This window comes from Acomys minous (assembly GCF_964271855.1).
Source record: "Acomys minous genome assembly, chromosome: 4".
Taxonomy (NCBI): domain Eukaryota; kingdom Metazoa; phylum Chordata; class Mammalia; order Rodentia; family Muridae; genus Acomys; species Acomys minous.
This window is the reverse complement of record NC_140486.1, coordinates 88,014,539-88,086,627: the sequence shown is the minus strand read 5'-3', so window position 1 is coordinate 88,086,627 and position 72,089 is coordinate 88,014,539. Positions and strand designations below refer to the sequence as shown.

The following is a 72,089-nucleotide window of genomic DNA, read 5'->3' as shown; positions in this document are numbered from 1 at the left end:
CACATGAGGCCTGGAAATTCAGGTTGACCTAATATGTCTGGCGGTTAACCACTGTAGTTGCAGATAAGGCAATCAAATACAAAGCCCCAGACCACACTGTAGCATGAGTTAACCCCGACCAATGTAGAAATGTAAGCTAAGATCTAATGAGACAGAGCATGTCATGTTGGTCTTATAGGACCTAGGTTACTTCACTAGGTGTAACATTTTCCATTTCTAGCCATTTGCTGCAATTTTCAAAACCTCATTGTGTATATGTAATCCCATTTTTGTTATCCGTTCATCAGTTCCTGCACATCTAGGCTAGGCTGATCGCTTTCCTGGTTGTTGTGGACAGAGAAGAAATGAACACGGATGAGCCGGTATCTCTGAAGTGGTATTAACTGGGTCACATCACAGTTCTGTTGTAGTTCTGAGAAACCTCCACCCTGATTGCCGCAGTGCTTGCATCAGTTCACACTCTTGCCGGCAGAGAATGGAGAAAGGCTCCTCTTCCCCCCACATCCTCTCCAGCACTTGTTGTTACTTGATTTCTTGACTTCTTGATGATGCTCATTCTGAGAGGGCTGAGCTGGAATCTCAGAGTAGCTTTAATTTGCATCTTCCTTATGGATAACTTTTTAAAGTTACTTTGCTCTTTGGATTTCTTCTCTTGAGCTCTCCCTTCAAATATACAGCCCCCCTCTTTTATTTTTTTTCCTGCATTCGTTTGTTTTCTTGATGCTTACTTCGTAGAGTTCACAAGCGTTCTTTCCTTCTCCTTGCCGTGCATGCCAGCTGGGCAGTGATGGCACATGCCTTCAATATCAATACTCAGGAGGCAGAGGCAGGTGGATCTCTGTGTTCCAGGCTAGCCTGGTCTACAGAGTGAGTTCCAGGGCAGGTGCTAGCTTTAGTTCCTTGGAGACCTGACAGAATTCAACAGTAAATGCCCATCTGGGTCCTCCAAGGCTTTTGTTCATTGAGAGAAGTTTTGCTGTTGCTTCAATCTTATTTCTTGTTATAACTCTATTTAAATTATTTATCTCCTCTTGGTTTACATTGGGTAGATCATGTGCACTGAAAGATAAAAAAATAAAGCTCATCCATTTCTTTTCATACAAGTCTTAATGGTTGCCCTTTGAATTTTCTAAATTGTATTGGTATCTATTGCAATGCCTTTCTCTTCATCTTGAATATTATTAACTTGGGTCTTCTCTCTCTCTTTCTTTTGGTTAATTTGGATTATCTTTTTTGTCTTGCCTTTTTAAATAATAAATTATTTGTTTCATTGATTGTTTTAATTTTTTTCATAATTTCTATGTCATTGGTTTCTGCCCTGGTATTAACCGTCTCTTTCTTTCCTCAGATAGGTTTAGTTTGCCCTTGTTTTTCCAATGCCTTCAGGTGAATTCAACATCCAAAGTCCCTGCCATCATGCAACAGGGACTGTCCTCACCCACCCAACAGGAAGTAGCCAGCCTGCCCCAATGCTGAGTTCCTGACACAGAAAAACTGAAGTTTAGTAATAAAACCCCATACCTATATTTGCTGTTTAAGTGTAATTAAATATTATAGTTCAAGGTAACTATGAAGAAATATTTTTCTCCACAGTCACAGTTCAGTTATTTCCAAAGGATCCTGGTGGCAGAAATTGATCATTTTCACTACAACATCTATTTTTTTGTTGTTGTTTCCCTTTCAGAAACAGCAACAACAACAACAAAATTACCTATATACTTAACTGTGAAACCCCAAACTACATTTCTTAGTTATTCTTACAGATAGGCAAGGCTACATGGTTAGATTCTGACATAGCAGAAGCCAGAAGTCTCCAACCAGACCAATGACTCTTCGCAATGAACATTTGGGAGTAAAGCTCTTTAGGCAAAGGGGTGTACTGTGTGACACGCCATGACATAATGCAGCTTCCATGGAGAGATTTTATTTTGGTTTGGTTTGGTTTATTTTTGTTTTCTTGCAGAGAGGTAGCAAGGGAAAGGGCAGATGTGAGGGATGAGATGATGAGCAGGACTGCGTTGCATGATGGGAAATTCACAAAGAATCAATGAAAAAGATTGTTTAAAAGCTGCCTAGACACCTCCCTCTTTCCATTCCTGTTAGTCACTGTGAGAAGCACAGGGGAAGCTAAAGCCCCCATCTCAGACCACAAGATGGAAGCCAAGAGCTGAGCAAGAAAGCAAGAAAGAAGCCAGGGCCCCACCATCCACTGTCCCTCTGAGCGATTTCACTTGAATAGTTAATACAGAAATAAGTTTTGTGGGTTTTTTTTCTTATTGGCCTACTGATGTTTTTGCCTTTGTCACAGCATGAATTTGTAACTTAAGTTAACACACGTTTCTACAATTTTGGCCGAAGAAGGAATGTTTAGAGAGCCTGTTGACGACTCTCCTTTTCTATAATAGACTGTAACTTCCTATTGTAGCCACAATTTCAGTATTGCAAAACAACAAATGAACAAAACTAAAACCAAAGCAAAAATCCCAGTCGGTACCTTAATTTAGAATGTTGCTTATATCAGACTTAATCTTGCTAGTCAGGTCTCTGTTCTTACTCTTCCTTGAACACACTTTAAGTTCCTTCTCCTCATCCATTCCACCAAAATTAACTTTTTTTTCAGGATCTACAATGGCTTCTGTGTAAGGAAATCCAGAGATTGCACCACCACCCCCTCTGCACACCCCCCTTTTCCCCCCACCCTCCCCACTCCCCACCCCAACCCCACGGCCTCCATTTTGTCTGGTGTCCTTGCGTGTTTTCTCTTGGAAGATCTTCACTTTGTTTGCAGAGCCCCTCCCTCTCCCGCATCTCCCCCGTCCTTGCTGACTGCTCTCTTGCAGTTCTTGTAATATCTTCCCTTGCCACGTGGAGCTCCCACACACATCTTCGACATCTCTTCCATCTAATTTTATATCCTTGGTGCTCCTCGCCAGTCTCGTAGCTTTTGCTGTCATGCGGACGCTGAAATTCCAAAAGTGTATTCCCTGCTGACTAGAAGGTGAACTTTTGAGGATGACTTGTCAGCTGCTTTCTTCCTAAGGCATCTTCCAGCCTGAAAACGTTGGTACCTATTGGCGCAGCGAGTATGCTACTGCCGAGGGAACTTGTAAATAACTAGACGCCACATTGCTTCTTAGCTAGTCCTTTGAAAGTGTCTAATATTTATCTTCTACCTTGAGAGCCCAGTGACAGAGCAAGAAAAACCCAAATCCTTGTTTGGAATGCCAAGCAGCTGCGGGGTAAATTTCACCTCTGAGTTTTGAGGGCCCACTGTTCTGCCAGCAGTGCAGTGGGTGGGCGGGAGTAGGGGGTGTATGTGTATGTGTCTGCCTGTCTGCCTGCCTGCCTGCCTGCCTGTCTGCCTGCCTCTCTCTCTCTCTCTCTCTCTCTCTCTCTCTCTCTCTCTCTCTCTCTCTCTCTCTCTCTGTGTGTGTGTGTGTGTGTGTGTGTGTGTGTGTGTGTGTGTTGGGGTGGAGGAATGGTGTGGTCCTGGCTTGGCTTTGAGAATTTATAGCTCTGCAAAAATATGGAATGATCATGCCAAAATCAATTACAGGCTTTATTATTTTTTAATGGATATTTCTTGTATTCAGCTCTTCCTGCTTGTGAATTCTCATTCCCTAACACAAACCTTTTCAGGCTTATAAACAATCCTCAAAAGACCAGCACAGTCAAAGAGGGGTGGGGAGCTGGTGTTGCCTCTGGGCATACTTAGCTGCCCACTGCACTCACGGGGATGCTTGGCAACTCTTGGACGAGAATGCACGTTAAATTAGAAGTACTGTCAGCTGAAGGCAGCCTCCAACCTTACGCAACCTGTATTTACACAATCTGAATAGGGAGCAGGATTCTCTCGCCTTCGACAGGCTACCCTGAGAGCACAGTCAAGTCAAATCTCTCCCATGTTGATGCTCTCTCAGGGAGCAGCTAGGGTTGACATCTCTGTCTTTTCACACATTGTAGCACGTTCACGTGTGTCTTTGCCTATGCCTGACAATTCGTATCTATATTCTGAAAATGTTCTATTCAGACCTGGCCATAATTTGAAAATTCTGTTGGCAGATAAAATGGAATATTCCCAAGGAAAATGCTTCCCCTCTGGAAACTTGGAGTCTTAGGGATTGGGTTTGAGGAGCTCCTGTTTGTCACACTGGCCCTCACTGTGCTTGGCCTGCTAGTCTCTGGGGTGGTAAATATTCCAAGGTTCACAGGCCTTTGTACTCTCTGTGAGGTCTTACTGTTTACCCTCTATGGTGTTGTAAGGATATAAAAGCATTTTAACTTCTTGGTCACACAAAACTAGATCCATGGTGATGAGTTTGGTGATAGTTTGCCAATCCTTTGTCTAGCAAATCGTGACAGCTATAGTTTCTTTGTCACTAATTGTTTGGAAGAGGGTATGGCATCCAGTTCTAACTAATTATTTGAGGGTCCTCAAGAAATATTTTCCTGCCTCTCCCATCCCCTAGACACTGTGACCCTAAGGATATGAGCCAACACAGGAAGACAACAAAGAGGGAAATGAAGCCAGAAGCATAACAGCCATAAGCCTGCCCAGCAGTCACATGCATACCTCTACACATGTGTATACACAGTTTTGCACATGCACACACATATGTGTATATACACATACACACAAATATATTTTGAGTTGAGGTCTTGTTGTGTGTTGTCCAGGCTGGTGTCAACCCTCCGGACAATTCTGCTACCTCAGCCTTCAGACTGCTGGGATTATAGGCCCACAGAACCACACCCAGATAACTTCTCTCACTGAGTGGATCAGAATTAGGCTGACAAGTCTCCAAACGTGCAGCCAGCACACTGGAGCCCTGCAAGCCTTGCCGCTTAAAGCATTAGATGATGATGTTTCAAAGACTCCATTTCTCCCTTTCTCCTCCTCACCCTGCCCCTTAGATTCCTATTTACATAAGAATGACTTGTGGCTTGGCCAGGCAACACGTGCCTGTAACTCTTACTCAGGAGGCTGAAACAGGATGATCAGGAGTTCACTACCAGCCTAAGCTGTACAGACTGTTACACACACACACACACACACACACACACACACACACACACACACACGAACACTGAATGAGTGTTAGCTATCTTAGTTTTTAAAAAACTATAGGGTTCAAAGTTGTGCATGTGTAAGATAAAAAAGAAACTTCTAAAGTAGAGTAATCTAATATATGACGAGAGTCCAATGTACAGTATGAAAACTTTAGTTATAATATATTGGAAACTAGTTATTTTCTCAGAGGCTAGAGTTTGGGGGTGGATGCATGCGTGTGTAGTACATATGCGTGGTCACATGTATGTGGATTCTAACACCTGTGTGCATGTGCATACACATGTATGTGCTTATGGAGGTGGCCTGAGGTCTACGTTGGGCATCTTGTTTGATCATTCGCCACCTCAGATGTTGAGGCAGGGTTACGCACTGAACTTGGAGCTGCCATTTCAGGTAGAGAGCTAGCTCCAGGGAAGCCCCGCCTCTGCCTCCCCTGTGTGCTGAGATTAAAGGCAGCTGCCACACCCACTTGGCTTTTACAAGGGTCTGGGGGTCTTAACTCCCAGTGCTCCTCAGGTTTGCATGGGAAGCAGTTAACTGAGCCATTTCTCCCACCTAAAAAAAACCTAGCACATTAGAGTTCTCCAGAAAAAAAAGCAGCAGAGAAGATGTGTTTAGGCCGTCTGAAAAAGAGAAAAATTGGTTCGTGCAATTCCAGAGGCTGGAACCTCCCTTAAGGTCTGCAGATAGCAAATGGAGCCCCAAGGGAGTCCAGGTGTAGTTGTAGTTTAGATTGAAAGCCCTGAGAATGAGGAAAGAAAATGGTATCATTATCAAGTATCTGGACATCCTGTGAACCAGTCAAGCTAACACGGAAAGTTAACCACGACCATCTTTCATTAATAGACTTCTGGATCTGGGCCAACACGGGACAACGTTGCATGCCCCACAAACCTCCAGCGCATCTGTCCCTGACAACCGCTCATGGCCCTGGTGCTGGCGAAGATGACAGGACAGTAGGAGAAGTCACGAGGCCTCCTTGCTGAGCCTCTTCTGTGAACTGGGGAAGAAGGTAGGTACATGAGAGCTGGAGATGATAACCTCCTTTACCGTGAAACTCAGACCATAAACCTTGACATTTACAAGTGAAATAGAGAAAAGTTAAAAGGCAACCCAAGGGCTCAGAGACTTTTATGTCAAAGGGGAGGACTCTTGCAAGGGGAGAGGGGTTCATCCGAATGGCACTACGGCTCTGTGGTTTTTCTAGAAAGCAGGGGGCCACAGGGTTTGGCAGTCGTGATGTACTTTTCATCCCCTCGAGTTTTATACACACAAGTAAGTGTAGAAGAGCGAGGTGAGGAAATGGCCACAATAGAAACCCAGTAGGGGAAGAGGCTCTCTCTTACCAACTGGAATTTTACAAACCACAGAATTCTCTGCTGGCAGTCTTAAAGAGCTCGACCATGGAGATTAAAGACCTATGGTCGGGGCTCGTTTGGCACTTACATCAAATACCCCATAAATGCTCAAAAACAAAAATAACAGGAAAAAAAGAAAGAAAAAAAGAAAGAAAAAGAAAGATCTCTCTACACGTTGCATCGGGTAAAAAGATCACCAAAGGAAAATTTGAAGCTAAGTCAGCACTTTGTAGTGGGAAGTGAAAGAGATGAGGAACTGGGTGTTTCAAAAAAACAAAACAAAAAAACAAACAAACAAAAAACAAAAATCAAGAGAAGCTACATAAGGAAGAAGGTACCGTTTGTGGGTCTGTATCTGCAGCCCCGTTGCCCAGGCCACATGACTTTTCAGGCCCTCATGTGGACCCCATAGGGTAGGAAACGTGATGAGAGGCAGGAAGGAGCCACCGTCATTGCTTTGAGGTGTGAGTGTAAAGCTCGTGACAGCATCACGTTAGGGAGAACACCCAGTGATACCACAAAAGCAGCACACTTGAGTAGCAATATCCTGTTTGTTTGTTTTTTTTTTTTAACAAATTAGAGAGACGTCAGTTAATTGCCACTGTTTGGAGATCAAGTCAAGTTACCGCCTTCTAGGCCGAAAACCATCTTTCTACCTAATTAAGATCCTGGAAGTCTTCCAAAGGGGATGTGTGCCCCGCCCCCCCCCAAACCCCCATCTTACCCGAGAATGCAGCTTTTTGCCTTGTACCACACCAGCGAGAGAATGACCAGTGTCCTGTTCTCATGTTTGTAGAAATGACACTTTGTTTCCTGGCCTCTTTTAGAAGTGGCAGAAAAATTGGAAGCAAAAGAGTTGGCACAAATGGGGTGATAAAGTAAATGAAAGAGCCCAAAGGGAAAGTGCTTCTCTGTCATTTCCCTTCCAAACACGAATTACAGAGAAGCTCAAACTGCCGCTTTCTTTTCACTTTTCAAAAAATGTTTATTGTTCCTCCCACTAAAGGAAGCTTTTCAAACCCTATTGGCTTATCTTAACAGGGGAGAGGGCGTCCCATTAGAAAAGACACGTTGGGAAGCCCTCGTTAATACCTCCCGAGCAGGCAGGCACAGGCCATGTCTCTCTGGATAGGCAACACCCAGTACTTTCTGGGTCTTAAGTCAGCACCAGTACTGAAAAGGACAAGATGGGGTAACTGGTGTTTGTCAAGCAAGGCTAAGTGATGGGAGGAGATGATGACCACTGCCAACAGGGTGAACTGCTCTGGGTGACAACGAAAGGGTCTGCTGGGCATTTAGAGGGTTAAGTCAAGATGACCAAGGAAAAAGAAAAGGAGGAGCTAAGACTCCATGTACATGGGGATGCCACATCACACATCACACAGTTTGTGTCTCCAGATCTCATGTTTCATGTTATCAAGTGTTACACATTTTTTTAACTATTGTTCTAAAATTATGTGTATGTATGTCTGTGTATGGAGATATGCATGTGTGAAGGCAGATGCCACTAGAGGGTGGCCGAAGAGGGTGTTAGGCACCTTGTAGCTGGAGCTACGGGTGGTTGTGAGTCATCAGATTTGGATTTCTGGGAACTGAAGCTGGGGGTTCTACAATGGCTCTCAACCACTGAGCCGCCCCTCCAGCACAGTGGAGTGCTTTAGGTAACACATCACCTATATGAGTTAGACTCTGGTGTCCCTTCTTGTCAGACCATCTTCATCTTAAGGAACTTGTTTCTCCTCCAAAGATGAAAACCTTTGACCACATCACTCAAGAACGACACAACAGGAGATCGTTGTATCCTCAGCTAAGCTGGGTGCCCTAGTCATGCCCAAGACCCATTCATGTCCTCGGTGACCCAGAACTTTAGGTTTTACCTGATCCAAAGAACGTACCTGCCTACTCAGATGGTTGCCTGAAGAACCTTCAAGTGGCCAAGATTTCCTGAGTCCTGCTCTTTAGCTCTATCACATTCAGCGTCTGTGGGGTCTTCTAGAGTTTCCCTTGATTTCAGAGTTCACACCACAGATCCCCACATCTGTCTTTCACCAGGTCCCGTCTACAAAGCTCAACAAGCTACAACAGCAGTCCTGTGCCGCACCACCTTAACGGACTCCAAACCTTCTTCGTGTCTTGAGTTCACGGTGCTACAAAGTGAGATCACTGGCCCCCCCTAAAGTTTGCCAAGTTCAAATTCTAAACTGAACTGTTCCGTGGGAAATTCTTGAAGCAGGGGAGAAGAAAGCAAGAGAAGTTCCTTGTCCTGGTTTTACTCTGAAGACCACGGTGGCGCACACAGCCTGCTCCTGTCTAGCACTTTACCTGTGGTCCTCAACCGTGGATGATGTACACGGAGTATGAGGAGCTCTTCGCAAACAGCATGTGTGAGCCCTGGGGGTTCTGATGCAGGTGATCTGTCCCTGGTGTTACTATGTTAATGAGTAGCTGCAAGTTCCCTCCATAGCGCCCTCATGAGACAACCTTTTAGAACCAGAGTTCAACGCTGGTCTCCTAACACACCCATGCTACCTCCTGCCTGTCACGTAACCCCTTCTTCTCCATCGTCTAAGAATGGCTCAGTGACTCATTTCACAAGTCAAAACAGCCCAATTCCATTTTAAGTAGATGTGAGTAACTACAATTTTTATCACCCCATATTTGAAAAGTGTGTTACCTTTATATATCATTTTCCTGGTGCAGTATCTCATATGACCCTCACCGCAAGCCTGAGTCTAAATCTGGTATCGGCCTTCTCATTTTAAAGACAAGGAAAGCAAGGCCTAAAGAGAAGTTGTTCCGATGGGAAACACAGAGTAGATGGAAGAACCATTCCTAGCGGAGTCTGATCTACTCGGCACCACCCTGTGCTGGCCACAGCGAGTTCTCTCGCTAAGCTTGTGGAACCTGTATACGGTGAACTGACATTTTTGCTTTCCAACATGATTTTCAGTCTGAAAATGCGCGAAAAGCACCTTGGGATCTTGTTTTTAAAATGCACTGGGTTTGGGCGAGGGCCTGAGATTCTGCATTTCTGACCTGCTGTCAGTGATGGCACTGCTTCCGGTCCATGACACTGGGAGTAAAGTCATAGCAAACTCACAAAATACCTCCCTTCAAACTATAGTGAAGAAAACAGCTACACTGAGCTTCACTTGTCTTCTGGACAGCTGAGACAATCCATGCAGATCCTTGGCTTCTCCCTCTGACTAGAATATGTGTTAATATTTTGGCAGCCAGACCATCATCATGCTAGTATCTGGATTTATCAACAACTGGGGTTGGTTGCAGCCGCTCCTGGCTATAATTGCCCCGCTCTCCCTCTCTCACTGCACCAGCAGGATAGGACTCAGGGGACCACTGGGACATCTGGCCCTGCAGCTGGCCTGGGCTTCTGAGTCTGGGAACATAAGAATAATTCATTTGATGTAGTCTATGTCCTTAGATGACATCTTTAGTTTCTGGAGATAGAGGACTGTTATATTAACAAAGAGTTTGGTCTTTGAACCCACTGAAGTGCTGTTGGGTTGACACTAATTAGGGTGATCTTTTTCAGTTTGTCATTTTGAAAATAACCAAATTGTTAAATATGTCTACAGTATAGGAATGCTTTGGAATGTCCCAAAGATGGGACACAGGTAACGCCAGTTCTTACAATGGACTACATAATTTGTCTAAAACTTTGAAAGAAAAGAATTACTTCAGAAAAGGTTTTGTCTTTCCTTCCATTTTCACACACACACACACACACACACACACACACACACACACAGAGAGAGAGAGAGAGAGAGAGAGAGAGAGAGAGAGAGAGAGAGACTGTATTTCAAGTCTTCCACCAACCATTTTTTCAGTTCCCACTGATTGCTGGGCCATTCTGCCCTAACCAATATATTTTTAAAAGCCTCTCTTAGAATGCTACCTAATTTTTAAAAGACTACACTGAGAGCTCACAGCTACCTCCAGAAACACGAGGGACTTTCCCAATCCCATAGGAGCTCGGTTCTCCTTTTTCTGCGGACCTTCTTTGCTCCTACTCTTCGCTGGCTGCCATTTTGATGAGCATGCATATTTGCATCCACATGGCTTGGGGGAGGTGATATTTTGATATAACGATTTAGTTTTTATCTTTCTACCATTACCCCTTTCCACTTCTCTCTTGGACTTCGCAGTGGTCTCACAAGGTTCCTGCCCTTCATTGCCTCACAGGAAAATAGTGTCAGAGGAAGAAGTATAACTGCTCCATTAGTCTTTTTGCCTTATATCTACCATAGTCCTCAAGATTAGGGAAGCTCCCTGAAGGGCCAGAAATGAGGGAGACTTCCTCTTCCTCTAGACAGCTTCCCATAGGAGTCAGGAATAGAGAGAGATAAGTCAAGGAAACAAAAAGCCCTACATTTTCTTATAGTCCCTAACAACACTGCCTAGAAGGCCTGCAGGACCTCAGAGCTGGACAGAAGTTGGCCAAAGGTCACACATAGGAAAATGATAGCAGAGACAACCTCGCCTCAAAACCCCTGCCCCAAGTCAAGTCTGGGAGTAAGAGTTCCCATCTTTGAAAGGTGAAGAAGACGGAAAGAAGCAAGTGGACAGGTGTGGGAGGACATGACAGTCCCTGACCCCGGTGTCTTCACATTGCACAAGACCCAGCAGAGTGACACAATCCTGGAGACCTGGGGGAAGCCCCGGCAGGGCTTGAGATTAAGATGTCTTTCCACTAGCCCAGCAGAATAACGCTTACAGTCAGAAATTAAAATCTGAAGTTGGTTGCTAAAATGAAGATTATTGCTAAATATATAATCTGTCTCGGAATCAACCCTACTCTAGTGGTATTGGCGTCATATGCGTAGTAGCCAACAAAACCACCTGCAAAATACAGCTAGGATTCTGAAGCATCGAGGAAGCGTTCCCATCAGACATCAGGACCGAAATGAACTCCAGCATTATGACACTGTCCTTTGTGGCTGGCTGAACAATTCCACTTTAGAATCCACTCTACATAGCGTGAGAATCCAATGATTGGTTATTAAATAGCATCTTGTGCGAGTCGCATGTCCTTGGAGCACCTGGAACACAATGCACAATTCAATAATGCTGGCCTGCTCACTAAATGACCAGCGTACTTAATGAGACACAGGCACGACCCCCCTCCTTCATTTTGCTATGCTAGTTTGAATTCAGAAAGACAGAAAGCCATTAGGATCAGTAGGATGTGAGCTAGAAGTGGACCTTTAAGTAATTGCCTTTTCTAGCTCTTTCCCTCATATGACTCCTAAGATCTAGCTTAAAGGAGTGTGATCCTTTTCGCCAGAGAACTAACCCGGAGAGGCAGACAGCTGCTGTGTGTCTTTTACGGTGACTGTGAAGGTGTTAATGGTTTGGAAGCCCCCGGGATCGCTGTGAAATTTGGGATGCGGTGTTTCAACGTGAGACCTTGGCCCAGGGCAGCTGTGCTATATAACTAGGCATGCTCAGGTGTTAGCCAAAATTGAAAACAGCCTTTCAGCAGCCCTGGGCCCTCATTTTTTTTTCACACTTTGCACTTCATGTTGCTAAAAATATTCTCAAACCTCTCCCTGTTGATAATTTGGGAGAGGAGATATTATAGTGAGAAACAGCTAAATATTAATCACCTCCTGGCGGTCGCTTGGGGGTGAATACAGAGAAGGCTCCCCACCTGCTCTGAGCAAGCGCTTTCTCTCACTCCCTGCTAAAGCACACTTCAAACCATGGCTTCCACATGTACACTGGCCAGAAAGTGATATGATTTCACATTTCTGACCACGGGCAGTCACTGCTTCAGAGTACTAATTCACCACCCACCTACAAATCTTGTTCTTTCGCTTTCTCTTAAATAATAAATACAGTTTGAAATCTGGTGTGTAAAGCAAGAATCCAAGGACAGTGTGAGATTTCATAGGTGGAGTTGGAATGCTGGAGTTTGCCTCAGTACCAGCCCCGAGGCCTGTTGGGAACTCTTCCTTGCTCTTTCAGATCCTAGCTGTTTGGCAGACAGTTTTGTTGGTTACTGTATGTGTTAAACACAAAGAATAAATGATGAAAGCACAATATTTTTTTTCCTGTTTTTTTTCACTGCCTACTCTTAGAAGAATGACAATAAGCTCAAATGACAAAAACTAATAAGAAATTCTTGTTCTTACTTTTCAAAAGAAGCCATTAAGAAAAACAGGATATCAAGACCCAGCTATTCCACTCCTTGGAATATACCCAGATGCTCCAGCACACAACAGGGACATATGCTCAACCATGTTCATAGCAGCCTTATTCATAATAGACAGAACATGGAAACAGCCTAAATGTCCCTCAGAAGAAGAATGGATAAAGAAACTGTGGTACATTTACACTATGGAATACTACTCAGCTATTAAGCGCAAGGAATTCCTGAAATTTGTGGACAAATGGATTAAACTAGAAATGATCATAATGAGTGAGCTAACTCAGAAGCAGAGAGACTCAAATGGTATATACTCACTTATACCTGGGCACTAGGCCAAGGGGTATGTCTCATGAAAGTCTTCACTTACCAGGAAAATGGGATAGTGGTGAGGACACCCTAAGGTGGGAGAAATATAGGAGATAGGGAAATAGATGGATCCAGAGGGTCCTAGAAACCTACAAGAAGAACACTATGATGGGCAGATCTGGGCCCAGGGGTTCTGCTTGATCTATGGCACCAACCAAGGACAATATGTATAGTCATCATCAAACCCCTACCCAGACCTAGCCAAGGGACAGAATATTCTCCACAGTTAAGTGGAGACTGGGGACTGACTTTCAAACGAACTCTGGTGCCCCTTATTTGACCATGTCCCCTTGATGGGGAGGCCTGATGGCACTCAGAGGAAGGATAGCAGACTACCAAGAAGAAACTTGATACCCTAGCATCATATTCAAGGGGAGGAGGTCCCCATCAGTCACAGTCATAGGGAAGGGGAATGGGGTGAAAGGGGAAGGGAGGGAGGAATAGGAGGATGCACGGGATGGGATAGCAATTGAAATGTAATATGAATGATTTTATTTTTCAATAAAAAACATTAAAAAAAAAAAGAGAAAAACAGGATAAAACAAACCCACAGAACCAAGATTTTCTAAGTGAATAAATACACTCCAGGGCAAGGATGAAAATACCTGGCGACACCATTTCATGGGCTCAGCTCACTTAGTGTTGACCTGTCTTGCCTCTGAAGTGCTCTTAGTCTCATGAGCATCCACAGAGCAGCAGAGGTCTCGGCTGTCTGAGGAATGCCTGACCCTATTTCTCAACCCCATTGCAAAGAAGAAAACCTTCCACAGCTTTGTGTCTTGCCCAACCTGCTTACCCCACACCCCCAGAATTCCCTGCAAGGAAAAGCCATCCTCTGTTCTCCTCCTTAGCTGCACTGACAATGGATAAATTATCTGCACTGTGCCTCAAATTTCCCATCTTACAAGTAAATGTAATAATAGTTCTGCCTCACAATGGCCTTATGACGGTAAAATAATCCAATCTTAAGGGTCTAAAATAGTTTTGATGCATAGTGAGAATTAAATGTTTATAATTATTACTCCGATATCCTTGGAAATTCTGAAGGTTTGGTTTTTTCTTTTCTTTTTTTAAGACAGGGTTTCTCTGTGTAGCCTTGGCTGTCCTGGACTCTCTTTGTAGACCAGGCTGGCCTTGAACTCACAACGACCCACCTGCCTCTGCCTCCTGAGTGCTGGGCTTAAAGGTGTGTGCCACCACCGCCTGGCTGGTTTTTTATTTCTTAAAATTAAAATATGGTGACATCATTTCTCCACTTCCCTTTCCTCCTTCTAATTCCTCTTGTGCCCCTCCCTACTTACTCCCTCTCAAATTCAAGGTGTGTGTGTGTGTGTGTGTGTGTGTGTGTGTGTGTGTGTGTGTGTAAATACAACCTGCTGGGACCACTTAGTGTTACTTGTATGTTTAATAGTTTCCAGGATGACCACTTGCCGTCTGATAACCACTTTAGAGGCTCGTCCCTAGGGAAGGGTATTTCTCCTGCTCTCAGCATTCCTCACTCGTCTGTAATTTTTTTTTGTCTAAGGGTGGGGCCCTGTGGGATTAGTTTTTTCCCTTCCATGTTAGCATATCTTTTGCTGGTGAACTTGTTCAGGTCTTGTTTAGGCAGCCATCTTGTTGGGGTATCATGGGTAAAGCTTATCTGTCCTTTCTAGGAGACAAGACCTCAGAGCTCAGTTCCTGGCTCTCTAGCTTTTATGGTCTTTCTTCCTTTTCCTTCTTTGATGTTTCCTGAGTCTCTGGTGCCAGGGTTAGGCTTTAAATATATCCACCGGGGCTGGGCATCCCACAATTATTTCTTCTCTGTGTCTTGACTAGTTGTGGTTTTCCATAAATGTACCTGCCTGTTACAAAGACAAGTTTCTTGGATGTGGAGTGAGACCTGCACTTGTAAGGCCCTCTCTCTCAGCCAGCCTGGGAACGTGACCCAGACAGGCTTGGGAAAATAACCCAAAAAGAATTGAAGGCCAGCTCAGCTTCAGTTTCTGAGATCAAGGTGGCCAACTGAGATAAACAATTTCAACTAAGGTAAACAATTACCTATTTTCCACACAGAAGACTGGGGTGGGTATGCATTCTAGCCTGTGAGTTTTGAGCAGCTTGTGTGTCCAAAGACTTTCTGGCACCAGACCCTCCTCCAGACTCTTGTCACAAACTTGTTTTCCCTCACTCAACCTATAGAACCTATCTTTATGGAAGGCGTCAGATGTATTTTATAAAGAGTCTCAATGTAGTCACAGCTGATCTGTATTTAGCTTGCTTTGTTCAAGGAGATTTAGGAATGGTTTGAGTTAATTATCACAAGAGTAGTTTTCATCAGGTTGTGCTGAATTTTAAAATGCCTGAATAAATAACTCAGGGTCATACCCCAGAAGTTTGAACCAACTCTGGCTACTGAGCCCTGTTGCACCAAACTGCCTTCTTGCCTGCCCCCCCCCCCCCCACGGCTCATCTCTCCGGTGCCTGTAAAGTTTGCAGTCCCCTCACCACACTTGTAACTAGCCCAGTCTTAGTTATTTTCCTCCTTGTAAGATTTCATGTCTTGTTTCTTCTCCATCCTTTCCATTTTCCAAACCTCTCACTGCTTAAGAACTTTATGTAGACAAATGATGAGATTCTGTGCAAGCTTCAGGGAGAGATGCCATCAAGAATATTTGTGCAATGCATTCTCGTAAAGCCCAACAAAGGACGCCCAACAAAGGACTCTCTGCAATAGTGCATGCGGTGCCAGAGGTGCAAAGTATGCAATTGACCTTGTGGATCTTGAAATGAGTACTAGGCCTCTCTAATGCTCCCTACCATAGTCTAAGAACACGAATAGTAAATCTCAGATGAAAAAAGATGGCAGCAATAAGTAAACATGACTAAATTCCCATTTACTCAACCACAGTCCAAAAAAACCCAGCATTAAGCATCTTTGATAATAATTAGATGTTTAAATAAGAAAATCATCAACTCATATGGTGGGGCTACCAAACACATGTATATGCACAGTTGAATAAGTGGCATTTCTCTTCATTTTCAGTCTCAAGTCCCTCTGCATATTTGTGATGAGTGAGACAAACTAAGGCCACGTGTGTGCTGGGGAAGGCCAGAGCAGCCTACAGAGAAGATCGCAGAGAGGGCAGGGAGAGAGCCAGGTGCGACAGTGGTCAGGGAATCTTACAGCTTTGAGGGACTAGCAGTCAGATTGCTTCTTTATTTACACAGGTTTCACAGAACAGAGACAGACAAATAGTTATGCAAGAGGCACAGATTATGTGTTTGATTATCACATGTCCAGGGTTACAAGTTCAGTCACAATAAGAAAATACAAACAGAACAGATTTTATTTTTATTATCAGCCCCGTAACTCCAACCTAAGGAATCTAAAGAGGGTCTCCTACAAAGCAAACACAATTATTGTATGACAGTGTGCCTTTTGGCTTGCAGTGTTTGCAGTTTTAAAAGCACCCCAGACAAACAGAAAATATCTGAACTGCTCTTTTTATGAATAAAACAAAATACTAATACCTAACTTCTTTTGCTATATGTTTCATCATCTACACTACAAAATAGGAAAAGTTTATTTTAGCCAATCTATCTTACTTACTGAGTTCTATTCCTCCAGCAGTGTACCCTGTATAACAACCTATTTTTCAACTAAATGTACACAGAGCTCTAAGCCTATAATAAAAAGAGGCCTTGAATCTGTAACCTATTCTCCTGGCTAGCCAGAGTCTGTCAATCGTCTCTGTGTATGTACCCTGCACCAAACTCTGTTCAAGTTTGCTGAGGGCCAGATTACCCAAGAAGATTCCTGGAGCAATAGCCTCGTTTAATTAAATAATAAGATTAAATTTAGGATTTTCCTAAAAAGGAACTATGTCAAACAGCTGTCATGGCTTTGTGGCTCTCACCATTTCCAGTGGCTGTGGTTGTGCCACACATGTCTTTTTTTTTTTTTAAGTACCTCTTCATCTATAATTCATTAAATAACAAGATGCCATTGTTCTGGGTCTGTGTACCTACTGTTTAAGTTGGTTGTATATCTAATAGGCTGAATGGCTTCCTCTCAAGTACACAACCTGTTTTTTCATACAATGAAAGCCATTGTCCAAAGTTTGTTTTTCAGATAGACATAATGTCTAGAAGGAAAGAAAACACCCAAAATAAAGTATTTTTTCCTCATTTTTTACCTCTACACAAATACTGAACATACCATACTCCTCAGAATACACAAGAATTCAAGATGCAGGAGTGTTCAAAGGTTCATCTACCCATATTGTTCAATCATTAATGGCCTCTGAGGATGTCTTTCCTGGTAGGGAAGGTAGAATAAGGCTTTGTTTATTTACAGTGCTAAAAGTCCTCCCACTTATGGAAAATGAAGTTTTTGTTATCATTTTGGTATAAAGCCTTCTGACATAAGTGTTCTTTTTGGCAAACTAAGATTTTTAAGATGTAATATAAGATAACAACTGGGAAGAATTAGCCGTGGTAGAGTTCTTGGATGACTTTGTGATATGAGATCCAACACAAGGAAGCTACTCTGGATTAGGCTACTCTGGGGCAAAAGGACTTCAGCTAAATTATTTTTTGTCCCTTTAAACGCTCATGTTGAACGATCTCATTCTGATCGTGTGTGTGTGTGTGTGTGTATGTGTGCACGCGCGCGTGTGTGTTTTAGATCATGCTGACCAAATTTACTAAGCAAATAACATAAAGGAAATCTGAGCAATGCGTGAAGCTGCTTGTCAACCACACTGTCATTTACTAGGTGAAACAGAAAGAGGACTCTTGAGAAATGGTTGGTCATGGGACGCAGCACCCCCTGACAGCTCTTGCTGGTGAAACCCTCTCGTGTTGCTGAGAAGATCCCATTTGCTGAGCTTGCACAGATGTAGAAAGACGGACTCAGCAGAGTGCAGAGCCAGTTGGTAGTTTCAGTCATGTCACTTACAAGAAGAATTTGATAACCAATTCAGAAATGAATTGTGCTCCCTTCCTCTCTCGATTAGCAAACCTCACCAGGCCTGTTCTGACTGTTCCAAGTGTGTGGTCTCTAGTCTTTTTTGTTGTGGGGCTTACATAGTCAGTTCTTTCCAGAAAGCAAATATCTGAGGTTTGGGGGTAACAAGGAGAAAAGGACGAGTGTCTATAAAATCAAATGACTTGCCTTTTATTTAACAGGAAAGATCAATTTTCTAGCAAGAAGGAACCTAAATACAGCCCATGTTAAATAAACTTTCATTGCAAAACTTGCAAACGATAACCTTATAAACATTTGTGCTCCTTATAAAATGTACCACAGAGAGATAGCACCACAGCTGAATGAAGCTGAAAACAGGTTGAGCAAGTAAAAATATTATATAAGTTAAATGGTCAAATAAAACCGTTCACTAAGTTAATTAGCATCCTCAAGCCTTGACATTCTCATCTGTGAGTCATGCCCATAACTTCCTTGGGCGTTTTTATATTTAAAGGATTTATTTCACCACTGCGCTCCAGCAATGTTCATGTAAATACTTGGAAAGCCCAAATATGTCCCACTAATAAGAGGTAGTAAGAAATTCTATCTCAAGGATGTCAAATGGCCTGTACAAAGGGCACCCAGCTAAACATGGGCTAGAATTCAGACTCTAGATTTTAGAACTCCCTGTTGCCAATCTAATTTCTCCTGTGAACCAACTACGACACCAAAACAGACATTTTAGAAGCTTTGCTCTGCTCCAGAAATAAGCTCGGCGCTCAGGCCTTAGCTTCTAGTAGCAACTGAAAGCAGCTTAACATGTAGATGTAAAATGCATCAGATGCTGATCTTCTAATTAAACCACCGAATATTCTGTTCTGGACCCAACTTTGGGGAACTTGTAGGTAGATACAGCCATAGGTTGCCCTACAAGTGACACTTATTCTTCCCCCCAAAACTGTTGACCAAATAGACATGTTGGAGTGCAGATTGCAGGTCGCACCTCTGATGCAAGTGCCCTGCCCTGCCTTCCAGGATTGCTTCTCTTACTTATTGTAAATCCATTCGATGCTGATAGGGGCCCCATTTCATATTCAATCAGGTGTTGTGTTTTTTTTTTCCTCCTAGAGACATCCACTGAAAACATACTCTGTACTAGTTACTCTTGTCAGTGTCCAAGTTATCTCTGTGGGAAGAAGTAATGCACATCCAACAGAGGCTCACAGCAGGTCAAAGGGAGGGTAGCAAATAACTATGGAGTGCTCTGCTCCAAATAAGACATGTAGATCAGCACCACCCCAAAGCCTCAAGGACCATCCTGAAGAAAACAGATGTAAGAGCCCAAGATTGGGAAGGAGAGCTACGAGGCAGTGTTCTCCTGACCCGACAGCGAATAGGTTCATGACCTCGCTGCAGCTGTGGTTGCCTGCACACTACCTGTACAAGACACACCTCTCCATTTCGTTACTCATGGGGCAGGAGAGAGGAACTTCATGAGGCCTATGAGGGGGACTGTCAGCAATTAATGGGTACTAAGAGGCCATCATTCCTTTATTGGAATAGTCACTGAGAAGTCACCCGTGTTACCAGAAATAATCCATAACTCAAGTTCATGCAAGTAAACAAATGGGTGAGTTTAAAAAAAAAAAAGAAAGAAAATGAGGAAGAAGGAGGAAGAGAAGAAGGGAGCTTACTATGAATAAGAGAGAGAGAAGTGGATAAAAAGAAAGGCTAATAGGGTAAAGTGTGAAATTACCAAAGCTGATACATTAATGCACGCATCTGTTAAAGAAAACATTAAAATAAAAAATGAGCATATTGAAAAGCTGTTTTCAAGATACTTCAATAGTACCAATTACAAACCCATTAACAACATATACATTAACTGAATATTATAATGTGTCTAGGCTCACATGCTTGATTAACCATGGTGAATTTCTCCCAAAGCCTTATGTGCAGGAGTCTTGTGTCCTATAGCCAACATGTATTGAAAGGTGACGGAGAAGAAAGTGAGCCAGTCACTGGAGGCATCACGCTCCAGAAGGAACCAATGCCCATCTTTCAGGACTGGTTCATTACCACAAAAGCAAATTCAGATCATGCCTGCTGTTTGGTCTCTCCCATAGTGAGGGCGTCGGCACACTCTCTTTGCATGGAATGCCATCTGCTGTGCTACAAAACAGCACGAGGCCCTTACCACGGCTGCCTGAGCATGGACACTTGAGATTCCACATTTGTGACTGAGCAAATCACTTACAGAACTGAGACATTCAACATAGCTATTATTTCCAAGACATGGGGACTTCGTGTGCATGGTGAATACCCCTTAATGCCACCTTCAGTCTCAACACAAAGAGGAGGGGAAGGAGAAATGGGCTTCTTGGTAAGCCTCCTTCAACTTCGACTCTCGCTCACAAATAGCTCAACAATTATCACTTAGAATCTTGGTAATTTGTTTCCCCTCCCAATGCACACGTCTCTGCACTTGTTTTTTAATAGAAATTGGTTGTGTTTATAACTGAAAATCTCTGTGGTTTCACAAGGTCTCAACAAATGCTAATAATAACCAACTTACAGGGCACCTGAGAGACAGGGGAGTCTAACCAACTCCTTAAAGATATAGAGAGCTCAGAGGCATAAAAGGACCTGTCCAGACAAAGTGACTATCACCAAATGGAATGCATTTCTGGTGACTCACCCAAAGAAACCAGAATAAAAGAACTTTATTCTTTTATTAAGGAAAACAGTGGATTCTTAGACCCTCGGTGACTAGCAATAACAGGAACTCCTTCCTTTTTCTGTTTTGTTTTTTGAGACAGGGTTTCTCTGTGTAGCCTTGGCTGTCCTGGACTTGCTTTACAGACCAGGCTGGCCTCGAACTCACGGCAATAGGCCTGCCTCTGCCTACCTGAGTGCTGGGATTACAGGCGTGCACCACTGTGCCCATCTAGGAAGTCCTTCCTTTTATTGAGGTTGGAGAAGGAAAAAATAATGATCAGATCCAAATGACAATTTTTTTAAAAAGGAAAAATAGCCTGGACCATACTTGCTACCCAAGATGATGGGTCACAGCAGGCAGAAATAGAGAAAGGACCCAATTGCTCTGTCTTCTCACTCTTCCATCTCCTGCTGGGGTTTCCAGGGTCAATTGACAGAGGACAAGCAGGTGCCGCAGCCTGTTTAGATCAGCTTTCCAGGCACAGAATGGAGCCTGGGATGATTAGAAAAGCAAGGGAAGAATAACCAGAAGATACAGGCAACTCTGTTGACCAAGTTTAACAAGCATCTTCATTTTAACCAGCATGGCTCTTGGTTGCCTAGCAACTGTCTACTGAAGGAAATGAGTTGAAGGTTAAAGAAAGGGAGGCCAGCAGGAAAACAGTAGAACGGTCTCACTCTGACGCCATATGCAATGTACTATGAGACGGACATGAAAAAATTAAAGACTGATGTAGCCTTTAACTTACTATATGGGATGGTACTTAATCCATGCCACACTCGCTCCAAGCTCTATATGTAGTATACTGTTTAATCTACAGGCCTGTTTTATACATGGGGAAACTGAGGCATAGGATGCTGAGCGAGACAATCCCTGTGGAGAACGAGCTCTAACTGAACTCCTCAGGGCCCCGGCAGAGTGGAAGGAGCTCACTATGTTTTAGGGAGATAAATATAATGCACAAAACCTTAACTGTGAGGGGGAAACAACAGCAAATTACATCACTATAAGACAACCACCGAAGGCTGTATCCGAGGGTGGGGGGTTCACCTTGGGCAAGAGACCAGCGTGGCTATTAAACATACCTAATCCAGGAATGGCTCAGCTTCCTGCCAGGCCACTAATACAGAGCTAAAAGAGGAAGCCAGGCCCCCCAGCCCTCCAAAGGCTAACTAGTTCCCTTACCCTTCATGACTCTCTTCCGAGCTCCACAGAGATGACCCCGGGAACTTCACCCCACTGGGTATTGGACGATTGCCGTGGCCAGCCTCCCTTGGCCAGCTTCCTTTCTTAAGCTCTGGGTATATTATCAACTCTTGTCCAATGAAGCAACAGTTCTCTGCTTATTTTCTAAATTCCACGGGAAGATTGTGGCCAGTATTTCTCAAAGAACTAAGCAAGCACAGACTTGGAAATTCATAGCCAGGAAACATCCAAATGATCGACTACATGTATAGAAAGCTAACTTTATCCACTATACCTTTATGCTTATTATATTCACTCCTGACTATAATTTAGAATCCAAGGTAGATCTATCTTATGAATGTGCTACATTTGAAAGCAGGTCTAACAATTTCTTTTCATTGTAAGGCAAGTAATGATCTTTATATCACATATATATTATATAAATGTGCATATATGCATATATGTGTATCATACACATATGTTATATATGAACATATCATATATTATCTAAAAGAAACTAAAAAATGTATTTGGTTTTATGATTTGCAGTTAGGTTTCTGTCCTTTTCTTCAAACAGAAAAACTAGCCTTGGTCTAATTTAATATAAAAAATTTTTCCACAAGTAAAATACTATGTAGACTAGTGGATAAAGAGTTTGCTACATATTTTCCAATTCATGAATTAAAATTCTGTTACTACCACATATGTTTTTATTAAAAATTTCCAATGACTATTTTGTTTCCAGAGAGCATGATTATAAAATAATTCTTTCAGTTTCACTGGGCAAAACAGACACCTGACTTAAAATAGTCTGCAAGCAAGGCAGCCAAGTTAGACAGAAATAGTTCGGTTGCTACTGAATAAAAGTAATAGTGTCCAGACAGTTGTCAAGCATCAGCCTGCTCAAGCCTAGTTGGAGTTGAGTGCACATAATGTGCTGCAGACGATGGAAATTTCTGAGGGGAAAGCCGGGGGATTGTGCTTCAGAGCAGCCAGGCAAGCCCTGCTATGCCCGTGTCTGCCTCTGTTAAGTGTTCCTTGAGCATCCTTGGTCTCCTCCTACCTAAGCTTACGTCAATGTGCTGCAAGATGCACTATCAAGTGCAGAATTTAAGAAGAAGAAGAAAAAAAAACCCAGACTAACTTGAATCCAAATCCACCTCTGAAACGTTGGATGAATTATTTGGCAAAAATTAGAAATACTCTCTTACTGTCTTATAGGTTTGTGTAGACATAAATAAAGACTTTCTCACCACCCACAATGAAATTAAAGATGAGACGAAGAAGAAGAAGAAGAAGAAGAAGAAGAAGAAGAAGAAGAAGAAGAAGAAGAAGAGGAGGAGGAGGAGGAGGAGGAGGAGGAGGAGGAGGAGTGGGAGGAGGAGGAGGAGGAGGAGTGGGAGGAGGAGGAGGAGGAGGGGGAGGAGGAGGAGAAGGAGAAGGAGAAGGAGAAGAAGAAGAAGAAGAAGAAGAAGAAGAAGAAGAAGAAGAAGAAGAAGAAGAAGAAGAAGAAGAAGAAGAAGAAGCACTGACTGCAGTGGCGTCGCCAAGGGTTAAGATTCAAAGGGACTTACAAGGGGAGGGACAGGCACTCGGCTTGGGTCATAATAAGGAAAGGAAGGGTGAAGGTATCGTTGCCATCTTAAGTGTCAATGCTGATTGCTTTCCATGGCTCCCCCCATAGATGTGTATTGAGACATTTTAGGGGTGTAGCTAAGATGGGTGTCCCAGTGATCTGTTCTAGACTCAGTCTCAGGCAAGCACTTCCATGCTGAGTCCCCAGAAGACTATAGCACACCCCAGTTTATGGAGCTCAGCTCAGATGCTGCTCTCTGAATTTCTAAATGTTGCCACGAAGCCAAAGGGAACTGGCTGGCCCACTAGGAGGTCAACAGCTATCCGATCTGGGGTACTTTCAACCAATCATTTCCTGCCATGACATCTATCTGCCAAACTCAACCTGTATTGACAGAGATACGGGCCTGAAAGGAGGCTAAATCCATCGCAAGGCTCGGTTGTGGTCCAGATGACTGTTGTCTGTCCTTGAGAGCAAGAAATTCACCCGGATCCACTTCCACATCGCTCTCCCTGCCCCTACCCTGCTTCCTTCTCATATCAAGCAGTTAGTTAATTAGAATCCAGAAGGTCTGCCCCGGGCTAGTCTTTAACATGACAGAATCCATTGCTTTCTGTCTGTCTCTGCCTTCCAAGCGGAGGAAGAAATATGAAGAAATGAGTTGCCAAGCTTCCCTTCCTTCACGTGCTGCTGTGGAGCCATCAGATACTGCAGGGAGTCCGTAAAGCAGATCTAACTCAGCTTTCACATGACATCCCTTCAGTACAGCCATCACGCCATCTGTATAGCATGTCTCCTTAAGCACACACTGCAAACACTGTGAGCACTCAAGTTGGCACACATGTGGCAGCTGTGGCTCAGCTCGGTACAGCCAAAGGCACTGAACCACTCCTTTAGGATGTTCCCTGATCCTGCTCCCCATGGTCAGCTTTCACCCCCTACCCAGTGCCCACTCATACCACACACACACACACACACACACACACACACACACACACACACACATACGTCTCCATCTTCTCAAATCCAGAGTGTAACCTATGGCACCACCAATCCAGAGTGGAGCCATTGTCACTCAAGTCCACTCCACAGAGGGAAGGCTTCCTACTTTGTCTATAGTTACTCTTATGGCTCTTATGGGTACTAGTAGAAATTATATCTGCCTCTGTCCCAACCTCAGCTCCGTAGACCTGGCTTCTGATGAGGGCATCTCTCTACTGTCTTTGAGGCCTACAGGGCTGAGCTCTGCTATGTAATTTTATTCACAGAATAATAGTCCATCTTGTTTACCATTTGGGGCCATCCTCAAATCTTAGTTTTCTACTTTTTTTTTTTTTTTTTTTTTTTTTTTTTTGGTCTCAGCAAGCTTTGTGGTTGTTTTCCAGTATGTCACGATATCACGGCCATCTGCTCAGAGACTCTCTTCCTCTTCACGGCCCACACCCTCCCCTTCTCCCCCTGGATGATGATTATTCTTTTACGCTCTAGCCCCATCCCAAGGTTCTCATTGATGCATGCAGGGCCACGCCCCCTGGCTTTCATTGGCTGTGATTGCTGTTATCTCAAGACTGTCTGGGTTAGGTTAACATCTCATGCTCAGGAAACAGGCTACGAGTCACATAAGAGTAAGAATTCCTCACCTACTGAACTTCTGAGAGCTTCTAGTAGCTGCAACCAGACACACATCTCTGGATGCTTCCCACCTCCTGTTTTCCTCTGTCACCGGTTTACACACAGTCTGGGGCTGGTCTTACCATAAGCATCTTCAGAAATGTTTTAAAGGGTTTGCACTCAAGAACTATTTGCTTGCTCCAGTATTGCTTGCAATACCTTTGGCACATGCTCAGCTTCTCCAGTGCATCAGGCCCCGTCTCTTTTCCACATTCTCTTTCCTGTTTGCAGGGCCACCAGAATTCAGCCATGGTCACTTGAAAACAAACAAACAAGACCAATGCTGCCTTTGGAGTTGCTGAACACCGGTGCTCACCCTGACATAGGCACTGACTGATTGCTCGGCTTTAGGCAAGAACTAAAACCTCCTCCACCTGTTTCCTCATCTGAAAATAAAGATGGTAGCAGGACCTCATCTGTTGGGTACTGTGGGATTTAGTCAAACTAGTGGGTGATTCTTTACACTGCAGGAACAGCTTCCATCCCCTCTGGCATGGTTAATAGTGACTATTTGACAGGTTCTATAATCTTCTGGTAAACAGACCTATAGCTTCTGTGGCAGAGTTTCTGTATTAGGTTACCTGAAGTGGATAGACTCACCCAACTGTGGGCAGCACCATTTCGTGGGGTAGGGCCACAGACTTAATAAAAAGGAGACCGAGAAACCCAAGGACCAACAATGCACTCTCTCTTTTCTCCCTTCTCCCTTCTCCCTTCTCTCTCTCTCTCTCTCTCTCTCTCTCTCTCTCTCTCTCTCTCTCTCTCTCCCTCCCTCCCTCCCTCCCTCCCTCCCTCCCTCCCTCCCAGCTGCATCATGTTCCTGAAGGCCTGGCTTTTCCATGGTGATGAAGTGTATCTTCAAACTGTAATAAACATTTCCTTACTCCAGTTGCTTTTGTCAGGGAGGAAAACAGTACCTTCTCCATTCCGAATAAGGAGCTCCAGAACCAGACTGAGCACAACTGCAATCCTCACTTCAAAGGGAATGTGTGGAAAACCTACTCTTACTTCATTGCAATTATTTATTTAAGATAGAAGCCAGTGTGAGCCTGACCCAGTGTGTGTGTGTGTGTGTGTGTGTGTGTGTGTGTGTGTGTGTGTTGTGTGTGTGTGTAGGACAGACAATGACTAGTGAGAACTGAGAGTCTCCTCCCACATTGTAGCTCACAGGGAAAGAGTTCAGGCCATCAGATTTAGCAGCTAGCATCTTTATCTGGTGAGCTATCTTACTGGCCCACGAGTCTTAACTCACAAAACCTTCACATTGCCAGTGTCCACCTACGGTTAAATTACAGGGCCAAAAAGATGCTCCCAGGACACAGATGCTATATTTCAGTTGCCGGGTTACCGCAAAGAAGGAAGGCCAAATTTATTTTTGACACGTTGAAGAAACTAAGCTACTGGTGGAATAAATGTAGCGTGGATTCAAAGTTTCAAGGTGAAACAAGAAGAAAAGAGGAAAGGGTTTGTGAGGCTCTCTAGAACTTGACATTGCTTTCTAAAACACATTTCACACAATTCTTCCCAGAGAAGGCCTCCTCTTTTTGTTCAAATACATAATTTCACTTTGTGTGGATCACATTAATGTTTTTGAAACAGTGTTGGTTGCTGTGGTAACTTGATTGTGTGTGATAAGTCACCCTGACTTCTAGCACAATGTAAAGGCTCTCTCACGCTTCCACGGGCTTTGCTGACAGGGTGTGTTGCAGTGGTGTGTTTTGCGTTTTCCCAGAAGCATTCTATAAAATTACTAAGGATGGGCTGATCTCTTTTGCCAACGTCAGGGAAGGTTAAGGAAGAGGTAGCAAAGATGGAAACAAGCCAGAGTTGGTGATGACCAGTAATTCAGATGTTTCTCCCTAGCACTTTGGGATGGGAAGCAGATTTCTGAGAGCAGCCTATGTACCAGAATTGACTCTCTAGAAGCTACTGAAATTGGCAACCCTTGGACAGAAAGGCTCAGGACAGTACTCAGTGCAACCTTGATGTGTGAAAACCCGGAGATCTGCCTTCCCAGACTGGTTCACACCCAACCTCACACTGTGAATGTGGATAGGTTTCCCAGTGTCTCTGCTTCTTAATTTTCCTCTGCAGTGTGAAGGCGACTTTCCAATGCCTCCTCTAGCTCTAGGCGTCTGTGATGGGAGGATGCTGCTGAGTGAGACAGTTTCAGGTAGTGTGACTCAGAGGCCCAGGAGAGCGTTTGAACGCCCTGGACCTGAAGCACATCGTCTGCAACTCCCCAAGTGCCCCAGATGACAATTGTGCGCAGTTGACGCAAGCGCATGGGTGACAGAATGAACCCCCAGGGATCACAGGTTTCCAAGAAGTGGCGAAATGCCAGACTTCGTGCAAGGTACACCAGAATGAGTTGACTTCTAAGAAAATGTTTGAATCTGTTGTCTCTACTTCAGAACTGGTTACCCAACAGTGACAGAGTGTATGTGCCCTGGAGAGGGAACAAGACAGTGACCACAGATTCAGTTTGTGCTTGCCAAAGAAAGTTCAGATGAGGGGACTCCAGCATCCCTTTCATTCTTGCTCCCATTAAAAGTATAAACTGTCCTTAGGGTGGAGCCCTCAGAGTGAGACATGGCGCGCACGAGGGCATTGTTGCCACTGTGGTGAGGGTGGTGGTTTACTTTTGTTTGTTTGTGGAGTGTCAAGGCAGTTTCAAACCTACCTACTAATGTCTATCATAATCCATAACCAAGTAAACATAAAAGAAAAAGGAAACTCTCCCCTCTTTCATCAATGCACTGTCATATCTCTGTATGGAATAGAGGAAATTGTTGCCAGGTGAGAAAGGAAAACGTATATACAGTAAAGCATGGCTCTTAGGAGCCACGATCCTCACTAGAAGCAAAAGAGAAGCGTGGCCATGGCAACTACTCCTCAAGAGTCATATTTTTTCTTTTATTTGTGACCTCCCAACATGATACCTTGGACTTTTAAGTTAACAGCATAATGACTTCAGCATTTTGCAAATGCAATCCCAGTTAAGCGGCAATTACTAAGCATGTGTCTAATATGGATATGGAAGACATGTCTGCCTGAGTACGGAAATTGAGTCGACTTTAGCAATAGCCCACAGATGGAGGAAAAGATAATGAAACTGAGAGTACCCTCCTCATCAAATGATTGGCAGTGTGACAAAAATGTAGAATGCAGTGGGCACGGAACTCATAATCCAGAATCTTAAAGGTTTAAGACAAGATGCACTGAACCTACACAGAGTTTTGCTTATCAGAGGGAAAGAGATTCGACTTGAGGCTACTTAGGAAAATACAGATGGCTTCTAAGTAGGAGGCAGTTGTCCCTCCCATGGTCCCAGAGACGCTAGCTCTCCAGGACGTTAAGCCACTTGCTCAAGCATCTCCAGTGCGCCTAAGGCTGTGATGATCCCTATCTTAGAGCTCTTCCAAATCAAGCTAAGCATAAATTCGGGCATGCTTGAAACTGTTAGAGATGAAACCAAAGAAAACTGTGAAACAGACGGGGGGGGGGGTTGGAGTTGGGGGGCTGATCTTAAAGTGTCTGTAATCTGATGGTGGAGGTTGGTCTCAAAGGGTGGGGGATTCAGATATTTGGAGAGGACTAGGAAGGTGACTCAGTGGATAGACAGAGCCTTGCTGTGCAAATACAAGGACCTGAGTCTGGAGCACTGGAAACTGAGGCCAAATGTTGTAGCCCATGTCTGGATTCCCAGTGCTCCTATGAGCTAGGGGTCTCACCGGCCAGTGAAACTTGACACACAGTGTCAAACAACAAAGACCCTGCCTCAAACAAAATAAAAGGCAAAGGACAGTATCTGAGGCTGTCCTCTGACCTCTATAGAAACTATGGTACACACTACACATGCACACCTAACTCACACACTGTGTACACACACACACACACACACACACAAAAGAATGTGTTTTAAAATATATCCGGAGATGAAAAATAAGAAAATAGATGTATCAGAAATGAAGTTATTATAATGGAAAACCGTGAGCAGAGGTGTGTGGTTGGATAGGACAGAGGTGAAGGCAATTCTGCAGCCTGGGAGTTCGTCCTGCTCCCCTGTCATGAGCATTCAGGATGTATGTGTGTCTGAGTGTCTGGGCTTCCTATGTACAATGGGCTGTTTCATTTAGACTCATGGAATACTTAGGTTTCCTCAGGCCCTGTTACCAGAGCTACGTGGCCTCGAACGCAATAATAGCGTAGGTCCTCTAATCTTGGGAAATGTTCCTCTCTGATTACTAAAGGCAAGGGTTTATCCTCAAAAATGAAGCAGGTACTAAAACAGTCTTCATTTGTTCATGGCTCTTTGGTTATTTAGACATATTATTAACTGTTGAAAAAGAATTTTGTCTAGAGATATTTGGAGCAGAAAGATATTCACATATCTCATCATGGATACCAACCAAAGACCAAGTGAGCAGGAAGCAGAGCTTCCCGTGTTATAGTAACATGTTCTTAGTAATAACCACAACCCTGTATTGAAACATCTGTTTGTTTTTACTTAGCAGTCCTTTGTGGAATGCTTACAGTGATGTTGTCTTATTTGTTAGGACTTTTGGGGGCCATGTGTATGAAAGAGCAAGAGTGAGCAAAGGAGAGAGAGAGAGAGAGAGAGAGAGAGAGAGAGAGAGAGAGAGAGAGAGAGAGAGAGAGAGAATGTGTGTCTGTGTGTGTTAAAATGAGGTAAAGAATGCCACCTAAGTGGCAACGAGAACAGGAAACACCAGGGAACTTCCGGGAAATATCCAGCCTCACCATCCAAAGACCCTGAGTCAGAGCCCCGAAGGCTGAGCCCCCTGAGTCAGTGTTTTTAGCAAGTGATCCAATGTGTTCAGTTACAGGTGGTCTATGACCACACAGTGATCACCACACATGACAATAACAGGATGTAGAGGTCAAGAATGGGAAACTTTAAATGACACCAGCCAGGTTTTGCCTTGATGATACACCTTGGTTCACCAAGACTCAGAGAGACTTCAGTGGGCCCAAGCCTTGAGTGCTAATAGCACAGAACAGTAGGTATGTTTCCTCTACACTGGCAAAAATAAAAAATAATCCATTTGTAAGACACATGGGAATTCTCCACTTACAAGGAAGACCGGTCAGAAGGGTTGCAGGAAGAAAGGCACCGACAGCACTGGCAGTTGCTATGGCAACAGCAAGCAGAGTTCATGGAGCTAACAAACTGTGGGTAAGAAAGGAGTGAAGAACGTCCATAAAGAGGGCTATGTGTAAAGTCTGAAGGATGGTTGTGCCTGTATTGTATCCAAATAGGAGACATTAAAAGGAAATGATAATCCTTCCAAGAATGGGTACACAGCTGACACAGGAAATGTTACTTAGCCTCTCTTCCTTATCCAGGATTTGCTTCCACAGTTTTTAGCATCAGAGACCCTACTGGGTGTTGAATGAGGCCATCAAAATCAAACTCTGGGGCTGGGGAGCTGGCTCAGCAGTTAGGAGAGCACACAATTCATGCAGAGAATCAAAGTTGGGTATCAGGCAGCTGACGACCACTTGTAACTCTAGCTCTGAATGGATCCCACATCTCTCTCCTCCGGGGTACCTGCACAACGTGCACACACCCACACACAGACACACATAATTAAAACAAACTCACGTATGGCATTTGAATACAGAACTAATAGTTTAGACAGTTCATAAAACAACCACAAGAAAAACTTTTATTTAATTAAAAATATTATACATGTTGTTGCATTTTCATGGAAAATATTGAGGTTTTTTTTTAAAAAAACACTAACAGTGTTAGTTTTCGGGAACTTTCACGCACCCTATTCTACCATCTGCTGCTCTCTTCCCTCTGTGGTATTAATATTGTGTTTTGGAGGAGCCATAGTACTGTAGGGGCCATAGCACTGATGCTTCCTAGAAAAATCAGACAGTTCCTTGACACCAGGGTTCTGTGAGGTTCACACAGACACCACCAGCTTTGGTTTCCTGGTAAAATGTTGAATAAAACAAAAACAGAAACAAAAACAAACAACAACAAAATGAGTGTAAAAACCCAGTGCTGAAGTCAACACCAGTTTAGTACAACTAAGTCCTGAGTTACAGCCTCATCCAGTTTCCTAGCCAGTTAACACAGGACCTTGTGTCCTACCTGATGTACTAGTGTCCTGGGCTCCCCAACAAAACTTCCCCAGAACCCACCACGGGAAGACACTGACGTATAGTGTTTATATTCAAACCACCAGCAAATACACAACAGCACAGGAAACACCCATGTACAATTTCACTTAAAAAAAATATGTGTTGGAACAATACAACTTTTGGGATCACTGGCTATCACATAGCTATGTGAATAAATTTTTAAATCTTCATGTAATTATACATTTGTTTAAAAATAATAACAATAATAACAGCATGAAAAATTTAAAAATTATTTAAGTCATAAACATCAGGTAAGTACAAGGTGTGTACAATATAATCCCCTCCTTTGCCCCTTTCTTTCTTTGGACTGTGCCATCCCCTAGGCTTTCCTTAACCTTACATCATAATGCTATATCCTTATGCCATCTCCAAGCAATGTTTTTACTAAAACTGTTCTAATATGACAAATATCCCAGCTCTCTGTTCACGGTCCTTGGCTTTAAATTGTAGTAGGCTTAATTAGAATTTTGCATCCAGCTTTATATGAAAGAGAGGCACACTCTCCCTAAAATATACAAACAAGTAAAAATAGCTGGAGAGCAAAGAAAGTTGAAATTGTCTCAGCTTTTAGAGACTGAAGGATGCTTTTTTTTCCTTCGTGAATGGTCTTTCAGTTGATGGGAATAAAATAAGGCTGAAATTGCTTTTCACATTCCGGCTCTGTTGGGGGCATTTTCACATAGACCCCTGTTGTAAGAGGACTCCTTTTCTTTAGCTGCCAAAACACAAGAAGAAACAGCAATTATTCCCAAAGAATACAGAAGCCAATTTTAACTGTAATAGCACTCAGTAAATATTGGGTCCCTCTTCAGCAAAAATAAACATCTGTATGACAACATACAGAATTATAACCTCTGGGAGATCTTTCTTGATTGAGCTATTCAAATACAACTAAGATAAATAATTGTGCGGTTCAAATGTAAAATGGCAGCCATTTTCACTGAATGAAAATGATGAAAAAAAGGCTTTGAGACAACTTCACCAAGAGCACCCAAGATAATTGACTATATCATGTCTGTGGTGATCAGTACACTGCAAACATCTAAAGGTGACTTTGATGTCATGTTCTGAAGCTATATTTCTCATATCCACTTCTTTTATGCTTTTTATTGCTTTTTCTTTGTCTGTGTTAGCTCCCAGTTTCTATCACCTCAAAGACTTCAACAACTGCTATTTAGTTAGCCAGCCTGGGTGGTAACCTAAAAGCAAGACATAACAGAATAGAGACTCGGTGAAAGTGTGTGTGTGTGTGTGTGTGTGTGTGTGTGTGTGTGTGTGTGTGTGTGTGCGCGCGCGCACGCGCGTGTGTGTGTGTGTGAGAAAGAGAGAGAGGGAGAGAGAGAGGGGGGGAAGAAGAAAGAGAGCAAAACAGAGACATAGAAAAAGAGACAGAAAGTAACAAAGGTAGAAAGATAAGAAAAAATGGAGAAGTAGGAAGAAGAGGAAGAGAAGGAGGGAGGAAAACAAAGGACATTGCTTGTGATAAGGAAAGCCACCCTTACACACATATGGCTGAGGATGTAGACTTTATCTCATTCTTCTCTCTTTTCACTACCAATATAGCACATAAAAACAAAAACAAAAACAAAAACAAAAACAAAAACAAAAAAAAGCAGGACTTACATTCACTGCGCTGGGGAGGAGGTCAAGGCACGTTAGTAAATAGATAATGGGGACAGGTATTACACAAGTAGCTACAGCTTGCACAAAGAAGGCAACAAAGGTGGTACCAAGAGATGGGTGCCAGTGAAGAAACATTCAGAAGACAAAAATCCATCCAGGTGCTTCTAACTAGCAGCACTCACCTAGCATAACCCTGTGTTCCAGGGTTACCAAGACAGGGGCCATTGCCGTGAAGGTGAAGACCAAAACAGCTGCCCCATGTTGTTCAAACCATTACTCAAACTGAAACCCTGCTCAGAAGCATGCAAACATTCACTGTCACACATGCTCACGTACAGCATTAGTCATCCTGAAACCTCGAAGGCCGGTGCACGGGGTTCTAGTGTGTTCTTTATCCTACCCTTCCTGCTCTCTGTTTATTGCTTCAACTCTATCATTTGGTCAGTAGGTTATAGCTAGAGGTGTCCACACTAACTGAGGAGCAACGTCAGCACAACACTCACCATTTTGCTCAGAGAAACAGCAGTGATCAGGAAACTGTAGAAAAACAACCCCGAACTAACCACAGCAAGGATCCAGAGGAGGAAGTCAGAATCTGGGCACAATTCTGGATCTGTAACAGAAGACAAAGCAGAAACCTCCTGAGACAGTCTTCAGTTACACGATTCTGTTTCCTTATGGACAAAGAAAACAAGTTACAGCTTCCAGGCTTTGCTAGCCAACCCTAACTCCTATTGGTAACACACAGGCAAATCTAACTATCTGATATATGCCTTCCCCAGAGTGTCCTCAGAGGGACAAAGCTAAACTTGATGATGGCTATAAAAAAGAGCAAGTGCCCTAGTCTATCAGCAGTATAAAACATCTCCCCAGAGACGTTTTATTACAGCCAGAGTGATGGTTCTGTAACTGCTCATCGTAAGCAAGGCTGCCATCTACTGAAGACCTCCTAGCTATGAATCATAGTCCTAGCTATGAAGAACCTCAAACCAAGGAGCAATACTATTGGGGGGTAAAGGCAACAGTAAGATGGCACGCATGTTCACAGTGGAATGGCTTTTCTCACCAATGACATAAATCTGGGTCCCGTTGCCCATGCCCACAAAGTAAGGCGGTGGGTACATGAGTTCCACCTTGCAGAAGTACAGTCCAGTGTCAGCAGCTCGCAGTCCTCGGATGGTGAGGTTCACTCTGCTTTCGTTGAAGGTACCGCTGCAGAAGGGATCATCCAGGAAGCCCAACTTATTCTTCATGGTGAATGTCGTGGCACAGACCTCAGTCATCTGGACATTTGTCTGCCGCAGCACTGTCACCCGGACCTCATCCGTGTCGTGTGAAGATGAATATTCGCACGGAAAGCTGGCGACACCATGGCCGTTGGCCAACACCACTGAGGGTTGGGTCACCTGTATGGCTGGCATGGAAAAGCCAAAGTGAACTCAGTGGCGTCGTGGTCATCCACAGTTGGGTCTCCTAGGCCACACTTTAGGGCAACGGGGGTGTTTATCTTGGATGCGGTCACCCCTCAACCAACTTATCAACCCCCCCTCACCCTTTGCCTTTCCATTCATCCATCCAGCACCCCACCTCGCATCTTTCAGCTGTCTTCAGTTACTCTCCAAGATTTCCTTACTGATAAATAGTCCATTGAAGACAGTTGGAATACTGGAGTGACAAACAGAGTGTCTGGCTCTCGTGAAATGTGTCATTTTGGCAAATCGATCTTCCTTTTATTTATTCTCTCATGCAATAAGAAAGAGGAGTAGACTACAGGACAGGGCAGTGCATCCTATGGTGGTAATAGGACCATAGCATGCAGGAAAGATAGTGAGTGGCAGCAGAGGAAGCTCTGGAGCTCTCAAAGTAGACCTTAAAACCTCAGCTCAATGCACCGGTCACCTTTACCCTGGCATCACACTGGTGGAGTGGTATATGATGCTAGACTAGGAAGCCACAGAGCTGAGGGCACCGGGTCATTTCCTCTCAGAGTTGAGGCAACCCTGCTGCTAACTTTTGTGGGCTTCCCCTGCCTGCCCACCACCTCTTCTGCCTCCATTCTTTCCTTCGCTTAACGCTTCCCTGGTCCTGCTCTCTACACAAACGTGCTTCCGTCATTTGAAATTAGGGGGTTTGCAGCCGCGTGTTGGCGGGACATATCAGCAATCCCAGCACACGGGAGACGTTCAAGGCCAACCTCAGATAAACGACAGGACTTTGTTTTTTTTTTTTAAAAACCAACTAACAACAATGAGCAGAATTGCCGGGGATGTAGCTTGGTGGCAGAGCACTTGCCTGAAGTACACAGGGCCTTGGGTTCTTCCCTCAGCACCAAGTTAAAGGTGGCTTTATGTCATGTTACCTTTTTTTAATAACTATCCTGGCTGATTTCTGGTCAATATTGTATATTACACTCAAAACTTAAACTGAACAATGTCATTGACAGTTTACTAGTATCAATTGCAAAAACAAGACAATAATCGCCATTCAGTGTCCTCCATATTACAATCTTGACTACTTCTCTAGGCTTAGTTTCCCGGACCACCCCTACTCATAAATCAGTCAGCAGTAGATCTGCTGGTCTCTCCTGCAAGCACCTGTACTGAAGAGCTTCTGTCCTCAAAGAAAGAACAATGTGGCAGCAGCCACTGCCACAATTATTCCAACAGCCTTTGTCTCTGCTATCAGAGACACTCTCCCAGCAGCCTTTGCTCCATGGAAACCCCACTTGAGAGTTTACAAAAGTTCTCTCCCACATTAAAGTCTTTGTGACCTATTCAGACAAGAAACCGTTTTTTGCTTCTTTGGTAAAATTAAATCATCAAATATCACTTGCGCATTGGTTTCACACAAACTACAGGACTTCTTAAAATTTAAAAGGTCTAGAAAGAGAAAGTTTGAGGGTCTAGAAGATGTGTCCATTTCAAAGTACATAACAGGCCTGGAATTAGCCTTCCAAGAGCTTTTATTTCATCTGAAGACCAGGGGTTTGCACTTAAAATCCATATGTAGTTAATGCAACTACATATGTAGTTAAGGATTTTATGAAGAAAAAAATAAAAAGAATCTTAGGCCAAATACACTAATATTTGTTTTCCTCCCTTTTCCCTTCCTCCATTTTCCCTTCCTCCCTTTTCTCTCTTCCCCTTCTCTCTCTCTTCCTCCCTTCTCTCTCTTTTCTCCATCCTCCCTTTATTACTTCTTTCAGTTTCAAACTACGGTATTTCATCTTTAAAATGATTAACTAATTTTATGGTTCCTTCATTTATTTTTTATTACTTTTTATTTTTAAAAATATAATGGAATTACATTACTTCTCCTTTCTTTCCCCCAAACCCTCCCTTGCTTTTCCCCCCATATTCATAGCCTTTCTTTTCATTATGTGTTGTTATATGCATACACACACACACACACACACACACACACACACACACATTCTTAAATGCAACCTTCTCAGTCTGTATATATTATTTGTATTATGTTTTCAGTGCTGACTATTTGGTGTACTTTTCCGTGGTGAAGCCTCCTGCTCTCCATAGTCCTTAGTTGCCTATAGTTACTTGTATAGGGTTGCGGCCTCTTAGTCTTTCCCCATCCCATTTGGCATGTCTATTGTTATTCATGTCCTTGTTCAGCTCATGTTTAGGCAGTCGTGTTGGTTAGAGTTTATAGGTGTAGCACCTGGCGTTCCTAGGAGACACAGTTTCGCAGTAAATCCCATGTACCTCTGACTCTGACAGTCTTTCCGCCCCCTCTTCAGCAATGTTCCCTGAGCCTCAGGTATGGTAACTAAGAGGGTCTCAAAAACTTAAAGTGAATAATTTGAATCTAGGTGTTTTGGGTCTTTGTTGTCATTGTTGTGTTTGTCTGGTTGGTTGGTGTGTTTGTTTTAAGAAAAAAAAGTTAAGGCCACTCTGATATCAAGATCAAATGTATTCAGGATTTTGTATGCCTTTCCCCACTTAAATTTTTTAATTTTACAGTATTTTCTCCCAGTAGTATAGAAGTACCTGAGCTTGTTCTTCCCCCAAACCAACTCTCACAGCTTCATTAAGCCCCATCTGGAATCCCAGCAATCTGCTATAAGCAGTCTCTGCTCCTTTGCTGATGCTCTTTCTCCTCCACTTGTCTAGGGACACAGAGCTGTTAAAAGGTAGAGGTTTGCCCTTCGTTTCTAGTTTTCTATAAATCACTGTCCTCAGCTGCTGAAAGAAGTGAAACCCAGGCAGGAAACCCACCTCCTCCACCTCCACGCTCCACAAGTGTCCACTCACCTTTGGAGAAGATCGGGATGAAGAAAAGAGCAAGCAGGGCTACCAAGGGCCAGGTCCTAGGAGCCTGCTGAAGTTGAGCCTCGTGCCTCTGGACTCCAAGACAGGCCATGGCTTTATGGGAACCGTGCTCAAGTCTTGAGGAAGCAGAGTGAAACCTTTCAGGGTCCTGAAGCTTTGAAATGTGTTTGAACCCACACAGATTCAAGGACTTTATATAGACAGCTTTGATCCCAGGTACGTGCTACATATGTGTAACACACACACACTCACACAGCACCTGAATAGAGAGCCTTTTTGTTTTGGTTTTACGAGAAAGGAAGCCGTGGGTTTAGCTGTTACGTCGTAAAGACAACCTCAAATATTCAAAGTTAAACTGAACAAAACAAGCAAATCCATGGATGGAAAATGTACTCAACTTGAAAACCGAAGCTTCGAGTCACCTCTGAAGATCTGGAGAAGTAGCGTCTTGGAGAGTATAATTTTCTGTAGTACAGAATAGCCCTGAATCCCAATCCCAATCCAGCCATCTTGTCATCTTTAACCACCCAGTTCTCTGCCTTGACATCCCTTTCAATCCTGGAGCTCATGGCAGAATTTGTCTATGGAAAGCACCAATTAAAAAATATGTTCTAACTATGCAGGACTCATTCTATGAGTCCCTGAGTATGTAAAATAGTACACTTTGCCTAATCCAATTAGCATTTTATTGAGAGAAAATGCCAAAATCACAAGAAATGAAACACACACACACACACACACACACACACACAAACACACACATATACACACACACCAGGGAAAATGGCCTCTGATTTTGCCAATTGGGAAAGAAATCAGATATTCTTAAAGCCTTAACAAAGACAAAATAAAGTTGTAGATGGTCCAGGAAAAGTCAACCTAAATGAAAAGGCATTTGAAAACTCCATAGGAGGATGGAGTTCTTTTTTAATAGTAAGACTTTTTAAAGAGTAAAAACTCAAAACTAGGATGGAGACACTGCTCAGTGATGGAGATGCAGCTCAGTGATGGAGACACAGCTCAGTGATGGAAACACTGATCAGTGATGGAGACAGTTCAGTGATGGAGACACAGCTCAGTGATGGAGACACAGCTCAGTGATGGAGACACAGCTCAGTGGTGGAGACACAGCTCAGTGGTGGAGACACAGCTCAGTGGTGGAGACACAGCTCAGTGATGGAGATGTAGCTCAATGATGGAGACACAGCTCAGTGATGGAGACACTGATCAGTGATGGAGACACTGATCAGTGATGGAGACAGTTCAATGATGGAGACACTGCTCGGTGACAGAGACACAGCTCAGTGATGGAGACACAGCTCAGTGGTGGAGACACAGCTCAGTGATGATGGAGACACTGCTCAGTGACAGAGACAATGCTCAACGATGGAGACACAGCTCAGTGATGGAGACACAGCTCAGTGATGGCGGTACAGCTGATACAACTCAGTGATGGATATATAACTCAGTGGTAGAATACTTGCCTAGTATGCAGCAGGCCTTAGACTTAATTCCCAGTGCTATCAAAACAAAAATTCAAAACTAAGGATAAATACTACCAGAATTCTTAAACTCACAAAATCAGTAAAGAAGGCAAATGTTCATCTATAAATACTATGGTATTTTATAATATTAAATTATTTAGAATGTATCTAAGTATTCTCTTTATTAGTGCATATTAAATAGAATAATTCATACACACATATTTGTAACACATTTTTTAGAATACTAAACATTGAAACTCCCCTTAAATGTGAGAAGTTCTCATGTAGTTCAAGGAGGAAAGGGGTGTTTATTGAGAATCTATAACATGCTAGAAATTGTGTGCACTTAGGATTGGATGATGAGAAAATAATAATAATAATAATAATAATATAATTAATAATAATAATAATAATAATAATAATAATAATAATAATAAAAATAATGTTCTGCCGAGGCAGAACATACTTTTAATAACAGCACTCGGTAGGCAGAGGCAAGTGCATGCTCCAGTGTTTCTGTGGTTTCCTGCTGTCTCTGCAGCCCATCGGAAGAGGCTTTGAGGAGTAGGGACTGCATGCTTCCTTTAGAGCCTGTCTGCTAGCATGCTCTCACACATGCCTTTGCTCTGCGTGTCATTTCCCAACATGCTTCTTTCATGTTTTATCACATTTATACAAGCTTCCTATGCCTTATTTGCTTGTATTATTTCATTTTCTACGCTCCACACCCTCTAGTGTTTAGCTGAGTTCACACCCTGGGAAGCCTCCTGTGATGTGTGCCTTTTCTATATTCCCCTAACACTTTAGAGAAGCCTCCAGGCCCCAATTCATATGCCAAGAAGCAATGGCAACCTAATGACTCTTATTATGGGCCAAGACCCAGACTGGCCACTAAAGACTTTAAAGGTGAAAAAATATAGGTTCCTTCCTGTAAGGGAGCTCAAGGCAGCGGCAGTGGCAGAATGCTATACCTACGTCATAGTCATGGCAGAGTGAGAATGAGACACATGACAAGCTCCAGAGGGGCAGAAGCCACTGTTCAGCTGTGGACATCAGGAAAGTCTTACTGGAGGAAGAAAAGCCTAGGACCATCATTGAGGACAAAAGTAAGGGGTGAGTATTCAGACAAGAAGAGTAGGACCCGGTAGGAGTGGATGCCTTTGCAAGAGCCAGTGAAACACAAAAAGCCATCAGCACAACCGAGATCTAACTCCATAGAACTTTCTTCTTGCCCAGAAAGAGAGGGAGGATGGTTCAAGAGCAACAAGACATAATCAGGAGGATGTCTACTGCAATACCCCCCGAGCAACAAGAATTCACAAAATTTTTTCATGTAAAGAGCATGTGGTAAGTATATTCTGATTTGTAGAGCATACGGTCTATGTTGCCACTGCTTGGTTCTTCAAGTTTAGGGTGGAAGCATCCATAGACCACACTTAAACAAATGTGTGTGGCTGCTTTCTAATAAAGCTTTATTCATAGAAACAAATGGAGGTTGGACTAGGGGACTAATCAATCTACAATCATTGAATAAAGGTTTCAGGGGCACAAGATTTATGGCTTGGGGGGAATGCCAGTCCTTACTTTCTTTTCCGGTTGCTGTGATAAAACACCCTGACAAAAGTAACTGAGGGGGAAAGGCCTTCATTTGGCCTCACTATTCAAGACTCATAGTCTGTTATATTAATAGCATGGTAGACAAGGACCTTGAAGTGGAAGATGTTCACAATTAACCTAGTCAGTCAGCATAATCCCTCACAGGCATGCCCCGACTCTAATCTCTCACAGGTGTGCCTGGATGTGGGCCTTCCAGGTGCTTCTAGATCCTAGCTGGTGGGCAGTTAACACTAGCCGTCATGAGTGCAACAATCAGAAATCGTCCGGATAGCTGTCATTTTGTCTCACTCAAGTCTCAGAATAACCATCCAAAATAAGGACTGTTCCTTTTCCCGACTAACAAAGGAAGAAAGCAAGGCCTTGAGAGTTAGCTGGCTTACCCCATCCCCCATAAGAAGGGAGTGGCTTTGACCAACTGGTCCTGGCTTCCTGGAGAGTAATGCTGTCATCTGGAGAAGGGGGTTCTGATAACAGCTGGTGACTCAGGAAGCAGGAATCATCTTTTGCTTAGGGTCACTGAGAAGACAGAGGTGAAATTATTAGAATAAAGAAGACGGGCAGAGCGAGTCGTGGCTTCCATTTGAGCACATTCATCCTAGGGAATCTGTGGAGAGATCAAACACAGTTCCTTCCAGGAATCCTGAGGGAAGAGGTGTGAACAAAAGGAGATTTAAACAACCATGAAGACACTGTGAAAATTCCATTGGTCAAGGCTCAAAAAGAATATGCTGGGAATGTTTGATGAATGAAAAAAAGAAACATATAAAACTGGAAAAGACGAAGGTTATCATAGGATTTCAAAGAAGTCTTACTGGGTTTCCTAATTTTGCTTTTGTGAAACTGAAAGGGAAAATTTTTCATTAGCATTAAAGCAACCAGAACAGCAGAGCTCTCTAACTCTAAGTGCAGGTCGACAGGTATGTTAGCCCAAGGTCCCAGATGATAAGTCACAAAGAATGCAGAGATAGGAGACAAAGGCCTACTGAGTGTTCCAGGGACCGGCTGGCCATAAAAGATAGGGAGAATACACAAGGACAAATTTCTGAAAGAAACAGGTACCGGACATGGTCGAGTGAATAATGAGCCAAGACCCCTCATCCGATCTTATGGTGTCTGTTTAATCCCCCCCCCCCTTGAGGCCCGCACACAATGTTCCAGGTTTGAGTTTAACCAGATGTGTCATTAGCTCAGATAAACATCTACCCTCAGGTTCCAAGAAAGACAGGAACCAAGGACTGTACCCATGTGATTAAGTCTGAGCTTACCCTAGATCTGCCTATGCAATTTGCTGATGTTCAAATGTTTGAAACAACCAATCGTGTGTGGCCGCGCCAAAACTTCCCACTCCCCCTAACCCCTGGGCTTCTGGGTCGACCCCTCTGTCTCCTGCGTGAGATACGTGTTGACCCGGAGCTCCGCCAATAAACTACCTCATGTGTTTACAGCAAGACAGTCGTTTGTGTGTCTTTGGGTGCGCGCCATCCCGAGGCTTGAGTGAGGGTCTCCCTTCGGGGGTCTTTCAAAACTATTTCTGTTACTGGGAGAAAAGTCAATGGCTGTAAAACAGCACGTGTGAAAGGCTGCTGATGAAGAGATATTCACTGACATCACTCACTAGATGACTTGGCTGGCAAACTGGTAAAAGGTAACGGAGTTTGGTAGATAGCGCAGTCCACCCATGATAGGACATTCCGAGGTCACGTGCTTCCAGATCCAGCGATCTGAGAAGGACACCATACTTCCGCTGCAAGATTGCCCACCAACCTGTGTCTCACAAGACTCCTGGCCTGCAATTATGCTTCCTTTTAAGAGCTAGCATCTTAGACAATGATAAAAAGAAACCCTGGGAAGCAATTCTAGACTAGAGAGGAAGATGCATACATGCTGAGGACTGGCTGTGTCCTCCCTCGACTATGGGTACCATTGAGAGACATGGGGAAATGTAATAAGTAAAAAAAACAATATTTTACTGTTAAGTCTTAGGATGTCAGCAAGTAGCTCATGGTTGGCTGAGCACAGATGTGTGTGTGTGTGTGTGTGTGTGTGTGTGTGTGTGTGTGTGTGTGTGTGTGTTGTAGTGTGTTAGTTCATGTGTGTTGGAATCAAAGAGGGGAAAAAGGCAATAGTGACAATGTTAACGAATTGTGAATGTGGCTGATGAATAAGTGTGTGTTTGTGTTTATTCTTTGTTAAGTTTGAAATTGTTTTACACAGGGTGTCGGAAGTAGGAGCGAGAACGTCAGCTGTCCATGTGGCAAGCCATGTACCACCTCCTTGGGAAATAACAGAAACTTAGAGAGCACAAGCCACCTGCTCTGGGTAACTCCCACCCTCTCTCCTCAGACCCCTCAGACACAGGCAGAGCAGGGTCTATTGCCCACCCCCCAACTCCCTGTCACGTTGGCTTCTGGAAGATTCAGACCAGAATGAAATCAGGGGATTTCCTCTCTGCTGTCTCCCAGATTCAGGCCCTGGGGACAGTAGTAACAGTACCTCCCTGTGAGTACTTGTCAAATAAATTCCATTCTGTGATGTCATTTCTCCCTGAAACTTAGTGGCACTTGCCCCATCAAATGGGTCCCTTTCGTCTACAGGCTAATACCGCTTGCACCATGGCTAGTGTCAGGGTACGCTGCACTGCTCTCTTCAGTGTTTACCAAAGTAGGTTTTCGTTGCCTCTCTTGTTAAAACCTTCGTCAAGCCAGCCTTACCTACCAAATAGAAGACACTGAACTTAAATAATTGCCCTGGTTTCTATCCAGTACATATCCCCCCATTACGTCATACATAGCAATAGCACATTACATCATATGGCTTATATTTATGCTCATCACCTCAGTAGACATCTGTGTCTCTCCTACATCAAATTCTATTTCCAGGACACTTGCAGACACATGTCACAGAAAGGAGGCCACCAGGGCCCCTTTGTACATAGAAGATGACGGAGAACTTCTGTATCTCAGCTTAGGCCTCCAGCCTTGTTCTCTCTCTTATTCTCACTCAGCACTGAGAAAAGACTAATAATTAAAGGCACAATTGGAGCACTGATGAACACCGAAAAGTCTACCAGCATGATTTACAGGACTGTTGGAGTCCCACAGACAGAAATTCAAAGCCTGGCTGTACCGCTTCCTACACGCGCTAGTGGAGATCAAAGGGCTCCTTGAGGGAGTCAGTTCCTTCAGCTTGTCAGGCTTGGTGGTAGACACCTTTACTTCCTCAGCCTGTCCCCCAGAGAAGACATTTAACTGCTCTGCTCTTCGTCATCTCTGTCCATAAAGGACGCCTCATTCTAAGGATCTTACTGTTGTTGTGATGATTGATTGAGCCTGTGCCAACAAATCAGTCAACTATGAACAAAATAATGAAAAGACTAGTTTGAGAGAGCCTGGGGGGGGGCATGGGGAGTGCACGCTGACACTGGCTATGGTGGAGGGGGTTTTAGCCCTCGGACTAAAATTTAATATTATCTAATCTGTTAAACACAAAGTTACTCATTTCCAACCCCAGTTTCTACACACACACACACACACACACACACACACACACACACACACACACACCCTTTGCTTTGTTACCCCTAGACTATGGATGATATCTTAGACTAAAACGGGGCTCTATGCTAGCACTTATGTTCGCTGGGTTTCTGGCCCTGTCATGTCTTCCTCGGTATCTGGAGTCAAACCCCTGTCTTCTCTCTGTCTGGTTGAATTAAAACCCTCCAACTCCACAGAGAGTCCAAGACCTACGGGCTGCAGCTCGCACGGTGTTATTCGACGGCCAGAGAGTCTAATGACTGAGGATGTCGCTCTCTCGCGTGTCGTCATCTCAGGTTTGGAAGGGAAAAGCCAGTTTTATGTTTACTTTACCACTCCGACTTTTTTTTTTTTTTAAAGTTGGTGGTGAAGGAAATGAAAATCACTGGCTAAAATTAGGACCCGGGGATTCACTGTGACTTCATCTGTAGTCACTGTCTTCCTGTAGCCAAACAGCCTGAGCAAACCCCAGATCGGCTTCATAGTTCTCTCTTGGTGGTTACAGCATTTGAAAGCTCTCTCGAGATTTGCATAATTCACAGTGGTGCCTGCAGTGAAGGAGCCTATTAGAATTCCAAACGAGGCGTAAAGTCAGGTGGAGGTAACTGGACCGCTTAGCTCCATCATAAAACTCTTGAGTTTTATTCAACTCTTTCATATCTTTGAACTTTTTTTTTTCCTTCTTTTTTTTTTTCTTTCCCCAACTAGTACAGCCTAACTACCAGACTTTGGTTGAAAGATATGCACCTGGCACCAAGTGTGCTACACACTGCAAAACATCCTTTGCTCGATGGTTTCAGAGGTAGTGGGAAGAGTGAAGAGGTCTAATATTTGCATAGTGTGCAGTTTCAGGACACCCCATTACGTGAGCCTCTAATCTTGCCTTATTAAGGTTATATGGTCTATTTTTGTGTTAATTAGCTCATCACAATTCAAAATTGACTTCAAAGGAAAAAAGCAATCACCTACCAAAGGAGGAGATGGCTGAAGAAAATTTATCAATCTCACTCCGAACGAGACAAAGAGAAAGGAAACGCTATGCAAAGTGACTGGAAAGAAACCCTAGCTTCTCTACCACGAAATGGTGGCAATATGAGCCATTTGAATAAAATGTGGCTGATTAATGTCAGTCCCTAGGCAACCACAATCCACACCATAATTTAGGTAAAAATGGATGCTTCTGAGCTGTGGCATTCTTTGGTGGGGAGATGCTGCTGGTTCCTTTGGCTTCCCTTTGGCTTCTCTTATTCCCTAGCTTGTCAGGGAAGAGTTTTGCTGTTCCGGATGACTAAGTGAGCCGCAGAGGGCCTGAAGGCTAGCCTCCCCCTGTCAGAGCTTCAGGTACATGGAGATGAAAATAAGAAATTTTCTTGACTAAATAGCCAGAAGTCAACTCTTAGACACAATAAAACTATCCTGTTTTGATTTCTCAAGCTCTTTACTTCATAAGAATAATTCTTTTAAGACTATCTTCTCTTGAGTTAAATGCACTGGGCTGGTTTAACCATTAGTATTTCTAATTATCTATGAGTCTCCTTAGCTTCTCCTGCCTACAAATGAAATTAAAGTTGTGTGATTTCCCCCTTCCTCCTTAACCCTACACTTTTGTTGTAACACAAACAGCTACGAATTAACTCTGGTAAAAAGGCTTTATCAAAAAATTAGTGTTCTCATTACTTTTCCTGTTGCTGTGATTAAAAAAAAAAAAAGTTAAAAATACCCTGGTGAAAGCAACTCAAGTGAGAAGGGGTTTCTTTTGGCTCACAGTTCAAGGGCATGGCCCATCACAATGGCAGGAGCTTGAAGCGGCAGCTAAAGCAGCCAGTGGTGAAAGCATCTACTCAGCTGGCTTTCTGCTTTCTTGAAGTCTGGGATGCAAGCCTAGGGAATAGCGCTTCCTATTTTAATTCGGGACTTCTACCTCAATGAAGCAAATCAAGATAATCCCTTAAAGGAGAGGTTCACAGGCTGACATCATCTACACAATCCCTTGCAGTGTGTGTTGGAGGCCCATCTCCTAGGTGAGTCTAGATCCTATAGGGCCCCCGGCAGCACTAATCATCTCAGTGGCTGTAGATATGTTACTGAGAAAGCGGTTGGCTCGTTCAAGGCCACACATTAGATCACACAGCTTCATTACCTAGGAGAAAGGGGCAGAAAGGCACCGTAAATAGTCCAGTGCTTGGCCTATGATGTCCCCCAGCTCATTCCTTCCTTCCCACCTGTGTGGCATGCTGAGTACACGTGACTTCCTTTCAGAACATAAACAAGCCATTTACACACACACACACACACACACACACACATACACACACACATACACACACATACACACACACATACACACACACATACACACATACACACACACATACACACACATACACACACATACACACACACACATACACACACACACATACACACACACATACACACACACACATACACACACACATACACACACACACACACACACACACACACACTGGCTTCGATGTCTGCAAAGGGTAGCATAGCACACAATTATAACATGTTTGATAGGCGCCATTTCTTGCACCATCTAATCTCAGCCTCAAACCCTTACTTCAGCCTCTTGCTTACACAATCAGTGTTCTCGTATTTTGAGATGTATCATTTCAGGCCCTGCTGTGACTGCAGCGTTTGAATGATTTCAGGCTCTGAACCCCCTTTCACACCTCAGGCTCATCAGAAACCATCACGCTCACACTTTGATCAGAGAGAAGCATCCTCGCGCCTTTGCAGAGTGAGGAACAGTAGCTGTGAGTGGGAAGGCTCTGCTGGGTGATGGCACCTTCACACCCGACTCCTGCAGAAATGGAATCCTTGACCCCAAGGATGCAAAGACCCAGAACCAAGGAGAGTGACACAAACACATTATCTGAGCTTCTCAAGGGGCTTAAGGAGGAGGATCCTTTTTCAGGCTAGCCTAGAAACTTTAGTGAGGCCCTGTCTCAAAAGAAATAGTAAAATTGAGGACTGGGCTATGGCTTGATGGTTGAGTATATGCCTAGTGCAAACACACACATACACACACACACAGAGAGAGACAGACAGACAGACAGACAGACAGACAGACAGACAGACACAGAGACAGAGAGAAAGAGAGAGAGACAGAGATACACAGAGAGAAAGAGAGAGAGACAGAGAAACAGAGACAGAGAGAGACAGAGAGAGAGAGAGAGAGAGAGAGAGAGAGAGAGAGAGAGAGAGAGAGACTGGTGGACATATCCTTAAGGGAAGAGACTGACTCTTTGTCGTCTTCCACAGTCCTAACCACATGTCTCAATGAGCCATCGTCAGCCAGAGGCAGGTTCTCTGGCTATGCATCCAGCACCGTCCGCCCAGGGCACAGTTTTCTTAAGGTTACTCAGTTATGGAGTAACTAAATGAGTTGGAGGGAGGCCATGGTAGGAAACTTCAGCTCAATGAACTGCATTATTGAAGGATTATTTAGAAGCAGCTGATAGCATTTAGCAGCTTTCCTCACCTGGATTCTGCTCAGAGGAAATGCTCTGGCTGGGTGTTTCATCCATGAACAGGAAGCTAGGCTGTTGTACATCCATAGTCACAGCAGGACCCACTGAAGGTTTTAGTCATGAAGCGTAACTAAAACCCAAGCTATTCAGGTTCTGTTTAACACATTTAAACCTTAGTTTCCACATTCCCCTCATGGAATCACACATACACACTAACACTATTTAGAATCCACTGCCTATGTTGTTTTTACTTACCAGCATTTTTTATTCTGTTTTATTTTATTTTGGTTTTTCAAGACAGAGTTTCTCTGTGTAGCCTTTGGGTGTCCTGGGCTCACTTTGTAGACTAAGCTGGCCTCAAACTCATAGAGATCCACCTGCCTCTGCCTCCCCAAGTGCATGTGCCACCATGCCTGGCTCCCAACATCATTTAAAGGCACTCTTATAACTAATAAATTCTTGCCACATGTTAACTTCAAACTCTGTGGTCCTGGCCATTTCTGTTCCATTGGTTAAGAAATGCTGACAGGTAGAATATACCAGAAACACTTGTTTCCTGTCCTCTCAAAATATGAGCAAGTCAGGACCCTTGAGTCAGCCACACCCCTTGGGTGTCACTCTTTGTATTAGAGAGAAAAATATGAACTTAGAACAAATGAGCTTATTGGAAATTAACTCATACTATTTTTTTTTAAAAAGAGCCACAGACAGTCACTATATTTTAAAATGAAATGATCTACTAGAATGTAGGACCGGGTTTATGGTGGTATTGTTGAGTAAATGTGTTTACTTCTCATCTTTCAGAAACATCGTTTTCCCCAGAGTACATAGGCCACTTCCTCAGTCTCTGTCTCTCTAAAATGTGAGTAGATGGCATTTATTTAATCTGATTCTACTCATTTTGTGCTGCAAAAACATACTAAAAATCATTAAAACCTCAAGATTTTTAGTTTGAGTAAAGGGGAATAAAAAGAAAAATGAGAAACAAGTTAATCCAGGGAAGAAAGACAGACAAAAACATTAAATGAAGGATAATATATATACACATATATATACTGTATACATATATACATACATATAATATGTGTGTGTGTGTGTGTGTGTGTGTGTGTGTGTGTTCACTCAATTACCAATTCTAATCTATCTGACAACATTAATCAACAATGACAGAGTACTGGTTGTGAGTGGGTGTAATTTCTATGAAATTCCCAAAGCCACCTGATAGCACAGCGGCTCCAAAAATATGCCCTGTGACACGTTTTTACACAGAGAGCTTACAGATAATGTCACTCTGCAGTACTAAATTTAGCAAATAAAATTGATTGTGAGTGATAAGACTCAGAACCTTTTTTAGCCTCTTTAAGTCAAATTACTTCAGTGAGAATGGTTTTTCTAAAATTCATAAACCTAAAAGTCAGGAAATTCTTACTTAGTTCTAGCCATATTTCTGTTGATGCTGGGCTGCGACAGACTCACAGAGATTTACAGCCATCTGAGATGTTACTGAGATACTTCATCAGAGAACTCAACTGAAGTCTGAAAGCTTGAAAACTAATCAAGAAGATCCACAAATTCTTTTTCCAGAAAGCATTTTCAATGAATTTGAAGTTATTTGGTCACTAACCCAAGTTTTCCATGTAGGGCTGAGTGATAGGAAGAACAGAGGGAAGAATCTGCCAAATGCAGTTAAGCAGTGGCCTGTGGTTTAGAATTTTGTTAGTGACCTGGCTCTGATGTTGCCTAAGTGAGAACCATAACTGAGTTGTGTTACCTGTGAAACAAGGAGCCTCAACTAGGAAGCATCTCCAGCTTTCAGTCTAAATAATTTTTAATTGAAAGTTCACTTTTAATCTGTGACTAAGTGGCAGTTAAAAGAAAGTGTATTTCTCTTTGTGATTTGTATATTAAAAAAAAAAGCCAGGTTAGAAAAAAATGTATGGTATTATCCATTTTATAAAATTAAAGTGAAAACACGTGCAGAATTATACACGGCAATACGTGATGATAACATAACTTCTGTGTTCCTAATTTATTTGTATATATTTTCCATCTTTAGGACTATTATATATTAGTCTGTGGTGACAAAAATAGAAAAATTGTAACAAATAATAAAAATTGAGTCATTCCAATGTTATGGAACACTAAATGTATTCCAGGTTGGCAGAACTTGGGAATTCTTGATATAGAAGAGAAAGCGAAAGAAGACAAAAGTATGGATTTAGATTATTTTTCATGCACAGATTTGATGTCTAAATTAGTCCATGGGCAAACCCCAACTTCTCAGACACATCTCCTACCATCACCCCGGTTTCTCAGGCATACCTTGTACCATCGGCTCTTCTACTGTGGCCATCTTTCCACTAGCACAATAACCTGACAGTACTCACTGTGGTAATTTCCCAAGAATACTACAGAAGTGCTGCACGCGCTGCTAGATGCCCTTTCCCCGAATAGCAATGACATTATGAATGTGGTTAATTTGATGTGCAGGCAAATGGGCTATGTGACTGATGAAGAAATGACACATGAGTGGAAGTTTAAGAAGAGCTTTGTACTTAGATGTAATTCGTACGCACAAGCCGCACACATCTGATGCACACAGCTTGGCATGTTTGGATATATGCATACTGTACACACAGCCAAGATATTAAACATATATAGCACAAGAGAAACTTCATTGGGAGAAACAGAACATGTGTTTAATGCAATCTGATCTACCAGGACTCATTGGAACCTCGAGCGTGGAAAACAGACCTTTAAAACACACCTCTTACTGTTCATGATAAAGCAACTTTGCCTTGCCAGCAGATATTAGTTTGACTTCACATCGGCTGCAGTCCTTGCATTGTCTGCATGTCTGTCCTTAGTGTGTAACTTTACAGGAATCAGGCACGATCCCCTAATCAGACTGGGTAAAGATTTCACCCTCAGTTTATGGGGAACCCCTGGAGTGTCAGGGATGTCAGAGAATTCCCAAAAATGTCCATGTTCAGTCATGCAACCCTGAGCATATATGGCTGATAGAAAATTGAAGAAGCAAATTTTAACACGTTTAGAATAATCTTTTTTTTTTTTAACCTAATGCCTCTCTGGCAGGATAAGGTTCTGAATTATATGTATCTTTTTTTAAAGTTAAGCATATGGGTTCAAACCTTCGATCCCAGAATTCTGGAGAATGAGATAGGAGTCTCATGTTTGAGGCGAGGGCTACACACAGAGTTCAAAGTCAGCCTACAGAGGGAGACTCTCATCTAAAAGAAAAAAAAAAAAAGAGGAAAAGGAAGAAAACATCCTCCCCCACACCCCAGTCCCTCCCTACCTCTCTGCTATATAGTTAAAATTCAGCCCTGCCAGCTCTTCCCTGGAAAAAGACAAGAGAAAAAAAAAAGGCCCATCTTCCATAAGCTCACAGACCTTTGCATATCACTGCAAGATTCAAGAAGAGATCCTCAAAATGTAACAGGGAGCCATCCAGAAGATACCCAGAGAGCTAGCTTCCAAAGCTCATGATACCTCAAACAGACGTTCTGTGATGAAAAATTCCATTGCCTCATCCTCTTGGGGACATGAGGACAGAACTGAAAAAGGACAGTATCCTTTGAAGAACATTTTGAAAAACTATTTTTTTCTGGTGTCACTGTCACTATTCAGACCACCCTAGGATATTTCTTTTGGGATGCATTGTTGCTATATAGACTAGGAAAAAAATTAATATTTTGTTACCTTGAAATCCTACTTTGGTTTTGATACAAAATAGAAAACAACTGATTTGGTCACCAGTTAATAAAAATTTATAGGCAGATATGTCAAATTCACATCCAAACTACAAACGGACAATGGCGTTCCAGGTTTTTGACTATCAGGAACGCTCTCAGTGAAGGCAGCATCATTAGAATAGGAGATGCCCTAATTGCATTCTGGGAGTTGGTTCTGCTCCATGACACATATGACAATGAAGATGGAGAGAAGGGAGATGTGTCACAGTCCCTGCTTCTGTGCTTCTGTGGGACCATGGCAGAGCATCAGACCCAGGGGTGGGGACATGAGTTAAGGGTTATATTAAACAAAGCAGGAGCTAGCCACACCATAGTCTGGACACCTAAGGCAAAGGGATTGCATACAGCCAGGTGAGTACCGCACAAATAGGAATCCAGGCAGGTAGTAATGAGATACTTTACTTCTTTGTTCAGAGGATCTAACCACAGAGTGATGAAAAAGGCCCATGATAGAAAGACATGGCACTTGAGTCGTCAGAACTTCTCGCCTTGGGGGAAATGACTGACCAGAGAGAGACAACCAAAAAGGCCAAAGCAGACACCCAGTCCTTTGAGGTCCAGGTGAAAGAGACTTTAGGAAAGATAGGTCATATCTGAGCACAGATATAGTCTGTAACCATTGCCCAAGCTATGAGTCATCCCCGTGGTCCAAAACTTCTTGGCTCCAAGTCTGGACTAGTTACCAATTGTGAGCCTCATCCACAGAGGAACCGAGGCTTTAGGGACCACAACCTGAAGGAAAGGATGGGGAAATAAAGACATTTGAGAACACAGATGAAAGAAACTGATGAAGATGGAGATGAGATATAAATAAGGTCTCCTTGAAGCCCAGGACCGCTCTCTAGAGAGAGCAACACACACACACACACACACACACACACACACACACACACACACACACACACACAAAATCTGTCTATTTTACAGCATCTATCACTGTCCCCTGCTGACAAGCCTCATGGGAAAAACACTACACCGTCTTCCCCTGCAGTTTATTGTTTGTAGAAGGGAGCTGCTGTGGTCCATGGATGGATAGGACTTGTCTTTCTGTTGTTTTAATTCAACTATCCAAGATTAGGATGGCTTGAAACCAGACCGTGGTTTTCAAAGAGCAGACAAATTGACACCAGACTGAATTTTAAACTCCCCCGTGTTCTGGTTTCATTACACTCTTGAAACCCAAGTTAATTTTCTGAAAGAGAACAAAAGAAACGCTCACAAAACCGGGCTTGAGTCCTCACAAGCTTGACCCAGTTATAATCTGAAGTCCGGACCATATTCAGTTTTAATTCAGGGTGCACTGCAAACAGCGGAAGTGAAAATAGATGTGTGCGAGTAGGTAAGGGGTGGAGGGAAACACTGTCAACTAAGCCGGGGGCGGGGGGGGGGGGAGTTAGTATTATTAAGTGATTAATGTATTAGCCCAAACCTATGAGCAAAGAGTGGACACAGCCAGTTAGAAAATATTTCCGGATCCAAAACCCCAGAAACGCCTCAAAGATCACAATTCTAAAATAACTTTTCTGATTAAGTTCAAACTTTCCAAGAACATTCACCCTTTATCCGAAACTAACCCATGAGAAATTTCGAACTACAAGTCACTGTAAATTGCTTACATGAGAACTGTGTTCTCACAGTGGAACTATAGAGTAACTTCTGTTGGTTATGAAACAAAACGCTGGTGCCCACCCCCCGCCCCCCGCAAAGAGTAAGGGAGATAAGAAAAAAGAGAGGGGAGAAAAGAGATGTGAGGAAGAAGAGAGGGAAGAAAGGAAAGAGGAAGGAAAGAAGAAAGGAAATAATTCATTAAACCCATGCAATTAAAAAGCTAGATTTGTCAAAGGAACAAGATACTGTTCATTTTATTCTGAATTTTTCTACGAAACATTTTTTATGACTCTATTATCTACCATCTGGACCAGTCTAAGAGAATCAATCCTCTATTTCCTGGGCATCCAGGAAGTAACTGGATAGATATTAGCACCCTTTCACCATTATTTTCTCTTCAAACCAGAGTTTATGCGTGAATGGCGCAACCATTGACATTCGGGTCAAAATCAAATTAAACATGAAAGAATTTTGATAAAGGAAATGTTTAGGAAAGAAGTGGACAAAGTCAGGAAAAGCCTCCAGATGATGTTAACTTAGCCCTCGAGTCATGGGTGGAAGAAAACGGCTACTCACAGATTGTCTGGCAGGTTTGGGAAGACTATTGGGGACCTTGGAGCTAGTGAACCAACTATGATAAGGCTTACTTTAGAATTCCTGCCTTGGTTGATCCCCAGTGGCTGCGAGCAGCCTGGGGAAAACAAGACCTCAGATGCCATGGATTGAAAGCTTGCGCCCTCCTTTTTCCCCAGATTCCCAAGCAAAAAAACGAGTCCCTAATACAATGGTATTTGGAAGTTGGGCCTTTGGAATCAGTTCACAGGGATGAACCCTCAAGAATGAAACTGGTGCCTTTATTAAGGAGACCCCAGAGAGTTTCCCTACCTCTTCCAACGTGGGGGAACACAACGGCCAATGCTTTGATCTTGAAACGATCAGCCTGAGAATTGCGAAAGCACTGTTTCTTGTTTATGAGCCACCTCGCCTGAACAGACCACACACAGGACAATAGATGTCAGAGTATAGCAGCTTGGGCCCCTGGTTAATTATTCTGCTTACAGCAGCAGATCGATGAGGTTCTTGACGTCAGTGCAGTTCTCTACACGGACCTGGGAAGCTCCTCTTCTGTAATTCCTATGGGCTTTTCTTTCTCAGGAGAAACTCTGAGGAGGAGCAAGTGGCATGAACAGCTCCTGGCAGTACACTTGATCTCAAGACTACAATTAGGCCTGGCTCAGGGTTGAGAGCACTGGTTTCTCTTCCAGAGGACGCAGTTCCAATTCCTAGCAACCATTTGGCACCTCACAACCATCTGTTAACCCCAGTCTCAGGGGATCTGATGCCCTCTTCTGGTATCAGGCATACATGTGGTGGACAGATATGCATTCAGGCAAACCACCCCCACACACACACAGTAAGTAAATCAATAAGTAAATAAACAATTTTAAAAGCCTACAACTGTCCCTCTGCCACCACTCAACTTCTGCTAGCTACTCTGAATTACCTGACCTAAACTTCAAGCATCGCGTTGACAATTGTTAATGGTATACCTGATGACACGAAGCACAGTTTTTGGAGAGGTGGATCTGAGGCCCCAGATAACCATACACTTCACAATTCTGGCATATGTTTGTTCATAGTAAAAATGAGACAAGAATACCAGAAGCACCCCCCCCCCAGTATATTATCCTTACAGCTATTTCTTCCTGTCCTCATTGTATAGAGCTAGCCTTGTCTCCTCCTCCTTGATCAGGGCTAATTATCTCCACCTGTGTGGTGACTCACCTTGCTTCTTGTTGTTGCTTGGACAAAGGACTTCAAAGTGTCCTAGTGTTAGCCATAACATGTATTTGAGTGGGATTTTTGTTGTGTCTCCTAGTAAAAATAACAATAACAAATTATAGGGGCTTTTGCTACTTTGTGGGTTCTACTTTCTTCCACCCTTTTTCTTCCACCCTTTCAGTGCCCTAACATTAGATGAGAGAGAAAAAGGAATAGAGAAGAAAGGGAAGAGATGCTTGATTCAAGTCTGGGGTCAGAAAGGGCGTGATATTACTCTTAGACGACTTCCTGCTGATTAGGGGCTTCGAGCTCCTTGGGGCAAGTTTGATCTTTGTTATCAGGAGATCTAATTTCTTCTTCTTCCTGTTTCTTCTTTGTGTACAACTACTTAACAAACCGCATAACCAACAGCAACCAACAACAACCAACCGACAAACCCCACCACCACCACTCCACCAGGGAGGGGGTCGCAGCATTCTTACACTCTCTGAAAAGTCCCCAGAATTCCAAACCTCACACAATCAAAAACTATCTGCAGCTGGCAAAACCACGCCTCTGCTAGAGCACGAGGCAAATCATAGTCAGCTGCTGCGAAGCAGCTCTGTATCCCCACACCTGGGTTAAAACGAAAACATACTCTTATAAAATCTCTCTCTGTGTGTGTGTGTTTTTTTTAAGAAACCAAAATCTCAAAATTCTTACTACAATAAAAAAAAAAAGGTCTCTTTCGCAGCCTCTTAAGTATGGAAAAATGGGCTCATTCTGCTTCAACCCTTTCTCATTGCACACATGCCTTCTCCCTGATGAGAACATGACAACATGTAAGTGTCCCTGTTCTGATAAATGCACTGCTTTGTGCAAGCAGGACTTTAGCTGCATCTTCTGAAAGCCACTGCGGTATTTTATGAGACTGGCTGCCTCCCACTTACACAGTGTGATAGGACAAGTGGAGCCCATGGATATGAGCCCATTCCAGCATCCCTTTGGTGTAAAATGTGTTTCTTCATTGTATTCTTCTCAGAATGCAATTCTGGGCTGTTTATTTGACATAACTTGGCCCCTGGATAGTACTGTTAACACAACGCTCTGACAGCAGGAAGAGTTGGCTTAGAGTAGGTATCTTTGTCTATGAGGACGAAGGAACCACTTACCCTTTCAGTTGAAAATAGAATGATGCAGTCAGCTTGCCAGTTATAACCCCCAGCTTCCAAGAGGAGCATCATCCTCATGGATGTTAACAAGTCCATATCTGTGGCTGCCTCTCCTACCATAACTCCTAACTCCCTGAAATATGGATGCCCTTTCTAAAAGTACATGTCTTTGGTGAATGATTTGTCCTCTGGTCCTGTCATGAAGCATCATCTGAGAAATCTTCTAATCTTCATACTGTCCTCATCCAGCATACCCAGTTCTTCAGTTCCTTTATTTCTTCCTCTACCATCATAACTCAAGCATTTCTACATTGGGAGAGTTTTCCCTTATGTTACCCAGCTTTCTAAACTCTACCCAGATGTCTTAGTGCCACCCAGCAGTGAGTTTGTCTGGCCTCTAAACAACTTTCTAGGGTATCAAGTTTCATATCCTAAGGAAGACCTTTTATGCTACCCAACCTCACAGTCCAGCCAGCCTCTCAAAATCCAATCCCAGGAATATTTTTCTAGTTCCTGTCAACCTAATGATTGTAGCTTTTAGCCATACAACCTCATGCTGAGGCCCAGCATGACCTCAGTCTGGGACTGAGAGTTAATCCAAACTATGGGCTTGGAAGGCAGGAGAGGAGGTAGGGAGAGCATCTTGAATGTAATGCCTCTTGTAAGAATGAGATTATGTTTTTGAGACAAGGTGCCACTGTGTAGCCCTGTCTGGCCTGGCACTCACTATGTGGACCAGGTTGGCCTAGAACTTGCTGTCTTGACGTGTCTGCCTCTCAAGTGCTAATACCGAAGGTGCGCACCACCATTCCCATCAAGGATGAGATTTCTGTACCATCTCCTAGCACCTTAGAACTGATAGTTCTTCCTATGGCCAGTAAGCCACTTCTGCAAGCCAATCAAATAATCTCTGGAACTCTGTGGTTCTCTAATCTTCCCCTCGACTATACATAGCCTATGGCAAATGGTATCTGCCTCTTTAAGAACTACCAAAGAAGTTCTCAAGACACTCACATAGAAGTAAGGTGTATGTGCTGGCTGGTTTTGTGTCAACTTGACACAAGTTAGAGTCATCAGAGAGGAGAAAGCCTCAATTGAGAACATGTCTCCATAAGATCCAGCTGTAGGCAAGTATGTGGGGCATTTTCTTAATTAATGATTGATGGAAAGCACCCAGTCCATGGTGGGTGGTGCCACCCTGAGCTTGTGGTTCTATAAGAAAGAAGGCTGAGTAATCTATGAGGAGCAAGCCAGTAAGCAGCATCCCTCCATGGCCTCTGCATCAGCTCCTGCCTCCAGGTCCCTGCCCTGTTTGAGTTCCTGTCCTGACTTCCTTCAGTGATGAACAATGATGTGGAAGTGTGAGCCAAATAAACCCTTTCCTCCCAGTTTGGTTTGGTCATGGTGTTTCATCACAGCAATAGTAACCCTGTCTAAGACATTGGTTTTTTTTAACACTCTTCTATTTTTAATATTCATCTTCAGAGTATTGCCACAACTAAGGAATACTCAGGCAACTCCATTATCTGTGTGTCAATTATTCAACCCATAGCTTTTAATAACTTTGGTAGCCACACTACAGTCAGCACTCCTCTTAACCCTGATGCTTTTCTGAGCTACCACTGTTAAGCAACTGAGCCTTCATGATACACCAGAGCCAGTGTACGCATCTAAGAGCCGGGAACGTATGCTTTTCACATTCTGGCTGGTGAGAAAGCTAGTCCAAAATGTCTACCTTTGGACCTGTTGTTCTGAATAACAAGGGCCAAAAAAAATGAGGCTAAACATGCAAGGATTTTGTTAGGAAAAATGTCGTGAGATTAAAAACAAGGAAAAAGCTAGAGATGGCTGAAGGAGCCCTCAGACCATTATGCAAATCCAACCCAGAGTGAAAGAGACTGGGAAAGAAGACTGTGGGGGAAGCATCTGGAAGACTCAAAGTCTTCAGGGAATTCTCATGCCAAAGGAAATCTCCCACAAGGAGGTTGCTCCATAGCCCGCCTTACGTCAATCGATGACCAAGAGTCATGTAACATGCAAGTGTGGAAGTTATAAGATCAGCACAGACCTGGCGAGGGGCTCAGGATGCTGTGTCTGATGGCTTGGTCAGCTCTGCTTCTTGGATTCAGAAGTTTCTAAGGCTGGAATGTCATTCTGCTATGAGCTTAAGGTCCCCAATTTTGTCACTATCAACATCTCTGGACCTCTGGGTGTGGAGATGTGCCACTAAGGTCTTGGTTTTGGTTATCTACTCCTGTGGATAATTCTAAGTCAACTCCAAGCATCCCTTAGCTTTATAATCTGCACATAGGTAGTTAGGACAGTCATTTTTGCTTCTTAAATTTATGCAAGAAACCTAGTCCCAGGTTTTGTCTAAATTAATTTTTAAAGATTATTTTCCAGTAGCAGAGCCATGATCCAAAGAAAATTATGACTTTGAGCATATAGGTGTATGCCCAGAGATAAAATACAACAATTTACATTCCCATCAGCTGTATATAAATTCTGCTATTTTGCTAGCATACTGGTTTTTTTTTTTTTAATTCCTGATAAGTTCATAATTGTGAAAGTTTTCTCATTACTTTGGCAATTTTCATCCACTGGATTTTAGTTATAAAAGATGTCATTAACTGATTAAAGAGCAACAGAAACCTGAGGTTTTGATATTCAGGAAACAATTAATGACATTTTACAGGACAGCCAAGAGGGCTACATAGTGAGACCCTGTCTTAAGAAAAAAACCTGAAAATTGTAATAATTGTACACCTAGGTGTTTTCGGAGGCCAGATGTGGGCTGTTAAATTGAAAAAGATTTAGAAGTCAAATTCAAACGTTCCATTTTCATCTGGCCACACCATCACTTTCATGCAGGCATGAGAGAGAAAGTTGCTAAGACCCCGGCTCTGAGTGAGTACCAAGCAGCACTACCATCTAAGGTACTTGCTAAGCCTTTGTCTTACCAGGAAATCCTAAATAGCTTCCCTGTGTCTACAGAAAGGGACTTTGAACAACAGGATTCTTTGGATTTGTACATCAACCCCATTTACTAGGTGAACATGATCCTGAAATGTAGCTGTAACTCCACGAACCCTGGTCACACACAGCAGGGTGTGTGTGTGACATTCTCTCTCCTTCCCAGAACATTGTCAGCTTAACTGAATATGGCCTATGTGGAAAAGGCTCCAGAGAGAAGCCTTCTGTCCCTCTACCTGCAGAAGAAGCCAATGGGCAACCATGTGCCTGAAGGTGGGGCAATACTTTCTGCTGAGAAACCGAAATGCGTGAGGTATTGATTCTGCTGGGAGGAAACCAATCAGAACATTTGTGAACTAAAAAGAACTTGAAAGCATGTTAGAACGCAATAGCCGGGAGCTTCTGTGGCTTTACGAAGCCAGAAACATGTGGGGTGAAGGAAAGAAAACACGTTTCTGACTTCTGCCATTTGCATCACCTGGAGCGACTGTGTGTTTGCCCAACAAGCTTCCTCAGGGCTCGGGCTCCGACAAAGTTGACTCTAAAAGAAGATGCACCTGCTCGTTCTTTGTACAGTTTATAAAGTTGTTTGGGTTTCTAGAACTATGTTTATCTGACAGAAGGGGGCCCGGAAGCCTGGCATAGTCAGCAGAGAAGAGAGAAAGACTGGCCAGCGTTGCTCCAAACTCTCCTCTCACTCTGCAATACCTCCTCCTCAAACACAGCTGCTGCGCTCAACACAGGTTTTCCATGAAATGGCCTTAATTCTTTGGTTCCTGTTCACTTTTAGAAGAATCACTAGCTAGAATTTTCCATAAAACCACGTGCAGGGGTATTCACACAGTATAGACCCAGTAAGATACACTGAGAGGTATTCTGACTTTCGACTGACTCTTACTTTCTTTATCAGAAATTATTATTCATTTGTGTACTATGTAGTCTAAACTGGGGGTGGGAAGAACAGTGTAATGGAAGACATTACCCATAATGCTTAAAAGGGGCAGCCGGAAAGAGTTCTGTGATCAGTGCGTTTAAAAGCAGATACTTAGTATAAAGGTAATTAATTCAATGAACGTAATTTTCTCCATATAAAGACGTTGACATAAGACCGATGACTTGGCTGTAGATAAGAAACCAAGGTAAAGGGAGATGAAGATAGAGGTGCAGCCTGTTGAAAAGTTATATTCCTGTAAGGAGCATGATTCAAAAAAAATCAAAGGAACACAAAAAGGGCATTTATAGTCACTTTTACTATTTTATTGTAAAATCTGTATACTTAACAGCAGAAAAATTCATTTAAGATAATCTATATGAGAGAGTTCCCATATCCATAAATAATATGCTAATGCAATGATATGTGTATATATATTAGACCCTTAATGAAGGGTATTATCAATCTTATTCACCACTAAGAGTATTCTTCTAAATACTCTTGGAAGAATGTGTGTACTTATACATATAAAATTGAATTCATCTAATACACACTACTTTTCATCTATAGTTAATGTCATGGGCATGTATGTATGTAGAAATATTCTCTCTCTCCATCACTGGGTTGCTATATTCTAAGGCATAAATGTATCATTATTTATGTGGCCAATTATTTTTGTGTATAAGTCCACTGGTTAGAGTCCTTCCTCCCTTTTTATTATCCATCAGGACTGTGAACTATTTTTTTTTTTTGCCCTCCCTTTTCCTTGAATGTTAATAGAAATATCTCAAATGTTCATGAGCATTATGGGTTGCTAAAGAAATTGTTTTAAAAACAAGGATTCATGGGCTAGAGAGATGGATCAGTGGTTAAGAGCATTTACTGTTCTTCCAGAGGATCCGGGTTCAATTCCCAGCACCCACATGGCAGCTCACAACTGTCTGTAACTCCAACTGACACCTTCACACAGACACACATGCAGACAAAACTCCAATGCACATAAAATACATATATATATATATATATATATATATATATATATATATATATATATATATATATATATATATACACACACACACACACACACAAGGATTCAGAGTGCTGGGTACCTCATACCCAGAAATCTGAATTCCTTTGGCAGGACCAGGTCATGAGAGATGTTCTTGCAATAGAGTTTCCATGAGAGGATGGAGAAACTACCCTAAGAATGCCTCATCTTGTCAAACTGCAGAATGCTATAGGCAGAGCCTGTGGGCTTCAAAGATGGACCAGTGACCCTCCAGGCCTTCAGCACCAGGTTGGGGCTGCTGATTCATTCAGCCTGGTGGACTCAGCCTGTACCGGGCCCTCGGCCTCTCTTAGTCTGAGATAGCCATTGTTGGACTACTCCAACCATATCATATAAACCACTCTACTAGACCCCTCCGTGTCTGTTCATTCCATAGGTCCTGTTCCTCTAAGGAGCCCTGACTAAAGCAGAAAGTGGTTCTAATATTGATAAAGGAACCTAAGGGTTCTTCAGTCTGTGTTCAGAAGCCTGAAGAAGCCTGGACATTATCCCAGGTTTCCACCTTCTGGAAGCCTTGATCCTGTTTTGAGTATTTTAGAGAAATATATAAAAGTCTGCTTCCAGGTTCTTGAGCTCTAAAGAACATGATGTCTATAGATTCTAAGCCATGAGATAGGCTGGTGCGTATACTCAAAAAGAAATGTATGTACAGCGATTGGAGAGATAGTCCAGTAAACAAAGCTTCTGCTTTGCAAGCACGAAGAACTGATTTTGATCCCTAGAGCCCACATTCAGAAGAGCTAGCTATGGTAGTTTGCCCTTGTGATCCCGGTGCTAAAAGGAGCAGAGACAGAAGGATTCCCTGGGGCTGGATGGCCAGTGGCTTAGCCTACTTGGTGAGTTCCAGGAAAGAGGTGAATGGCACCCGCAGACAGCAAGCACCTTTACCCACTGAACCATCTCAGTGGCCCAGGTTGATAAAATTGTAGTTTCTGATAAGTCTTTACCTAACTCTGATTTCCCAGATGCATGCGTGTGTGTGTGTGTGTGTGTGTGTGTGTGTGTGTGTGTGTGTGTGTGTGTGTTCAGTTATTCCTAGCACACAAGAAGTACAAAAAGGTGTGAGATCATAGTGGATGCTCCTCTTCTGTTTGTGTTAGTGTCTTGTCCTCCCCACTTGCCTGCTGATTGCAGGTCGCCTTGTGCCCTGTCTTTGGCATTTTGCTGGGGAGGGCCTGCCCCACCACTGACAGTCTTTGAGTAACCTCATCTTCCTGGTCAAGCTTGGGGTCCTAGGGCTTATGGAAGCTCCACACGATGGTTAATATCAATTGCCAGCCTCACTGAACCTAGAGTCTTAGAGGAGGCAAGCCTCTGGCACACCTGGGAGGGATTGCTTCTGTTAAACCAGCCCCTGGGCATACCTGTGAGGACCCTCTTGGTTACACTGAGTGAAATGAAAAGGCCCACCTTGAATGTGAGCAACACCTTTCTCTGGTAGTCCTGAGTAAGAAGATCAGGACTCCTTAAGCAGATCTTGCTGCTGACTTGCTTGTCTTTGGCCTTTCCAGTTCATCCACCATGTCAGGAGTTCAACCAAGCCTGATACCACCATCCATCACTGACATCAGAATGCAGCATCCTCGGTCTTCCAACGTTCACGGAAAACCAGTGTCTCTCCATGTATCCTCTATGTCATCCATTATTCAGCACCAGGGTGGGACTGCTGGAGCATCCCTCCTCCTGGGGCATCCATCCTCCTGGAGCATCCATCCTCCTGGAGCAGGCAGCTACTGGTTCTGTCTTCCCATTGTGAGGATAGCCGTCATTGAGTAATTTAAAATAGACTTATTGTTACTGTCACCCTGGTTTTCTAGACTAAGAGTAGACTTGAAATGAGTTCACCTATGGACACATAGCAATGTGTAGATTATCTTTGAGGACCCCGAGGGTATAACATGGCCCAAAGGATAAATGTTACAGAGAAGAAAAGTTCAACTGAAAAAGTGTTCTTTGTATTAATAGCCTGCATTACCCAACAAGGAAATGAGTTACCTCAAAAACCAAAACATCACCTCATGTGCTTGACAGATGGAAGACCATCAGGACACACGGACCAAACAACTCGACATGAGAGGCAGATTGGTATCGATCATAGCGTGACCTCTGAATTGCTTTCTAATACAGAGTCTAGTTGTAGGATGAGTCGGGATTCGGTGAGTGAAGAGTTTCATTCATTCAGTGTTTAATTCAGGCAGACTTTGAATCCTCAGTCTGATACAACCACAACGCCCAGGGACACTTTGGGCTTCTTTGGTGACACAGCATTTATACTGTTTAAATACATGTGCAAAGTGATGACCTTCCAGTCTGGAAAGATTGAAACTTACAACATGGAGAAATTATACTGCCAAGATCTCAAGGGGAAGGGGTGGACAGATGGATAGAAGGATGTAAGAGTAGGTAGGTAGATGGATAGATAGATAGGTAGATGGATGGATAGATAGATAGATAGATAGATAGATAGATAGATAGATAGATAGATATAAAAAGAAAGGAAGGAAGGAAGGAAGAAGAAAGGTAGGTAGGCTCTGGGTTTGAACCCCAGACTAACTAAAACAATTTTTTCAGATACACTGATCACTAGCATATTTCTTAATTGTTTTTATAGATCTTATTTGATTTTTAAACTAATATTTACAAAATCTACTTTTTAAAAATGGGAATGGAAGTATATGAATTTATATATATACAAATTCATAGAACTGTCACTATGAGAATACAAAACAATCCCAACCATCTCCCAGACCCCCTTTTTAAAAGCCATTTTGTTTGTTTGTTTGTTTGTTTGTTTGTTTGTTTTAGACAGTTTCACGTATCTAAGACTAGCCTCAAACTCACTGTGTATCCAAGGATGACCTTGAACTTCTGACACTCCTTCCTCTCAAGACCTAGAATTTTAGGTATAGGCCACCTTGGCTAGTTTCAATTTAACATTTACATCATGCTGGACAAATACCTACCAACTGAGCTACATCCTCAACTCTCCTATTGGTCCTTTTCCAAGTAATACTCACTCCAAAACCCTCCTCAGCCATCCATTTTCCTCAGCCCCATAGTATTATGTCTTAGAAAATTCAAAATATATGGCATCACATGCTGTCCATAACTTTTTTAACTGGCTTCTTTCATTTAGCTTAATGTTTTGAAATGCACCTAGGTTGTTATATATAACAATAGTTTCCTTTTTTCAAAGGAGTATATTATTGGATGAATGTAGCATAATTTATTCAGCCATTTTAGGATGTTTTTCTATTCTCATCACTAGTGTTGGTGAGTAGAACTCACTAGATTTTGTGTGAATGTATATTTTTGCTTCTCTTGGATAAATATTTAGAAATGATGTTTCTGGGTCAGAGCAGAGGACATCCTATTGAGACTTTAGGTGAGAGTAGCATGGAAGAATGGGGAAATAGAAGCATCCAGAGGGTCCTGGAAACCTACAAGAAGAACTTTATGACAGGCAGATCTGGATCTTGGGGTCCTCCTCAAACTAAGGCACCAGCCAAGGAGAATATAGGCAATAAACTTCGAACCCCTACCCAGACCTAGCTGATGAACAGGACATTCTCGACCGTTGAGTGGAGAGTGAGATCTGACTCTCACACGAACTCTGGTGCCCCCTTTCTGACCACATCCCCTGGATGAGGAGGCCTGGCGGCACTCAGAGGAAGGATAGCAAGTTACCAAGAAGAGACTCAATAACCTATGAGTATATACAGGGGGAGAAGGTCTCCTTCAATCACAGACATAGGGGAGGAGAGTAAGGGGAAAGTGGGAGGGAGGGAGAAATGGGAGGATACAAGGGAAGGGCTAACAATTGAAATGTAATATGAATAAATTAATTTAAAAAAAAGAATCTATCAACTGGCTGCAGTACTCTTTCCTCTATCAAAAACATGGATATTCTGGTTGTTTGGTATGTCTGCAGGCATTTGGTATTGTCGCCTGTGTCAAGGCATTTTTATTCCTGCTTGGGTTTTGATAACATTTATAAATGGCACCACTCAGACCTGGGTTGGGGGCTATACAGCAGAACAGTGGCCCCACCAACACACTTTGTTCATCCGATTTCCCAGAAGCCTACAACATAACATGAGGTAACAACTGACCTATGAAATACCGAAGGTTAAGCTCACGGCCACATTAACACTTTCCCAAGCTGTAGCTGAACTTTGCCTGCTGGATTACAGCATAATAAAATGGCTGGACACTCAACTTGCTCAGGCGGAAACTATCTGTGAGCTTAACAGAAAAGGTGATCACGCCCTACACAGAAAAAGCAAAATAGTACGGACGGTAGAGAAGGCTAGTCACCCTGTCAGGCCCGTCTCTGGGTAAGGCTCTTTTCTCCAGGCCTCTGAAGTACAGTCACACCTGGTCAAATCTGTTCCCACTCCACCACTTCAGCATATTTTGCCCCTCTGTCTGAAATGTACTTTCTCCACATTGCAAACAGGCCAGCTGGATCCTTAGATTCTACCTTATATACCAACGACTCAGAGACATAGTAAGTACTCCTTACAGCGGGCCTACCTATGAGTTCCTATCCATTTTTTATTGTGGTGTTCATCATTACCAGAAATCATCTTGTTTATTTATGACCTATCTTTTCCTATTACCTCAACCCTATCACCTTGCCAACCAAAAATGCTTTATCCATGGCAAATAATAAGTAAATGTAAGCTGAAGAGACAGATGACTGGGCAGATAAGCGTACATATAGGAGATGTTTTTCTTGCAGAGACTCCTTGTAGGCATGAGTTAATCATGGTACACTAAGCACAGGCCCTGACCATAACTTAAGTCTTCATATTTTCAAGCACTGATGGGAAGGGTAAAAACTGGAACTACCATTTCTAGGCTCTAAACACTTTCTTATCTCACAAGGCACAGACGCAAATGAAACTGGTACAAAGCAATCTGCCATTCTGGGAACAGTCACTGGAGTAGGCCTTTCGTTCACCTAGACCAAAGGCCCTAATCATGAGCACAGCTGTCTGAGACTAAGTCTCACCAGGAAAGCAAGCTGCTCTTCTGAGAATGTAAAAGGTTGTCTGCAGGGTGAGCTGGCCATGCTTCCTTTGAAGAAATGCTTCTTTTCTGAGAATGAACTCGGATGATGCTGTGCCTGCACATCTGCTCTGCTCTCATGGACCTCTGCTCTGTTTGAAGAGAGGGATGTAGAAAATCCATTACTCGGGCCTTGAAAACGCAATGGGTACAGATTTGACCTCACATCATGCAAAAATAGATTGCCCTGGATTTTACCATTATGGCTGTGATCCTGGTTCAATCAAAGCAAAACCAACGTGGACTTTGACAAAGGTTTGAATGAATCAATGAATGAATGAATGAATGAATGAATGAATGAATGAAGCAAGCTAACCTTTACTTCGGGAATTAAGAAAAATATAAGAACATGCATGCCATTTATTCACATACATGTACCTCCATGTGTGTATTGTCTATATCAATACTGGCCTATTATTTTCTGTTGCTAACGATTCCTTAAGTTAAATTCCTTCAGTTCAGCTTTGATGTCTGTCACGTTAATGGACTCTGTCAGATGCAGGTGCTACGGCTGTGGCTGTTGAGAAACGCTGCCTTCTCCTCTGACATTTACAGTCTAACTCAGTTGCTCCATAAGTGATTTGTCCTTAAAATTATAACGAAAGGGACTAGTTTTGTGAGTGGTAAAAGCTGGATCCACAGTGGTTCCTAGTAAACATTTATTAAGTAAATTCAAATAGACTTATAAATGTCTAAAGGGCCTCAAGACATCTTTACGATCTTAGCTTATTCTTCTATCTTTAAGCACAATATAGATTCATATATGTTTAGAAATAGGTATTGCTGTGCCAAAATAACATAGGAGCGTTATGTAATATTTTAATGTTGAAGTTTGTGAAACCCTTACTGACTAATGCAGGCAAAAGTTATTTTGTCCAGATTAATAATTGATTTTTAACAGACCATTTCCTTAGCAGAAATGAAACACACTGCTATTGTTGGATATGTTAGGATATGACTCTTTAGGAAACGCCCAGAGAAAAATAAAGGCCCTGAGTTTCCATTTGTTTGTGTTGTGAAAAAGCAGACTTAGGCCCAATGCCATTAATAAAATATTTAAACTGGCCAATGAACCTATGAAACTGCTAATTATTTTTAAGGGCTGTAATTCTCATTAAATTTTAATTAGATTTAATTTTCAGCTGTAATAATGTCTCTTAGTGTTGATTTCACTGTATTAATCAAGGTCATAAATTTAAAAACAAACAAACAAACAAAAAATCTTATATGTCCATCTGTGGCCAGTTGGCTCCTGCCTCCTTCTTTTGAAATACCAGATGAGAAATTTATCATAAAGCTGGATTTGGTGACACATGACACACATCTTTAATCCCAGCACTCAGGAGACAGAGGCAGGTGGGTCTCTGTATGTGAGGCCAGCCTGGTCTACAAAGGGAGTTCCAGGACAGCCAGAGCTACACAGAGAAACCCTATCTCAAAAAAGGAAGGAAGGAAGGAATTTGGCATATGAAAACTTGACCTGTCTTCCCACATATGTTATCGTCAGCCGCATCTTCTTCTTTTAAGGACTCTATCTTCTTGGTTCTTTCACATCTGCTCCCTTCTAACAATCTTCTCTTCAACTGCTGTCATCGGCCCCTTGTTAGACTATTCTAGCAACAACCTAAATAAAATATCACACACACACACACACACACACACACACACACACACACACACACAAATACAGAATGTTTGAATAAGAATTTCAAAATAACAACTTTGAGCATAAGCACGTCCCAAATGTTTCCCCAGCATTACACGGAGCATATTTACATGGAAAATGTAGACTTTGGACATCAAGGATTCACAGGTAGCTGAAATACAGCTTCTTGTATTTGTCTGCCACTCCTTCTCTTATCTTTATGCCTCCTTTCCTCCTACCTACCCTTCATTATGTTTGTGCTCCCAGATAGATTTAAAAGCTGTACCTCTCATCACTTCATACTACGTCTCCTACCCTGTCCCTGCAGTTAAGTTTTCAGGCAAAGGGAACTCACTATAATTTTAACATGACCATCTCACCCTAGTAGTTAAGGCTATCACAATGCCCTTTTAGATGCCATGGGGGCCTTTTACCTAACTGTTCCTGGGGGTCTTTATACTACTCCCTGACCTCACAACTCAGTCCATGCTTCCCTGAATCCAAATCTTATCAACACACATCACCTTCTAGAACAAAGAACCATCCTTCAAGGTCAACATAAGAAACAGTAATAATTGTCTACAGCCATACCACCCTGAACATGCCTGTTCTCATCTGATCTCGGAAGCTAAGCAGGGTCGGGTCTGGTTAGTACTTGGATGGAAGAAACAATAATAATACTTACACACAGAGCATTGTCTTGAGAACCCCAGAAAAAGAACGAAGAAGAAAAGAAAAGAAAGTCAATGAAGCAGAAATTGGAGCAAAGTGTTGATTCAATTCTCATCACAACTTGCTATCTTGAACCCAAAATTTTTAACCTGGAAAGTCTTATGCTATGCTATAATAAATGTAAAGTTGTGTGGAAACCAATAATGCTGAATCTTTGGTACATGAGAAATCAATTATAGTTGCCTAGAATGGAAAAACTTTAAAACAAGCCGCCAAGGGCTGAGCCACTACCAAAAGGAAAGAGCTCCCCATCCAGACCCATGCAGGTTCCAAAAATGAACTACAGTTGTTTTCTTAGTACCCTGGAGTCTTAACTGGCTCTATTTATACTATGAAGCTGTCTTTGAAACCCCAGGAGTTTTTCTTTATGCCAGAGCTTGGGAATGCAGTTGGAATTCACATTAAAATACACATTGTGGAGGCTGGAGAGATGGCTCAGTGGTTAAGAGCACCGCCCACTCTTCCAGAGGTCCCGAGTTCAATTCCCAGCAACCGCATGGTAGCTCACAACCATCTATAATGTAATCTGATGCCCTCTTCTGGCCTGCAGGTGTACATGCAGACAGAACACTGTATACATAGTAATAAATAAATAAATCTTTAAAAAATACACATTGTAACTTTATTTTTAATTTTATTTTTTAAATTGTATTCTTTGTGTATAAAAGTGGTTTTGCCTGCATGTATGCATGCAAAGCACATGTGTGTCTAGTCCTCTCAGGGGCTAGAAGAGGGTTTTGGATCCCCTGGAACTGGACACATGTGAGCTGACATGATGTGGGTGCTGGGAACTGAACATAGATCAACTGCAGGAGCAGCAAGTGCTCACGCTTAATCACTGGGCCATCTCTCCAGACCCTATATCATAATTTTATGATGTGGTTGAAAATAAGTGAATGAACTAATCCCAGTCACCCCATAAAAATCCATCAAGATCCCAATTTTTATATCAAATTCCAACTGGGTATAGTATTAAGCAGAGCAGATATTAGCTGTACTGCAACAGCCCTTCCAAACAGCAGTAACGGTGTTTGCATTGTACTCCTCCCCTCCTTAAGATCACCCTATGTGGAAACTTAACCTGAAAAAGAAATCACCTTCTAAGAAATGACATAAAGCAACCTACAGTATATGACTGCAGTGACTCAAGGCGATAGAGAAAAGACGAGTTATTTCTCTTCGATGGTTGGCTTTATCAATCTGCACACTCCCGGGTTGTCTTCAAAGACATTTTTCAGTGCGCTTCTTCCTACAGCCTTCACAAAAATCCTATCCCTGCTTTGAGGTCAGGTGAACCAGCTTTCCTATTGAGAATGTCAGATGTCAGTCACAACGCCATCACCAGTATTGAGTACCCTGGGAGAAAGATGTGTGGGTGTGGCTAATGGGTGTGACTTCATGCAGCTGGGAAATGACTCTTATTCTCACCAGGGTCATTCGGTTCACAAGGTAGTGACTGGATAAGCCATCAGCTTCTCCTTGTAGTATTGCTGAGTGGGCCTCCAGGAAATGAGGTCTCTCCACCAACACCAACCCCAAAACCCAAGAAGGGGAGCAGTATTTTGGGCTTTGTTCACATCCTCCTCATCTCCGTGGAAATAAGAGTGCTGGCTTGCAAAGAGGCCAGATGTCACACTTCCGCCACTGGCTCAGGCAGAACACAAGATGCCTTAAGAGGTCACGGAGTTTGTACTTCTTTACCTAGAACTACATTATAGTTGCAAAGTATTTTGGAGGCCCATACCTTCTGTTGGGGAAGGGAACAAAATGGTACGGAGAAGACAACTCTCAGCTCAAGTGTAGTATACACTCTATCTCCAGCACCGAACTGTGCCCAGCATGTGAGAGCTCAGTGGGTGGATGGATGCTAAGCTAGCTTGTACCTGCTGAGAAGAGCCAGCTACTGGCATGTCTTACCCATTCCACATTCAGTGACACCCTAGTGGCAGTTTGTAATTAGTCACTGAGAGAGTATGTGTGCCACAGACTGCACAAGCGCTATGAACTGCCCCTTCTCTCTCAGAGAGGCAGTGGTTTAACATTTTTCATATCTTAAGACTCAATCGACACATTGAAATGTATGATGTGCCTATTGCATTTCAGTTATTTTCACACATGCCCTCCCACGTACACATCATAAGACTGAAAGGTAGAAATAATAGTAAGCCGCCTATGAGTGCCAGGGTTCAATATTAGCATATGGGTTTACTGTAAAGGTGACAAGATTCCGTGGGGTTTGTTCATTCGGCATCACCCAGCCTATAAGGGATATATCTAAGATTTCAACCAAAGCCAGCAAAGGTGAAACTTATGTGCTGTCTCTCCCATAGCATCATACATACACATACTCACACTCACACATGTGCGCACACAGACATACTCACACTCACATGTGCATGCACACGCACACGCACACGCACACGCACACACACACACACACACACACACACACACACACACACACACACATCTAGCCTGTCTGCCTTCTCACCTCAGTTAACAGCCCTGAGGGAAGCAGGAATGGAGGCAGGTGCTTTGCCATGTACGGTCTGGAGCTCCTCATTCTGGCTCCTTGCAGCAAACCCTTAGTCAAAGCTCTCTCTTGCTTTCAAATAATGTGATGATGTCACAGCCAGGAGTACAGTGGTTACTCCCTAGAGAGTTCAAAGGGGACATGATTAGTTAGAAAAAAAAATGTGTTATTTCAGGTCACACATAAGCTTCTGAGCACGACCAGAAAGCAAATGATCATTCACACTTTCTGCAAACTCTGGGTCAGACTTGCATTTGTGACCGCCAGCATAGCACAGTGACAACTTTTGGGAGAGTCATCATAATCTGTTATTCACGGGCAGCCTGATGGATGGCGAGGTCTGGTGAGGACAGCTTCAATGAGCACAAAATGGGCTTAGAGAACCAGGGAGGTTAGAAGATCTAAATTGTTTCAAGGCAAGCAGGTTCTGAAGAGCAGTGATATTGTGATAACAGCAGCACCGCTGTCTTAGAGAAAAGAACAACATAGCCAGGAGCAGTGTATCTGACAAGAGAGACCATAGAGATGGCTCCCAGACCTGAACGGAAGTCTTCAGAGGGCACTGATTGGACACAAGTGTACAAGGGCTCCCTCTCTTTCGGATCTTCATCGGCAAACCATCTGGGGTTCATATGGATCCATAAGTTATTTGTAGACGTGTCCAACCCGACACTCTGAAAACTATGCATCGTCCAAATTGGCGTGTTAGAGTTCTCTGGAGGAACTAGATATTATAAGCAGGACTAACTAGATTGGCTTACACAACAGCAGCTGGGTGACGGACAGCAGTCACCGGAACACTGCAGAGCTGGGAAGCTGCTCGGTCCACGAAGTTGGATTAGAACAGCGTTGCTCGACATTGCCCAGGGTGATAAATGCAGACCTTGCACACAGAAGGCTCCTAGGGAATGGTAACCGAATGAATTTACTTACTATTTAAGTAATCCTGTGAGTTAAGCAGACAGTTATAGGAGCAATTTTCTGCTCTTCGTTTAGCTACTCCCAAGACTTCCTTGGTTAAGATACGCGTTTGCCAATATGAAGATGCAGATTTTATTGGAATGACCCCAAACTCATTTTTCTCCTGCAGCAGCAGCAAAGTTGAAGTAATGTGAACTGCTGTCTAAAATAACTGGGTGTAAACAGCAGCCATGCTCTCTGGAGAGCAAGTAATTGAGACCACAACCCAGGAAGTTCAGTTCCCCTTGGTCTCACCCTCTCTGCTTCTTCCTTCCCGCCTTTTCTCATCAGTGTATCATCCTGTATCTGAGACCCCACCCCTATGCAAGAGGAAACTGGAAAACAGGGGTACACAGTAAAACTCTGAGATGGGACGCCCTTTGAAAAATATCTACATAGAAATGGCCCCTTTTGCTCTATGTCTGGCCTTTTAAAATACAAAATCCAAGCAATTGGTGGAATAGGGTTACTCTGACTATCCCCATGGAAATCTTAAGGGATGATGTACTCCAGTTTGGAAGTTTCTAAAAATACAACTTTTGTCTACAAATCACA

General features: G+C 43.0%; 1 protein-coding gene across 2 annotated transcripts; it reads right to left on the bottom strand.

Annotated features, from left to right (window-relative positions):
* Positions 1 to 30,745: 30,745 nt before the first annotated feature.
* Positions 30,746 to 37,309, bottom strand: CTLA4 (cytotoxic T-lymphocyte associated protein 4). Of its 2 annotated transcripts, XM_084779046.1 has the most exons (4): positions 37,144 to 37,309; positions 33,939 to 34,286; positions 33,376 to 33,485; positions 30,746 to 31,964 (listed from the first exon to the last, which is right to left on the bottom strand). In XM_084779046.1, exons 1-4 carry the CDS (start codon positions 37,250 to 37,252, stop codon positions 31,860 to 31,862), a joined length of 672 nt encoding a protein of 223 aa, XP_084635172.1. In that variant the 5' UTR covers positions 37,253 to 37,309; the 3' UTR covers positions 30,746 to 31,859. The 2 variants fall into 2 exon arrangements, with proteins under 2 accessions (XP_084635172.1, XP_084635173.1); XM_084779047.1 differs by lacking the exon at positions 33,376 to 33,485.
* Between the last annotated feature and the right edge of the window lie 34,780 nt (positions 37,310 to 72,089).

Bases quoted from the DNA above. Each gene is read 5' to 3' on its own strand.
- CTLA4 (XM_084779046.1), bottom strand. From the start codon at position 37,252: ATGGCCTGTCTTGGAGTCCAGAGGCACGAGGCTCAACTTCAGCAGGCT. The intron at 33,486-33,938 runs GTGAGAAAAGCC...CTTCTGTTACAG, and splicing joins GACCCAGATTTATGTCATTG to ATCCAGAATTGTGCCCAGAT. The intron at 31,965-33,375 runs GTGAGTGTTGTG...GTGTTTTGGCAG, and splicing joins CTGTTTCTCTGAGCAAAATG to CTAAAGAAAAGGAGTCCTCT.